The sequence below is a fragment of the Mustelus asterias genome, chromosome 3 (genome assembly GCF_964213995.1).
Source record: "Mustelus asterias chromosome 3, sMusAst1.hap1.1, whole genome shotgun sequence".
Lineage (NCBI taxonomy): Eukaryota > Metazoa > Chordata > Chondrichthyes > Carcharhiniformes > Triakidae > Mustelus > Mustelus asterias.
In genome coordinates, this window is record NC_135803.1 from 37,016,551 (window position 1) to 37,088,639 (window position 72,089).

The window sequence follows — 72,089 nt, forward strand, 5'->3', positions numbered from 1 at the left end:
TTACATTAACACTGCAATGAAGTTACTGTGACAATTCCCTAGTCGCCAAAACTCCGGTGCCTTTCAGGTACACTGAGGGAGAATTTAGCACGGCCAGTGCACCTAACCAGCACATCTTTCAGTGTGTGGGAGGAAACCGGAGCACCTGGAGGAAGCCATGCAGACACGGGGAAAATGTGCAAACTCCACACAGACAGTGGCCCAAGGCAGGAATCGAACCTGGTCCCTGGTGCAGTGAGGCAGCAGTGCTAGCCACTGTGCCACAGTGCCACCCAGTAGTTTATTTATTATTTTCTCTATTTAACTTAATTAATTTTAGCTCTATCTTTAGTAATCCAAGTCCTAAAATCATCCAGCATCTCGGAGATGCATATGGGGTTTTATCTATCTGTGTTATTAAAACTCTTGTCAGAACAGATGACATCTTAACTTTGTACATCACATTGTAAAGACATCTCTTGTGTGAGAATTCATATCATGCTTTTTTGAATAAAAGTTGTTATGTCAACCATGTTGATTCATCTAAATATAGTTATGTACAAAAGGTCACCAGAAATCTGCATAAAATCAACCTATGAAATTGCTTATAGCTTTTCCAAAGCTTCTATCTGGAGCCAGCAATGACCATAAATTGAACCAATTACACGGTTAAAACCTGTAGTTACACTATTTTCTTACTCTTTACTGCTTGATTCTAGCAAACACCCTGAATGACACCAAGCTGCCTCACCTCTCTCATTTCTGGTCACTCCATCTCACATTCAAACTATAGGCATCAGGCCTCATCAAACATTCAATTTCCATCCCACCTGCCTGTTGTACCCATCGTCCCTATTTAAAAAATGGATTGGACAGTCAGAATTTGTGGGGATTACAAATTAGCTTTAAACAAAGGAAAGCCGTGGACCATTTGAATCTTTGAAGAGTTTTCCAGAGGTTTTTCTGATACCCTTTTTGTGTAAGGGCCTGTGATGTGCCTACTAACGTGGTTATTTGCTTCTCCTTCAGAGTGTTTCAGATTGTGTGGGGGGGGGAGGAGTGTAGTAACGTGACCCTTGAAGGGGGTTGTTTTCCGAGGGCCATGTGACCAGCGAGGACCCTATGGATCGATCTAATCTAAGAGGACCACGGTCGAGGAAGGACTGGCAGTTGGAATCGGGAGTCCAGAAGAGCAGTCGCACTTGTAGTCTAGCCTTAACTTGTTATACCTGTATATAAATATTCTGTTGGCAATAAAGTCTTTAAAGTTATAGTTAAAGCTGCATTGAGTCACTCTCAATTTATCACAATAACATGAAAGACAGAGGGACATTTTCACTCGCAATGGGTAATTGACAATTGGTTTTCAGCTGTCAATTATCCTGTTGGATTTTCCTTCCCATTACAGTCATTAAAAAGAAAATTAGGCGGGATGTATAATAAGCAGATGAGATGCAATTATCAAGCTTACCACCACACTGAAAATGCTAACTACCCGAGAGTGAGGGAGACTAAAACTTTGACAGAGAACAACAGAAGCAGAAAGGACAATTTTAAACCTGGCTATCTGATGGCATAAGCGTGGGTGGGCAGCTTATTGACCTGTCCAGGAGCTGCCATGAGTTCACCATTCCTGACTTCACCCGTTCAACTGAGCAGATGGTCAATGCTGGCTGGCAGAGATTTTCTTTACAGTTTTGGGGGTGGGGGATGAGTCCCCTGGGAAGTCAGGAGTTTTGGGGGGAGTCCCGTAAGGGGAATGGCCGAGACGTTAAAAATAGTTATCCAGAATTTAGAAGAGGTTTTAATTGGAGTAACTATTAGTGTACCCTGGCGGAATCATTCAAAGTTAATGATTTAAATTACAGTCTCAGGTGCTTCACAGTGTGGCACAGTTGTCCAGAAGAGGTTAACACTAAGGACAATTGCTGTTCAAATGTTTACCTATGAAGTTCTGAGAGAGATTCCCCAGTGCATCTTTGGGGCTCCCCCCAAATCCAATAGTTACGCCTAATAAAATATCTGTCAACATTTCCACTGAACTTGCCATAACTGACGAAAGAATAAAATATATTTTAATGATAAATGTACTAAAATAGATCTTGCAAGCAAATGACATGAACAATCGCTGGCATCAAAGAAAGACAAACATTTTAATTCTAACAAAAACTTTACAATTAAGTTCGATGGCTAAGCTTTTTCAATTTGTTTATTTATTCCTTTATTGATGGAATAAAGTGTTTTATTGTGAAAGAAATTACTTAATTATCCATTATCAAAGAAATGCTCTATCTTAAGCCTCATCTTACAGAGAATAAATTGCTGATTAAAAAACCAGATGTTAAAATCTAATGTCAGCACTCCATTATTAAAACGTGATGAGTTAAAACTCAACATGACATGATTGCATGTCGGTAAACCAACAATAAACCAAATCAACAGTTTGCAAAATTCGCAAGTTAAGTCCCTGTGAAAAGTCGTTTGATACAGAATGAGGGGAATTTTCTGTTTTTTTGACTCAGGCGGGAGAAGTGGTATGTACTCCACTGGCTCCACTGCTGGCTTTTCCCACCATATTTTTTGACACTTCATCAAGAGAAATTGTGAAGATGGGTCCCATAATGTCACCCTGGCGGGGCAAGCTCTGAAGGCCAGCGATGTCGGCCTTCAAGAGATTGGGGAATCCTTTAAAAACAGTGCCCGATCTAAACAAAATAAAAGTAAGAGAGGGTCCCCCATGCAAAGAATCCCCCCCACCCATAGACACAGGGAATCCTACCCCGACGCATACATCCCCCATGGACATGGGGAACCCTGCCATGCACATGTCCCCTATAGGAATCTCCCCGTGCTGCGCCACCTCAATCACAGACATGGACATCGGAAGTCTACCCTTCCTGGAAGTGCCCAGGCAATACCCTCGGTGCTGCACATTGGCACTGCCAACTGGCAAGGTGCAATGTCAGAGGCACTGCCTGGGCACTGCCAGGTTCTGCCCAGATATGACCCTCTCTTCTGAGTGCTGTACTTTCATGTGTGTCCCCGGTGGGTTCTCTTTGTCAGGTCCCTGTTTGTCAAAAGCTGGTGTAAACTCTGCTGACATCACATCACTGTGAGGGAGGAGTTGTGAGGAAGTCCAAACATGGGGGGATAATAAAGTGGGGTAGTCCTTTAATGATATTAAAATGTATGGTAATGGGGTTCTTGACCTTTCATGGTGGGAATCCCATTATGTCACTCAGGGGGTCACGGTGTGGGGGTGTGCATGCAGAAATATTTGGAACAGGAAATCCTGATGGAATAAAAGCTGCCTGGGAACTCCCGTTGGGTTCTCCAGACCCGTTGCCATTCCTGCCTGCTGGAAACGGGGGTAGAAAATACCCCCCCAATGACTTTTGCATTCAAAATGTAAGTGTAATATGTATTCATTGATTTTTCTTCTTGTTAGCTTTCTTTATGGAGGGGACAAAGGAGTTGTGTGAGGAAGAGACCACAGTTGGAGGAACGTAGTGTCCTTGGAGGGTTAAGGCTGGAGGAGAGACTGAGGAGGCTGAGGTTGAGAAAATTTTAACATAAAGACATGAGTAGACCAGTGGACGTAAAAGATCAAGCAGGCAACAGAGCTTTGGATGAGTTTAATTTCATGGAACATGGAGGATGATAGAGCAACCAGAGACTATTGTAATGATCGAGTCTGGGGGTAATAAAAACTTGGATGAGAGTCAAATAGAACCTCGATGTTGCAAACAGTCTGAATTAGTATGAGACAATGGTGTAGAATGGGTTGAATCGCTGGTAGCCCTAATGGAATTCATGGCAGGGGATTGATCACATCCTCTCATGTTTAATTGGAAAAAATTGTGCCCCATCCAGAACTGGATATTGGACAAGGAATCTGACAGCAGAGAATCACTGGAGAAATTCAGACAGCTAGTGTTGAGGTAGATCTTGTGTCATTGGTATCACAACATCGCTAAAAGAAACAGATTATCTGATCATATCACATTGCTGTTTGTGGGGGCTTGCTGTGTGCAAATTGTCTTCCTCATTTCCTACATTACAACATTGATTTGGAACATCTTGGTGATTGGTACTATATAAATGCACCTTTCTTTCTTTCATTCTTACACATGGATCTGAGAGCAGGCCTTCAGATGATGTCACCAAAGAGAAGCATGCAGAGAAACAGGAGAGGGCTAAAGAAAGGCCTTTGGGTAGCTTCAGCTGTAAAGGTGCAGGAGTGGGAAGAGGAACCATTGAAGGAGATTATTGGATATGTGAGAGTGAAACCAGGCAGTTTCAATCAACTGAACATTGGGAGGAGATGCATTGGAGGAAAATGGAATGGTCAACCGTGGAAAATGGAATAGTCAAACACGGAAAATGGAATGGTCAAAGATGGAAATGGAATGGCTAAACATGGAAATTGGAATGGTCAAACATGGAAAATTGAATGGTCAAACATGGAAAATGGAATGGTCAAAGATGGAAATGGAATGGCTAAACACGGAAATTGGAATAGTCAAACATGCCAAAGAGTGCACAGAGTTCATGAAGTATGAAGAAAAGAATGTATCACGGGTCACACTCACAAGTAGCCTGAACAGTTTCAAAGATATGATCTGAATCAATGTTAGGAAAAGCTCTGACTAATCCTTTCAGAACTTTCTTTGGTTTTATGTCAAGAAGAATGATAGCAGAAACATCACACTTCAGCCATTGCTATTAACTCCCTTCTTACTTACTTACTTTGAGCTTGATGGAACACAGCTGCAATATTCTGTTTGACCTTAGTTGAGAATCAAATGGCATTTGTTGACAAAGAAAGATGTTTAGTCCATCTTAATGTATCCATCAATAGAGCTCCCAATGTTCTCCCATTGCAGCTCTTGTTGTTTCTTAAACAATTCCAAGCTTCTTACCTCCACCAGTCTATCTGGAGGTTTATTGCTGTGTGAACAATAATTTCCTGATGCCAATTCTAAAGTTACACTTTACTAGTTTGACCCTATTTTCTCTTGTGTTACTTATGCAGTTTAATTTTAAGTAATATTCCAGCTTCACATTTTCTATAACCTTATATATCTTCAGAAGGTCACGCTTTTCCCTTTCTAGACTGGAAAGCCCAAAGGTCTGGTTTTCATTTGGGGTACATTCAGGATTTGCAGTGTTAACTCTTCCAGCGAAGTGAGTGTGAGGCCTGGGTCACTTCAAATCCTCAGCGTCACTTGGATTGTTCTGAACGGACTCGCACTGAAGGAATTACAGCAAATATGGCAGGTAGGGTGGGAATTGTTAGGAGGTCGACATTAATAGGACTCAAGCAAATGGTTCCTGGCCTAAGATTAATGCAGTGATGGGGGGTTGCTGGGGAGTCAAAAGATTGTTGGGTCGGAGAGGTGCAAGTAAACCTTTCAGCCCCTGGAGGAGCACTCCTGATTCAGCAAGGAACCCTTATAGAAATTAGTTAAAAATACTGCATGGTCTCTTCTGACCAATCTGCAGCTAGGTTTTTGCAGGACTCCTATTTTTCTAGTTCAAATTGCAATATGTGGCAATGAGATCATCAGGTTGTAAGTTTTGTTGTTAAATAGGCTCAAATTACCTGGTGCTGGCTGGCCTCCTGAACATTTTTTTTGTCAATTTAAAATATAAGGCATTGTGGGGAGCATTTCTGGAATGACATGGTCTCTTTTTTCAGTGCTATTTTAATTATCCACTCACACATTGAACCGTAGAATCCCTACAGTGCAGAAAGAGGCCTTTTGGTCCATCGAATCTGCACCGACTCTCTGGAGGAGCATCTCACCCAGGCCCTCCCCTCCACTCTATCCTCATAACCCTGTGCATTTACCATGCTAACCCACCTAACCTACACATCTTTGGACAACTTACCATGGCCAATCCACCTAACCTGCACATCTTTGGAGTGTGGGAGGAAACCAGAGTACCTGGAAGAAACCCACGCAGGCACAGGGAGAACGTGCAAACTCTGCAGTCACCCAACACCAGAATCAAACCCGGGTCCCTGGTGCTGCGATGCAGCAGCGCTTACCACTGTGCTACCCACGCCACCCATCTGCATCTGTCGGCTGGGTTAAAATCAGGGTTATAGTCGAGCCAGTTTTTCTTTCTAACTCAGAACCCTGATGCTATGGGGCAGGTTCAGGAATCCTCTGTGCTGCCCTAAATTCTGCAATGCCTTTCATTTCTTGATAGCCAGAATTAGACTCAGTATTCTAGGTGTAGTCAGAGATAAATACTACATCCTATTTTCACTCACTAACAGGTATTGTGAAATGAGATGCATGTACCTCTAAGGAGATGTATTTTAAATGACTGTCAATCACTCCTGCCCCTCCTAGCCCACAACGAGCTTAAAAGATGGAAAGCTTTGAAACACATTTGTGTCCCTTCTGGCCAGTCAGCTCCTCCTCCTGTGTTGTTGCTGTCGGGAAGCATAGACAGTGAGGGATTCACATTGTGGTGAAGTTAAAATAGGTCACAATGCTGATGATAGAATTGGGCCACAACTTTACACTTTAAGTAGTCCATAGCCTGCTTTTGGTTCAATGCCAATTTCCCAACACCCACTCTCTACCCTTTGGCCACACCAAAACTCTTCAGCCATTGGGGTGGGGTTAAAATCGAGACCACAGTCAACTGTTTTGGCCTTGTAATGACTTCAATCAGACCATTGAGGTTGGCCTATTAGAATATGAACTCCCTGATTAAGGAGTCAATTGATGGGCCAATCAGGGAGTCTTTTCCTTGTATTTAACCTGGAATGTCAGTTCCTCTGGCACTCCCGAAGGTAGACTGCTGACTGATAGCACTCTGTGTGCTGCTGTTGGAATTGTAAATAAAGGGATTTTGGTGAAGGGACTTCTGCCTCCCAAGACTTATTACAGGCCTTGTAGCTTTTGATTGGTGCTTTGAAAACATCCTTTCTTTTCCAATTAAGAACATTCCAGATATCAGATTTGATCTCATATTATATATTTGCCAGATGCTGAAGTTAATTAGTTTAAATACAGGATTGGGGTGGGGTGTTGTGGAGGATGGAATTGAATAGCTGTATTCTTTTGGAGAAGATTAAATGGAAAACAGCAGACTTGTTATAAGTCCCTTCAGCAATCTCACTTCCTGCTATTTCTGTCCCCGCACCAAAATCCTCAGAACCTCACTTCTTCCAAGATTCTATCCTTGGCCCCTCCCTCTTTCTCATTGGCGTGTTGCCAATTAGTAAGAAGAATGGATCAGCTTCTAAATATATGGTGGCATCAATAGTTGCAACATCTCTTTACAGTGTGATCACATGGCAAACTATCTGCTAAATGACTCCAATGCCCTTCCTCCTCCTCCATCACAATTGGAAGTTAGGGAGTAGATAATCCTATGATAGGTGGAGAGGCAAATGTAAGCTGGTATGGTCTGTTACGCCATACCGGCAAGACATTCGCGAAGGAGATGGAAATGCAGAGATGTGGGGAGTATCCCGACTAACACCTCTCCCCCCTCCTGCTGTCTCACCCTTCTGCTGATCGCTTGCCTCCTTCATTTACATCACTGGCATCCCCACACTGGCCAGGGAGACACATACCCTCTGAGTTCTGCCTCTGACAGTTGGGCTTTTGCGTGGGCACTAGTGTGAGAAGAGCATGCACCTCACATGCCAAGGGAGGCACATCGCGAGAACTTCGAAAAACCAAAACTCTTCTGAGAGGGGTGAGCATGAGGCTTGAATCGTCCTTCAGGGAGGGAGCAGGGTCAGTGCTATTAATAGAGCCAGTGGCATTATTGAACAATTGACAGAATGTGGGAGGCTGCAGGAGGGAGAGGGAGGATAATTGTGAAGAACTCATTATAGAATATCTCAATTTTATTAAAGGGGTTGGTAGTGGATTCAGAAGATCTTCCCCTTAGCATTTCACATGAAATGTTGCAGCAAAGCAAGAGCATGGGTTTCCTCCAGATGCTCCCACAGTCCAAAGATGTGAAGGTTGGGTAGATTGGCCATGCTAAATGACCCCTTAGTGTCCCAAGATGTGTAGGTTAGGTGGATCAGCCATGGGAAATGTGTGGGGGTTATGGGGATAGGGCAGGGAGTGGACCTGGGTAAGATGCTCTGTTGAAGAGTCGGTGCAGACCAGATGGGCTGAATGGCCTCCTTCTGCACTATAGGAGGAGGTCAATGCTCTATGAATTCTGTGAGGAGGAGTGAGGCTGGTTGGAGACATTTAACAGAGTCTGTGAGAGGGAGAAAATATTTCTAAATTAATTTATAGCTTTGAGGAATTGGAGGTGAAAGAAATATGTGAGCAGAGTTACAGCTGGAATTAAAACCTAAATAATTCAGAGAAATGCTTTAAAATGTCTGAGAGAAATAAACCAGAGCAGAGACTGAATTATATTATTTAATGAAATGGTTAAAGGAACATTTTGCTGAATCAATTTAAAGTAAAAATCATAGTTTGGAATATTTTTTACATTGAAGATTTCAAAAAAATGGTTATATGTTGTGATGCCATTGTGCCTTTAAGAAATATATTTATATCATGTTTATTGTAAGAGGCAGTGCTTTGTTGTAAGGAGTTGAGTTGACTGAAAAGAAGCTGTAGCTCCATGCTGAGGCTGTAGGATAATTTTAGTTAATGCTGTGTTCGTCTGAACAGAGTTAATGCATTTGTGTTTATTTGTTTTTTTTCAGAGTTTCAGAGTAGGGTTTTGATTAGGTTGATTGATAGAGATAGAGAGAGCCATGTGCTTAATGGGAGGAGCTAAGCTTGCAGGGAAAACACAGTTTCTCTTTCATTTTTTAAAACAAGCCGTTCCTGCTTGGTTCTGAAAGATAAAAATGTGTTTTTCTCTCTCTCCCTCTCGCTGGAGGTTGTCTGGGAGCTCCACATCTGCCAACGTACAAACACGTAACCCTGTGTTATGCCAACTGATTTTGAAGAGGGGTTTAAGTCCGTAGGAGGAATATTGCTTGAATTGAAGCACATAGGGGTAGGTTAGAAGTTAAGAATTGTATCTTTTCATGTTCAAGTATTATTCAATTGTTAAATGTTAAGCGAATTAATTTGTTATAGTAAAACTGTATTGTTAAATAATGTTTGTTTTGATAAAAGCTTTCCAGCATGTCAGCAGGATCATGCTGGGCGGCACGGTAGCACAGTGGTTAGCACTGCTGCTTCACAGCTCCAGGGTCCCGGGTTCGATTCCCGGCTTGGGTCACTGTCTGTGTGGAGATTGCACATTCTCCTCGTGTCTGCGTGGGTTTCCTCTGGGTGCTCCGATTTCCTCCCACAGTCTGAAAGATGTGCTGGATAGGTGCATTGGCCATGCTAGATTCTCCCTCAGTGTACCCAAACAGATGCTGGAGTGTGGCGACTAGGAGATTTTCAGAGTAACTTCATTGTAGCGTTAATGTGAGCCTACTTGTGACAATAATAAATGAACTTTAACTGAAGTGGTGAATTGGACGATTCTCAGTCAAAAAGAACAGCAACAAATGAAGAAGCTGAACCTGAAAATCTTCCTCAGGGAGAAAACGCTGACACTTTTACACCTCCATGTGAGCCGCCAGCGCAAAAGGAGAAGACAAATGAAATTGTTGGATCGCCGGGTCGGCAATCTGAGACTCACCCGGATTTCAAAAAGGAAAACGACTGGCTTTTAGATTCGGGCGGTAAGCCTGGGTGCACAGTACGTCATGAGATTCCCGATTTAAACCCACATTCTGCAAGGGAAGTTAATATCTCTATAAACTGGGCCTTCTGTGAAATATATTCAGACTGAAAATATAAAGAGACAGAGCTGTCCTTTCTTCGCAAAAAACAATGAATAAACATAAGAAATCTGCAGCACACATGGAGGCTGAAAAAATTCCAGCCATGGCTAAAGAAGAAACTTTTCTTACTCTGAATGCTAAAAGTGAAGAAGCGGCTTTGGAAACTACTGCTTGTATGTTCTGTACAGCTTACTGCATTGCCAAAGCAAATCGACTATTCAGTGAAAATGAGAACCACATTAATCTACAACAAATCAACAGAATTGAAATGGAGTGTTTGTTGCATAGTAGAACAGTCTTTCATGTGTCGGTGCAGACCCCTTGGGCCGAAGGGCCTCTTCTGCACTGTAGTATTCTGTGATTCTGAGTACACATAATCAATCATGTGGGTGGCAGAATGGTTAGCACTGCTGCCTTACAGGACCAGTAAGAAGTCTCACAACACCAGGTTAAAGTCCAACACAAACTCAAACTCAAGGGTGTCTTTATATGCCCTGTTTGTGAACAGAACTCCCAGTTACCTGACGAAGGAGCAGCGCTCCGAAAGTTAGTGGATTTGCTACCAAATAAACCTGTTGGACTTTAACCTGGTATTGTTAGACTTCTTACTGTGTTTACCCCAGTCCAACGCCGGCATCTCCACATCATTACAAGACCAGGGACTTGGATTCGATTCCAGCCATGGATAACTGTCTGTGTGGAGTTTGCATGTTCTCCCCATGTCTGCGTGGGTTTCCTCCGAGTGCTCCAGTTTCTTCCCAAAGTCCAAATATATGAAGGTTAGGTGGATTAGCCATGTTAATTGTCTTTAGTGTCCCAAGATGTGTAAGGTGCTCTGTTGGGGGGTCAGTGCAGACTCAAAGGGCCGAATGGCCTCCTTCTGCACTGTAGGGATTCTATGATTCTATATATCCATAAATGAAAAAGAAAATTATTAACAGAATCATCAACAATAGATCAAAAATCAGTGTATTTGTCACTGAATCAATTCCTCTTGCTGGACACTCGACTCTCATTATCTTTTTGATAGCCAGTATGGATGGAAGTATGAGGCCAGCTACACTTCCTCTGGACTTGATTGAGCTGCAAAGTGTAAGAGCAAAAACTATTAAAGGGGAAATTTTAAACTGCTTTCTGTATTGTGTGTTCACTAATGAACTATTATTCGAGGCGTTGATTTACTTTTACAGTGACGACGCAAATGTGATGTTGGGAGTCAAAGCTGGCATTGGAAAACTACAGCAAAAGAACTTCCCTAATGCGACATTATGGCATTGCCTCAACTCCAAAGACTTTTTTGGCCACTGTGGGCAGGTCTCCCTTCCCCGCCCCCCCCCCAACAATGTGCCTTGTAATGGCAGAGGCAGCCCGCCATTGGCTGGCAGCAGGATTTTCTGGCCATGCTGTCAATGGGTTTTCCCATCATTCACACCCTCTGCTGCTGGGAAACCCGTGGCAGGTGATCGCAATTGGTGGGACAGGACAGAAAATTTTGACCATCATATTCATTGTGTATTCTATCACCAAAACCTAAGTTTTTAAGTTTATTTATTAGTGTCACAAATAGGCTTACATTAAAACTGCAATGAAGCTACTGTGAAAATTCCCTAGTCGCCACACTCCGGCGCCTGTTTGGGTACACGGAGGGAGAATTTAGCATGGCCAATGTACATACCCAGCATGCCTTTCAGACTGTGGGAGGAAACCGGAGCACCCAGAGGGAACCCACGCTGACACGGGGAGAAAGCACAGACTCCGCACAGACAGTGACCCAAGCCGGGAATGGAACCCATGTCCCTGGCACTGTGAGGCAGCAATGTTAACCACTGTGCCACTATGCCTCTGATGAACTGAGTGCTTTGGAGTTTGTAGACTTTGCTGTTCTTCAGAAACTCGGCAAAGTGTTCAATTTAAGGTGGTGGCTTCAACACGGAGAGTAGTCTGGCAAACATTCTCTGCTTTGGCAAAACACTTCGACGAGGCCTCCCAAGATTGGCAAGAGGCAGTACTGAACATGTTAAATTTCAAGGACTACACTCAAAGCTGTGGTTCTGTAAAATATGTTTTTTTAAAATCAAAAACCCTTCTTCAATTCTGGATGTGCTGACAGAACTGAAGAACATGTCTGAGATGTTACAAGAATGTGAAACGACCGTTCTGAAAGCAGGCTATCTAATGAAAATATACATCAACAGAATTGAGAGTCTAAAAACAGATCCAGGAGTTCACTCTGAACAAGCCCAGAAGGCTGAACAATCCATGACGTTCAAAAACAACAGACTAAACAGCGCCGGAAAAAGACCCAAAATAAACTCGTCTCAATTCATTCAAGCAGTTGCTGACAACAGGAGGACAAAACTGTTCACAACTGCATCAAATAAAGCTGATCAAAGTAGATGTGAAGAAAGGGCTTCTGATTATGAGACGTTAATGAACAACTTGTCAGTTTTCTATCCTGAAAAGTGACAAGACAATCCAGCGAATTCCGCTTTTGGCGAAAAGGAAGTAACAGCATTGGCTGATCAACTGAGAATCAGTCGACAGTAATCACACTCAGGACTTGTCGAATTCAAGGCTTCTGGAGGAACACACATCCCTGGAAAACTTTTAAAAAAATACTCTTCCTTGTGGTCGCAAGCAACACTGACTGGGAAAGGGGATTCAGTGTGATAAGTATTATTGCAGTGAAATGGGCCACACCCACCACTCGCCATGTATTGGACTTGCTGTTCAATTCATGTGTGGAGCCTCCTGATATCCACTGGATGCCGTAAGTGAAACTGTGGCTTGGAAAGGGCCAACATGCAGCACATTCATTTCGAGGCAGAGCATGACGAGAACAGGGAGTGCAGCCAGATCAGCTGTCTGAATCAATGTTTGAGTTTCAGTATGGGTTGGTTCAGACTTTTATTCCAACATTAAAGAGGTATTGTTTCCCCTCCCATAAATCTACACTTCCCGTTGCCTTGGAAAAGTAGCCAGCATAATCAAGGACCCCACGCATCCCGGACATACTCGCTTGGGCGAGGCTCGTAAAATCCCGCCCGAGGCCGATGGAGAATTCCGTTCTGCGAGCCTCGCCCGCCCTGATTCCAGGGGCAGGCATGTTGGTAAAATTCCAGTCACTCTCTTCCACCTTCTTCCATCAGGAAAAAGATACAAAAGTCTGAGATCACGTACCAACTGTCTCAAGAACAGCTTCTTCCCTGCTGCCATCAGACTTTTGAAAGGACCTAGCTTATATTAAGTTGATCTTTCTTTACACCCTAGCTGTGACTGTAACACTATATTCTGCACCCTCTTCTTCTCCCTTATGTACTCTATGAATGGTATGTTTTGTCTGTTTAGTGTGCAAGATACAATACTTTTCACTGTATCCCAATACATGTGACAATAATAAATCAAATCAAATTATTTCAGAGATATCTATGAAGTTAAGTGTCTAGGAGTGTCGGTTGGGAAAGGTTACCATACGATTGTAGCTTAAGAAATTTAAGTTGCTTTCACCCCTGGTAGTGACTTGGAACCTGTTACTATGGGTGTGAACAAAAATTTCTCTGTGGTTTCAAAGGCCCTCTTCATGATGTGAGGAGGAAGTCCAGTTCAACCCTGGCACAAGGCAAAGAATACGTCTGTAACTGGAAATTCCAGTCCACCAACTCCAAAGCTGTTATTATGGGCTGATGTTGGCAACAATAATGCAGCTTGCTTCAACGTAGCCTTGTTACAAAGAAGCGGAAGTCAGGGTTTTTGGGGAATTGAGCACCGATCCTGCTTATTTTAAGATATGTTAATGAACCCCCAGCGATATTAATGCACGCAGGTCAGAACCCTGTCAGAAATTAGAATGGACACCTAGAAATTTGTGGTATTTTGATTTTATACCAGAAACTTGCCAAAATAAAAAGCAAGAAAGTCCAAAGCCGAGCAATTTAGTTCTGATGGATTCCAATTCTGTTCACATGCATACTTTAGGCGAGGCATTTCAATGGTGGAAAATAGTTCTGTCAACACATATAACTGAAAGATATATAAAGATTTACAGGACTTTGTGAGAAATCACTTCATCCTTTTCACTCATTCATTCTCATCATGCAATCTTTTACATCAATCCGCTAACATATCTTAATAGTGAGCATGTGTTGAACAAAATGGGGCCAGAATTTCTTTTATATTACATAGTCCAGATGGTGCACGGCTTGGAGATTCAATAGTAACCCTCAAAAGGGAATTGGATAAATACTTGTGGAGACAGAATTGCAGGGATGTGGTGAAAGAGCGGGGGAGGGAGACGAATTTGATTGCTCTTCAAAAGAAGGAGCTCAGACTTGCTGGGCCGAATGGTCTCTGTCTGCACTGTGCTGTTCTATCGTTCGCCCGTTCTGTGATCTGACAGTCTGGAATGTTAAATCATGATTGTTCAACTTTAATTTGCTTCATGCTTTAATAAGGTGCAGTGGAATGTAAGTCGGAGCAGACGCTAGATTTCCTGATTGAATTGCATCCAGCAAGGCTGGAAGTACTTGTTCTAACTAGGACATGAACGCACATTTGGCAGTTTAATACACGATTCACAGAAACGCAGGGTATAGTGATCACACATAACCCTGTATATCCCGATGGACCATTGGCTGTTACGTCCACAAATGATCAGATCTGTTGTGGAAATCGAAACATTTCAGTGCAGGAAACCTGGGATCGAATGAATCATAAATGATGGAATTCTTCTGAATCACAAGTTGTTTATAAAGGAATGACCTTTGCTGAAATATTGCGGGATTACATTAATTCTGATTACCCACATCACCAAAATTTCCAGCTTTTAATGAAAGAAAAGCCAAAAAATTGGGGGCGGGATTTTCCATTCTGGAGTGTAATTGCAGTGGCCGGCGGGGTTAACATAGAAACTAGAAGCAGGAGGAGGCCATTCGGCCTTTCAAGCCTGCTCCGCCATTCATCTTGATCATGGCTGACCAGTGAATTCAATATCCTCATCCCCCCTTTCCCCCATATTCCTTGATGCCTTTAGCCCCAAGAGCTATATCCAATTCCTTCTTGAAATCGGACAACGTTTTGGCCTTAACTACAATCTGTGATGGTGAATTCCACACATTCACCACCTTCTGGCTGAAAAAATTTCTCCTCACCTCAGTTCTAAAAGGTTTACCCCTTATCCTCAAACTATGATCCCTCGTTCTGGACTCCCCCACCATTGGGAACATTCTTACTGAATCAACCATGTTTAACCCTGCGAGAATTTTTAAAGTTTCTATGAGATCCCCTTTCACTCTTCTAAACTCCAGTGAATATAATCCTAACCGATTTAGTCTCTCCTCATATGACAGACCTGCCATCCTAGGAATCAGCCTGGTAAACCTTTGCTGTGCTTCCTCAGATAAGGACATCAAAACTGCACACGCTACTCCAGGTGTGGCCCCACCAATACCCTATTCAATTTCATACAGTGAGTTTCCCGCTAAGCGGTAGGTTGACTTCTCGCGCTTGGTTTTCCACCTGAAACATCATTAATTATGCATCGGTGAGTTGCTTGCTGAATCACATGGTGGAGTGGGCACTGATGCATCCGCTTGCTGTCACTTCATAGGGTCACAGTTCCTGATGCCATAATTAACACCACCCGAACACGCACATTACTATCTGCAGCCCAGCTGTGCGATTGGATATTCCAGAGATGGCCCCAAGGAATCAGAAGAGTGTGCCAAGGTTTGACCATGGCTCCCAGGAGGCTTCAATTGGAGGGCTGCCAGCACTGGAAGGTTCCCCAGGGATGGATCTAGGAGATACAGTAACCTCATCTGTCTGGCCTGGGAGGTGGTCGTGAAGGAGATCAGCACTGCAGGCAATCGTCAGAGTAAAGGCATCCAGTGTAGGAAGAGGATGAATGATCTCATCCACACTGCCAGGGTTAGTCATCATTCAGCTCACCCCAAACGCACACTCTCATAATGGCATCATGCACTCAGTGCGTCACTCAGTGCAGGGATGTTACACAATATTAGCAGGGGAGATAGCAACATTGAAAGCCTATTCACCAGCATCTCGTCTAGGATGCTGCACAAATTGCATCTTCAACCCTTACTGGGGAGGGCTCAGCACACGCAGTCAGCAAGCTTGCTTCCCAAGGAGAGAGTGCAGAGGGAGAGAGGGAGTGAGTGCGGGTGGAGAGAGGGACTGAGTGCAGGGGGAGAGAGGGAGTGAGTGCGGGGGGAGAGAGGGACTGAGTGCAGGGGGAGAGAGGGAGTGAGTGCAGGGTGAGAGGGAATGAATGTGGGGGGAGAGAGAGAGTGAATGCAGGGTGAGAGGGAGAGAGTGAGTGCAGTGCAAGAGGGAGAGTGAGTACGGGGGTGAGAGAGAATGAATACGAGAGAGTGATTACGAGGGAAGAGAGAGAGTGAATGTGGGGAGAGAGGGAGTGACTATGAAGGGAGAGAGATGGAGTGAATGCGGGGTGAGAGAGGGTGAATGTGGGGGGAGAGAGAGTGAATGTTGGGAGAAAGAGAGTAACCAAGAGGGGAGAGAGAGAGTGAATGCAGGGTGAGTGAGGGTGAATACAGAGCAAGAGAGAGACTGTGTGGGGGAGAGAGAGAGAGAGTGCGGGGCGAGAGAGAGAACAAGCACAGGGTGGGAGAGAGAGCGAGAGTGTGTGGGGAGAACACTGTTCACTCATCAGTCCCAGACTGTTCAGCCTTTCCTGATGTATAGCTGCAATCCTGCTATCCTTTTTATGAATCATTTTTGCACCGTCTCCAGTGCCTCAACTTTCATTTAATACGATTATAATGGAGAGCAGGTCATTGACGAAGCAGCTGGAAATGGTTGGACTGAGAACTCTGGGATCGAATCCATTGTCAAGCACAGAGATTATGATGAAGGATTACTCCACGTTTGATTTAAAGGATGCAGTTAGCACACAAATGTTGTGTGCCTGTTTGCCTATATGATGATGGCATGTAGCCCAGCACTAAACACACTACTGATTGGCTGCATGCTCATTAAGGGGCCCAGGGTCATATGAGAGGAGAGCTAACTCAAGCTATGCCTGCACTTCTTAAAGCCAGGTTGCAGCTCTTAAAGGGGAGACGCATTCTGGCTCAGGAGATTTTGGGGGTCTATGTGTAAGTATTTCTCAGGAGAAAGGTAAAGGTGCATGGACCAGCAGGCCAGAGATAGGCTACCAGGTTCTCTAATATAGCACTGCAGGCCTAGGTGCAGGAAGTGAAAAGGGATCACTTTTCTACAGGGCGCCAGGCTGCCCTCCTGGCAGATGCTGAGGAAGGAGTGGGAACAAATAGCCATGGAGTCTGTAAGGAGTCTGAACACAAGATCCTGACAGCAGAGCCAGCAAAAATTGAATGACCTTACTCAAATGGCCAAATCCAGTGTTTGCATCTTCAAATGCCATCTTCCTCTCGCAGGACAAGATGACAAATTGCAGGAGGGAGCGGCTAAGAACCAGAAGGATAAGGAAGGCCATAAGGAGGAGATGGCACTCTGAATTATTGGCATGGCACAAGGCTCACACAAAAACAGAAAATGCTGGAAAATCTCAGCAGGTCTGACAGCATCTGTGGAGAGAGAATAGAGCCAATGTTTTGTGTCTGGAAGACTCTTCGTCAGAGCTGATGGCTATGCACATCAAAATGCTTGCCACATTGGCAGGCCTGCCAGAAAGCTTGTTGTCACTCTAAAGGAGCATGGAGGAGTCTGGTTCGAAGGAGCTTTGCACATTCTTTTCAACCTGGAAGTCCTGGCCAGCTCTAGGGCAGCACCTTGGGACAGAGTGTGATATGGCATTTTGTGGGCAACGCCTCAGCTTCTTTGCAGCACAGGAAGACAACAAATGTTTGAATGCTGCAGGGGAGACTTAGGCTGAGGTCATGAAATCTACACTTGTTGCATAGAAGCCCAGTGTATATCCTAGGCTCAGACTGCTGTCATTGTGCCTGTGGGTACCAATGCCCAAAGGGACTTGCTGGGTTTCACTGCAGTCCAGCAACCTGCGCTCCAACAGATCACTAGGATTAGCCAGTTCAATATTTCAACAACTTCCTCTTTTACTGTGACTTTGGCACAATCTTCTTCCTTAGTAAAGGCAGATGCAAAGTTTCCATTTGTCTTTTATTTCTGGGATTTTGCTAGGAAACAACTGTGATCATCAGAAGCAGAGGGATGGAATGAAAGGAAATAGTGGAGCAATGGTATTGTGGGGATGTTTTTATCAATGGAACCAGAGTCTGATAAGTTACTCATGGATTAACTGTCCAGAGCAAGGATGCCCCAGACACCGTTCCCCTACCTCTTCCTCCTCTTCCTCCTCCCAAGGTGGTCGCCAAAAATCTGGTGATGAGCTGTTCCCTCAAGTTGACATCCATGACTTGTTTCGATAAACTCTTCCATATCTTTTACTATCCCTCGCTACCATACTTTGGTTCATAGGTTTTGTTTAGTACCAACCATTCCCAATTGACCTTCATGAGCCAGGGTCACCGGTCTAGGCTTAAGTTTTGTAACACTACAAGTCTGCTGCTTCTGAGAACACACTTCCCAGTTGTGCACAGTTCATCTCATATGGTGATGTACACCTTAAATAGGCAATTCCAGCTTGGATGTTCTGTCTGATGTCATCCAATTCTGGATCTTTGCTGTCCATTATCAGTCTCTCTAATTGTCAATGCTCTAAGTGTAGCATGGACTGCCATGAATCATAGAAACCTTGCCGAAGGAGGCCATTTGGCCTATCGAGTCTGCACCAACAACAATCCCACCTTGGCCTTATCCCCGTAACCACACATATTTACCCTGCTAATCCCTCTAACCTACGCATCCCCGGATACTAAGGGGCACTTTCGCATGACCAATGCACCTAACCCGCACATCTTTGGATTGTGGGAGGAAACCAGAGCACTCGGACGAAACCCACACAGACACAGGGAGAATGTGCAAACTCCACACAGACAGTGACCCAAGCCGGGAATTGAACCCAGGTCGCTGGAGCTGTGAGGCAGCAGTGCTAACCATTGCGCCACCATGCCATCCCTCTCAAATGATTCAGCTTCTTTCTCCAATGAGGATATGTGTGATTGATCCTCCCTCAGTAGCTGTGACAGTGGGTCGGTGATGTTCATCTTTCCTGCAATGTGAATTACCTTGTACTTGTACTGCTGGAGTCTCAAAACCTGTCTTTCAATTCCAGCACATGGTTTGAATCTAGCTGAATGAATCATCTCTAATGGCTTGTGATGAATCATCTCTAATGGCTTGTGATGTTTCTAATTCAAACTCAATGCTGAACAATTATGCATGGATCTATCATATGGCCACACCAATCTTTCTCCATCTGAGGATATCTCTCTTCACATGGGTCCGAGACCTGCTCAAATAGGCAATAATCCTCCAGTCTTCAGCAGTATTTGCACCAGTGCTGCTCCTATTCCTACTGGACCAGCATCTGCTGTGATTTTTGTTGGTGCATTTGGATCATAGTATTCCAGGGTTCAATAACTTGTCAAGCTGTGTTCCAAAGCTCTGATGGCAGCTCTCCATTCTTCATCAAATCTGAGCTGCTCATTCTTTCTGGTCAAATTCCTCAATGGATCAGCCAGGTGGGTGAAGTTTAGGATATACCTCACAAAATAATTCACGTCCTAGTTAACCTCTCACTTCTCTGACCTTTGTGGTTCAAGTGCCTCTGCTATTGTTCCTATCTTGTCTTTGGCTGGATAGATTTCCCTACACCATTGATGCTCCATGAGCATTGGTTCTGTCACCCCAGCAAGCACGGGTGGCATGGTGGCACAGTGGTTAGCATGGCCGCCTCACAGTGCCAGGGGCCAGGGTTCGATTCTCAGCTTGGGTCACTGTATGTGTGGAGTCTGCATGTTCTCCCTTGTATGTGTGGGTTTCCTCTGGGTGCTCTGGTTTCCTCCCATAGTCTGAAAGACATTCTGGTTAGATGCATTAGCCATGCTAAATTCTCACTCAGTGCACCTGAACAGGCGCCAGAGTGTGGCGACTAGGTGATTTTCACAGTAACTTCATTGCAGTGTTAATGTAAGCCTACTTCTGACACTAATAAATACATTTTAAACTTTGTCTGCATTTACCATAAGTCCTACTGACTGTAATCTCGCCAATACTAACCCCAACCTCACATTATATTCCTCTTCATTGGCGCTATGCATAATCATGTCATCTAAGATAATGACTGTTCCAGGGACTCCTTGTATCACCTTTTGGATTTCATGTTGGTGAATCTCTGGTGTTGCACTGATCCCAAATAACAATCTCTTGTATCAGTAAATTCCAGAATGAGTGGCAGAAGTTGTCACTTTGTTTGAATTGGGATGATACTCTCAAAGGGAGGTGATGGCCTCGTGGTATTATCGCTAGACTATTAATCCAGAAATTCACCTAATGTTCTGGGGACCTGGGTTCAAATCCCACCATGGCATTTGATGGAATTTGAATTCAATAAAAAATACCTGGAATTAAGAATATGAAACCATTGTCGATTGTCGGAAAAACCCATCAGGCTCACTAATGTCCTTTTGGGAAGGAAATCTGCCCTCCTTACTTGGTCTGGCCTACGTGTGACTCCAGAGCCACAGCAATGTGGTTGCTTCTCAACTGCCTTCTGAAGTGGCCTAGCAAGCCTCTCAGTTCAAAGGTGACTAGGGATGGGCAATAAATGCTGGCCAACCAGTGGCTCCCATGTCCCATGAACATCACATGTCTGGGATGCTGGACTCCCTGATTTTGGTAGAACTAACGTAGGGGGGAGCTATACGATAAATGGCAGAACCATAAAGAGTATAGATACGCAGAGGGACCTGGGTGTGCAAGTCCACAGGTCCTTGAAGGTGACGTCACAGGTGGAGAAGGTAGTGAATAAGGCATATGGCATGCTTGCCTTTATAGGACGGGGCATAGAGTATAAAAGTTGGGGTCTGATGTTGCAGTTGTATAGAAGGTTGGTTCGGCCGCATTTGGAATACTGCACCCAGTTCTGGTCGCCACACTACCAGAAGGACGTGGAAGCTTTAGAGAGAGTGCAGAGGAGGTTTACCAGGATGTTGCCTGGTATGGAAGGGCTTAGTTATGAGGAGAGATTGGGTAAACTGGGGTTGTTCTCACTGGAAAGACGGAGGATGAGGGGTGACCTAATAGAGGTGTATAAAATTATGAAAGGCATAGATAGGGTGAACGGTGGGAAGCTTTTCCCCAGGTCGGTGGTGACGTTCACGAGGGGTCATAGGTTCAAGGTGAGGGGGGGGAAGTTTAACACGGATATCAGAAGGACATATTTTACACAGAGGATGGTGGGGGCCTGGAATGCGTTGCTGGGCAAGGTGGTGGAGGCAGACACACTGGGAACGTTTAAGACTTATCTAGATAGCCACATGAACGGAGTGGGAATGGAGGGATACAAAAGAATGGTCTAGTTGGGACCAGGGAGTGGCGCGGGCTTGGAGGGCCAAAGGGCCTGTTCCTGTGCTGTATTGTTCTTTGTTCTTTGTATCCATTATCTAGTTATTTTGTGGCTGCAGACTCAATTAAAGGAGGTTGCACAATTCAGTGATTATCTCCTTGGAGAGTTGGAGCCCCCTCAAGAGAGTTGTAGCCGACACGGCTCCTGGCTAAGGTAGAAGCAGGAGAATTGCTCCTGAGAAATGCTATTTGGATATCTTCTTCCTCTGCACACAGCTTTCCCTCTCTATAATTCTGTAGCCCAAGAGGAACAATAAATATAACCGCTATAGAACATAGAGCATAGAAAAAATACAGCACAAACAGGCCCTTCAGCCCACAAGTTGCGCCGGTCATGTCCCTACCTACCTAGGCTTATATATAGGCTTACCTATAACCCTCAATCCTATTAAGTCCCATGTACTCATCCAGAAGTCTCTTAAAAGAGCCTATCGAGTTTGCCTCCACCACCACTGACGGCAGCTGATTCCACTCACCCACCACCCTCTGAGTGAAAAACTTACCCCTGACATCTCCTCTGTACCTACTCCCCAGCACCTTAAACCTGTGTCCTCTCATAGCAGCCATTTCAGCCCTGGGAAAAAGCCTCCGAGAATCCACCCGATCTATACCTCTCAACATCTTGTACACCTCTATCAGGTCACCTCTCATCCTTCGTCTCTCCAAGGAGAAAAGACCGAGCTCCCTCAACCTATCCTCATAAGGCATGCCAACCAATCCAGGCAACATCCTTGTAAATCTTCTCTGCACCCTTCCACATCCTTCCTGTAATGAGGCAACCAGAACTGAGCACAGTGAGGTCTGACGAGGGTCTTATAAAGCTGCATCATTATCTCCCGACTCCTAAACTCAATCCCTCGATTGATGAAGGCCAGCACACCATACGCCTTCTTAACCACCTCCTCTACCTGCGAGGACGATTTAAGAGTCCTATGCACCCGGACCCCAAGGTCCTTCTGATCCTCTACACTGCTAAGAGTCTTACCCTTGATATTATACTCCTTCATCCCATTTGACCTGCCAAAATGGACCACTACACATTTATCCGGGTTGAAGTCCATCTGCCACTTCTCCGCCCGGTCTTGCATCCTATCTATGCCATGAACATAGTTTCTCTCCAAATGCCTTTCAAACTCCTCTTCATTCCTTCCAAAGGTTCACTCCCAGTCCCTGTAGCAGCAAAAGGTATTCACAAAGATCTCATCCGCAAGTTGAATAGAGATCCCTTGAAATAAACCTCACGGGGATTTCCTGGTATTGCTGAACACATGTTCGAGGATGTTAACAGGAACCGCCAGATCCAAAATAGCAACTCTGGCAGCAAATCAAAGTTAGATACTGTTTTGTATGGAGTGGTAGCTACCACAAAGAGAAAAGTAATGATGTGTCACACTCGTGGGCTGTAGTAAAACACGGTGCAGGTTTATTAAAAAGGTGTTGCTAGTTCCAGGTGCAAGATGAAAGAGCCACAAAAACTCATGAATTTCTGCTTACATCACTACAGATCACGTGACATTATTCCAGAAGAGATGCAACCACTTCAAACACATAATGTCACGATCTGCCCACTTGGCTTGCTTCCAAAACACGCATGAGGTGCCTGTACTATTGCCCTTCCTAACAGCAGAACCAGTCAGGCCAGAAATCATTGCGAGTACACATCTCGCCATTTTTCTCACCTCCACATTCTCATAGTGGAAACATAGTACCACTTGTTGCAGAATCTAAAACTAGAAACCATAAATTAACCTCATTTGCCCTCATTTATGGGCAGCATGGTGGCACAATAGTTAGCACTGCTGCCTCACAGTGTCAGGGACCCGGGTTCGATTCCTGGCTTGGGTCACTGTGTGGAGTTTGCACGTTCTCCCCGTGTTGCGTGGGTTACCTCCAGGGGCTCCCGTTTCCTCCAACACTCCAAAGATGTGCGGGTTAGGTGGATTGGCCATGTTAGATTGCCCCTTACTGTCAGGGAGACTAGCTAGGGTAAATGCATGTGGTTATGGGGATAGGGCGGGGTAGGATTGTGGTCAGTGCAGACTCGATGGGTCAAATGGCCTCCTTCTGCACTGTAGAATATATGTTTCTATGAAATATAAGATAGCCACCAATAAATCACAACACCAGGTTAAAATCCAAAAGTTTATTTAGAATCCTGAGCTTTTGGAGCGCTGCTTATACACCTGGCACTTACCTGATGAAGAAGCATCACTCCGAAAGCTTGTGATTCCAAATAAACCTGTTGGACTTTAACCTGGTGTTCTGAGACTTCTTACTGTGCCCACCCCAGTCCAATGCTGGCATCCCCACATCATGACCAATAAATCAAATTGAGAAATCAGGAAACACATTTTTTTGCCCAAAGAGTGTTAAGAATATCTTGTTACCATAAGCAGCAATTGAGATTAAAATAAATATGGATGTAATTAAGGGGAAGCTATATAAATATAGGAACGTCACTTCTGAAGATGGCTTGACTGGTGCTGTATGCTGGCAAAATGTCCTCATGCAAGACTGCCAAACATGCACTGGAAGCCTTGGAAAGGGCCAGACCAAGACATCAAATAGCTATACTGCCTGGTTTGACACACAATTTACAATCTTGGACTACACGGGTCCACAGAAGGTATTTGTACTCGAAGGATCTAGTACCTAAATGGTTAATATGGAACTGAGTACAATGTTGCCCACACAATGATGTGAGAAGGCATATGATCTCAAGCTAAAAGCAGTCTAGAGATAGTTAGTAACATGTAAGAACCTTTACCCTCTACTGTAAATACGTACATAGTTCAGTAATGTTAATAAAGACTTCTTTGTAACTTCAACAAGACTATTCAGGCAGCATGCATCATGGGTATTGACAACAGAACAGATCAGTATTGACTTGTCCTCACCAAAGAATATTTGCAAAGCTGCCAAAGGGACCCACCACTCATTTTATTTAAACTGCAAAGCGCCCAATTTACAGGTCATTTGACTGACACTGAGTTTTGCTATTACAAAATCTCTGGACATATTCTGGAGTGTTTTATTCAGGTGGTGGAGAGTGCAGTTGGGGTGAGATGCTGGATTTGAGCGAGGAATGTTGTTGCATTCTCACATAGAAAATAGAGGATTTGGTGGACTGCCCTCACAAAGACTGCCACAGGAATTGCAATGGCAAAGCCTCTGGGTCAGCAACACCACTAGGTGATGAAGCAGAGACTGTGGAGAGGACAAGACCCACACAGTGCCTACCGTCAATTTGGAATCATTCTCCACCATGCGCCTTGACAATGACAGGAGGCTAACAGGTCAGCCAATGCAGCCAACGTCTTCTGTACATGCCTATCAGCATTCTCCTTCATGGGAGCGCATCAACATCCTCATCTGAGCCACCTTTAGCAAAACCCATCTGCAGCCTCATCCTCTGGTGAGTTGACATGTGAGCGAACATGTCTGCCCAGTAATGCAACACATGCAGATCTCAACTCTCTGCCAGCACCAGGCACAGTGCCAGTGTCTGAGCCAATGGCTGTCAATGTCAACTCGTGTGATGATGTCTCTTTGTCACTGTTGTATTGTGGCACTCTCTCTCTTCCTCCTGGTGCTGCTGTATCTGGGCAGGCAGATATCTGAAAGCAGAAAATAAGAAAGGGGAAGTTTGGAAGTGAGGGATTGGGGATGGGGTAGGAAGCAAGAGGTTCTTCTGCAGCTTGCCCATCATGCGTGAAAATAGGATGAGGTTGGAGTTGAGAAGGAGCATAAGACATTATCATCCCCAATGCTCTTAGAGATACTATATGCCTCAGGGTATGTAGCAGTCGAGCCTATAATGCAAAAAGCCATCTCCTTCTTAGAGCTCCAGAAATACAGACATCCTTGTTCTGCTCTGCTGTTGGCCACTTTGGGTGACCTCACCTTGCAAGAAAGAGGGAAGAGTGTCAGTGATTGTATAGGGTTGTAATTGGAGATGCTGAATAAGCTGCAAATATATAGACATAGCGGGATTTGGAGTGTGAGGCTAGGATCATTGGAATGTATGTGAGAGTATGGGCGGCACGGTAGCACAGTGGTTAGCACTGCTGCTTCACAGCTCCAGGGTCCCAGGTTCGATTCCCGGCTCGGGTCACTGTCTGTGTGGAGATTGCACATTCTCCTCGTGTCTGCGTGGGTTTCCTCTGGGTGGTCCGGTTTCCTCCCACAGTCCAAAGATGTGCGGGTTAGGTTGATTGGCTAGGTTAAAAATTGCCCCTTAGAATCCTGAGATGTGTAGGTTAGAGGGATTAGCGGGTAAATATGTGGGGGTAGGGCCTGGGTGGGATTGTGGTCGGTGCAGACTCGATGGGCCGAATGGCCTCCTTCTGCACTCTAGTGTTTCTATGTTTCTATGTGAGGTGGAATAACTAGCTGTTAGGCATGAGTTCTGAGTGCTCAAGACTGTTGTTGGGTGAATGATGGGAGTGTGGTTGATTGAGCAGTAGGCAATGTTGGTGTTGTGATAGGTAGGAGATGTCCTGTGTAGATGCAGTCACTGATCTTGACGCCCTACGTGAGGTCATTAGTCTTTTTCTGTAACGGCTGCCAAATCCGAAGGGCCAGACTCCAGGAACTGACTTCCTTGGCCACCTCTTTCCAGTTCCTTCAGTGCTATTTTGATTATAAAGTAAAGACCTGTGAGGGTGGACTGTACTTTAGTTCCAGGGTCCCGATTCTGATGTCAGACTGAATCTGGGTTGCAACCCTGGGCGTGGCTATAGTGGGACCGTGGAGGAGATTTTCGAGGAGGTAGTCAATTAAGAGGCAGCCAAGTGGGCCAATGGGAGAACCTGAGGCTCTAGATGGCAGGCAGCACCACAGGGAGAGGTGGGCTGTACCGTGGGAGACTGCAAGGGCAGCTCAGGTAAGAAGTGCTCTCTGAAGGTTTGTGAAGTGTACAAATTATGCAGTGGCAACAGCTGCCAAATCATCACTGGAGAGGGGAAAGCCCCTCCACAGGATGGTCTGTGGCCTCAGCTATTTCCATCAACCCTCAGCAGATCCACCCTGGGCTGCTTTGCAGGATGTGCCTATGACCAGGAGGCCGCTTCTAGTAAATCTATGGACTGCAACCATCACCTCCTTGAAGATAGGCCTGAAATTAGAATGCACTGGCAGACTAGTACGCCAGCCAGCAGCCAGACATGTTCCATTTCCAAACCCGCCTATGCCACAAGATGATAATTCAGCCCAATTACTGTTCCTCTCTCCACAGATGCTGCCAGGCCTGAGTATTTCCAGCTTTATCCATTTTAATTTCAGGTTTCCAGCATTCACAGTAATTTGCTTTCATATTGACCTAAAGGCAGAACTCACCAAAGGGCATTCTCTCTGGTTTCCTGGCTAATATTTATCCATCAGTCGAAACTAAAACAGATCATCTGGCCAATAGCTGATGAGTATTGCTGTTCCTAGGAGCTCCCTGAATGCCAAGTGATTGCTGTGTTTAATATATTAAAGCAGTGACTACAATTCAGAAGGACTTCACTGGTTTTAAAGCATTTGGGACATCCTGAGATCTTGACATTTGGGATGTAAACGCAAGACTTATCGTTATAATATTTTTAGCAGGGAAAAATATTCCAACTTGCTTCACAAAGAAATAATTAGAAAAAATGGATGCCAAGGCAAAGAAAGATTTAATAATAGGAGTGACCATAAATTATTAAAAAGGGAAAGGAAGAAAGAGTGGCTGAGAAAGGGAATCAGAGTCAATGGGGTGAATATAGGATGAGAGCGAGTAATGGGTGGCTTACAATATTATCCAAGACAAATTTCTACACTGCTCAGTCCAACTCCCCAAAGCAGCAGATCATGGACAACCAACCCACTGGGGTATTGTGGTAGAGAAAAGTACACCTAGTGGTTTGGAGAATACAATTGGACAGGAGCAGATGGTGACAAAGGATCAAGAAGCAACATCAGCTCACATCAGTCCACAGCTGTAAACTGAGGAATTACTTTTAAAATAAGGATGCATTCTGAGCATCGACGATTGCGACAGTTATTGCAAAATGTGTCAAGCAGTCTGATTTAAAAGAAAAGGCAAAGTACTCTGGAAGAGTCCACAGGCGAGTGGCATAATGGTATTGTTGCTGGACTAGTAATCTAAAGACCCAGGGTAATACTATGAGGACCAAGGTTCAAATCCCACCACAGCAGATGGTGAAATGTGAATTCAATAAATATCTGGAATTAAAAGTCTAATGATGACCGTGAAACGATTGTTGTAAAACCCACCTGTCACTAATGTCCTTTAGGGAAGGAAATCTGCCGTTCTTACCTGGTCTTGCCTACATGTGACTCTAGGTCCACAGCAATGTGGTTGACTCTTAATTACCCACAGGGATGGGCAATAAATGCTGGCATAAATGCCCAGATCCCATGAACAAAAAGGAAAAAATACTCATTTGCAATAATTCATTGCACTATGTGGCAACTCCAGAGACAGCTATGTCCTTTGACAGAAACTCTAACACCAGCCATTGCATCTTTTCTGGTCAGACTGCTAACAGAGGGTCAAGGAAACTCTAAACTTACATTTAATAAACTTTGGTGGGATTGAAGTTGCCCGAGACTATTTTTTTTAATGGTGTTTGTTAATGTATCAGCTGATGACAGGAATGGGCATCAGTTCCAGATATTCCTGAAGGGATTGCAACATTTATTCGCAGATGACACTGCGTTGTTGGCAGGCTCACCAATCCATGGGAAATGGGGTACACATGCGTTGTGGTCAACACTTCGCTGTGCTGCCTACCATGTAGATGGTGGGGAGTTCCTAGCTGAGGAATCGCAGAGGCTTGGGTGGCAACCATGAGAGTGTCAGCTAACATGTGGGAACACATGCACATATGTGTTGAGGAAAATGATAAACTTTCATCAGATCTGGGAAAATTTAGAAATGTAACAGGTTTTTAAGCAGGTGAAAGAGAGTAGGGCAGAAAAAGAACAAAGTTAAAGATGGGAAAAGACAGAAGACAGGAGAAATTAAATGACAAAAGCGTTGCTGTAGCGGGACTAAAGGGATGGCTAATGGGACAAGAAAAAAAACAAAGAAACAAAAAGATGTGTCCAGAGGAGGGTAAAAAGCAAAATGATGAACAGCCGCCATCCATAAACAAGAGAAAAATGTGAGTAAAGCCAAAATCTATAGCCTGAAAAAGTTGAACTCAATGTTGAATACAGAAGGCTGTAAAGTGCCTAACTGAATGATGCGGTGTTCCTGAAATGGGCGTTAAGCTGCATTGGATAAATGCAGATGGCCAAGAACAGAGAGGTCAACATGAGGCAAAGGTGGAGAATTGAAATAACAGGTAAACCCTGAAGAAGCGCTGCCTTAGGTGGTAACATAGTCCAATAAGATAAGCAGCCCAAAGCTTACTAAACCAATCCTAGGTTTAGCTGCTGCTCCCTGCTCACATGTGATGGTCTCTAAACCCTGACTTTCCTCTCCTGCAGCTAAGCTTTTTCCATTTAATTAAATCTCCATTTCCAGCTGCCCATATTGCATTTGATTGCTTTTAGAATCGTAGAATCATAGAAACCCTACAGTGCAGAAGGAGCCCATTCGGCCCATCGAGTCTGCACCGACCACAATCCCACCCAGGCACTATCCCCATAACCCCACATACTTACCCTACTAATCCCTCTAACCGAAACATCCAGGGATGCTAAGGGGCAATTTAGCATGGCCAATTCACTCAAAGTGACCTTACATTGGAATCCCCCTATCTTTAATCTGATCACGTTACATCAGGTTATGTTTACACTACCCTTTGCAGCTGAACTACTGTTGGAATTCTGAGATCAGTATTAATGTATAATACATTACAGATAGATGGTGCATTAATAAATAAGGGCCGGGATTCTCTGACTTCGTCTGCGGCTGGGATTCTCCAGTCCCGCTGCTGTGAATGGAGATTTGGCTGAGTACCAGATTCTTTGCTCTCACTGGCAGTGAATCATAGAATCGCGACAGTGCAGAAGAGACCACTCAGCCCATCGAGTCTGCACCGACTCTCTGACAGAGTATCTTACCCAGGCCCTCTCCCCCGCCCTATCCCTGGAACCCCACACATTTACAATCTAACCTACAGATCTTGGGATACTAAGGGGCAATTTAGCACAGCCAATCCACCTAACCTGCACATCTTTGGAGTATGGGAGGAAGCCGGAGCACCTGGCGAAAACCCATGAGGAGAACGTGCAAACTCCACACAGTCACCCAAGCCAAAATTGAACCGGAGTTGGAGGCAGCAGTGCTAAGCATTGTGCCACCCTTAAACATCAAAGTGGAGAATGTGGGCATCGATCCCACTACTTCTCACATGCTAAGCGAGCGCTCTACCATTTGAGTTAGTTGCCCCAACTTGAGTGTTGGCGGATAACATTGAAGAATTCCAGCCAGAGAGTTGAATGTTTGTACCAATCATTTCAAAATAATGCCAAATTATTAAGTCTGCACCTGTTTTTGAACTTCATTCCAGTCTGCACAGTGTTAAGCTGTATGTTTTTTTTGGCCAGTGTTTATCGCTTGAGATAGAAAGTTCATGGATAAACATTTCACACCCTGAATGCAAGATGTTGAGGAGAATATAGCCGGCATAGAATATAGTCACTTAAGATATTATAAGCTCGCACTTGAACCAGATTTTAATCAACAGCTGCTCAGTAATCAAAATAGATCAGTACTTTGGTAATCTTTTATCTTTCTCAAATGTTTTGTCCCCTGCTGGTAGTTTCCTCTTATTATATTGTTACAGAGGTTAGGAGAGGTAAACTAAAACTCCCAGTTCCCTTCCCTTATGTACATTTTCAATGGGGTTTACTTTTGAAGTATGTGTGTGTACTTCTCCTTGTTTGTGTGCGGACAATTTAAACATCACCAGCAGCAGTCTTTTGTGAATTTAAACCAAGATGATCGAAGAATCTAAAACGTTTCGGCCACTCACTCAAGAAAGATACAGTGAAAGGTGGTTGTATACTTTACAAGTATTAAACCACCAAAAATAACAGTTCATGTGTCATTGAGAGTCCAGTGAGGAAGGAAGCATTATCCAACTGCAGAATTGTAGTTCAGGTGAGTTCTGATGGCTGGGGTCAGATCTGGATTAATTGCAGTGTTCCTTCAAAGTGAAGACCGCTCAGCAGGTCATGTAGACAGCCATTTGACTATTGTAACCAAATGTCCAATTTCTTTTCAGGTGAATTCAGAGTTTTTGGAATCATGCTGGAGGCTTTTGAAAAATACCTTTAAGCCTTACAGACCTTGAAAGGCAAAGGTGGCCCAGCCTTTCTCTGCAGTTGTTGCTGTTGGTTTTGCAGAGTGCCTAGGTCTCTTCTGAGATTGAGGATAAAAGGATTTTGGTATCTGAGAACCAGTTTCAGATTAACCCCATTGATAGACGATATAAGGCAAAGATGGTCTTTCAGTATCAGAGAATCAATTTCAGTCATATTGTCAGAGGCCATTGATATTCAATAGAAGGTAAATGATAGTTTTTCACACTTAACTTGTGGCTAACTGGTCTCATCACCTTTCCTTTGTTACTTTGCAAACTTGGAGACATAGGGTAGGATTCTCCGACCTCCCTGCCATGTGTTTCTTGGTGGTAAGAGGCAGCGTTCCATTCGTTGGCAGTGGGATTTTCTGATCCCACCGCTGCCAATAGGATTTCTCATTGAAGTCACCCTAAGCCGTCAGGAAACCCATGGGCAGGGGTGTGCTGCCGGCAGGACCGGGGAATACCGCTTGAGTGATCGGCCGGAGAATTCCACCCATAGGGCCCGATTTTACCATCGCATTGCACCCATTTTTGGGCGCGGATACTTGGTAAAGTAGGGCGTGAGGCGAGTAGCGCGATCCACGCCCACCTCCACGCCGGTTCCCCCTTTACCAAGGCTCGAAAATGACCGCGATCGGGACTGCGCCTGAAACGGGCACGACGGTATTTGCATGCATTTAAATTGACTTAATGGGCTGCACCCCCAACTTTACCAGCACTTCCCCCCTTACCACTGCCTTCGCCCATCCGGATTCAGCGCAAAACAGACATGCTCCTTAGAAGTTCGATTCGGGCGCTCCAGTTAGTGAGGAGGTAAGGGCCGAGTGTCCGACAACTCTCTGCTTGAGATCAGTGCCGGCGGGGGGCGGTGGGGGGTGGGGGGGGGGGGGGGGGGGGGGGGGGGATGGGGGGGGGGGGGATGGGGGGGGGATGGGGGGGGTGCTTCCGCTGCCACTCTGCCTGTGATCAGTAGGAGGGAAGGGGGGGGGGGTCTGCTGCCAATCTGCCTATGATCAGTGGGGGGGAAGGAGGGTCCGCTGCCACTCTGCCTGAGATCAGTGGGGTGGAAGGAGGGTCCGCTGCCACTGTGCCTGTGCTCAATGGGGGAAGGGGAGGGGGGTCCGTTGCCACCCTGCATGTGATCAGTGGGGGAGGGGAAGGGGGGTCCGCTGCCACTCTGCCTGAGATCAGTGGAAGGAAAAGGGGGTCCGCTGCCACTCTGCCTGTGATCTGTGGAAAGAAAGGGGGGTCCACTGCCACTCTGCCTGAGATCAGTTGGGGGGAAGAGGGAGGTGGATCACTCTGCCTGAGATCGGTGGGGAGGAAGGGGGGAAGGGGCCTGCAATCGGTGGTGGGGGAGGTGGGGGGATAAGGGGGTCAGTAATATTGTGGAGGTGGGGCAATGTCTGTGGGGCCAGGGGGAGGCATCATCCAGCCCGGGAGGGATGTGGCAGGGAAGCAGCATTTTATCATTTTGTTTTCTGCGCATGCGCAGTTGGGAGGTGCTGATTGGAGCTGCAGGGTTTCGGGCACATTAAGCCCCGCCCACAGGCTTCTGCAGCGCGATTCGGAATCGCTGATATTTTTTCAGGCAGAGTGCGTATGGGGGCGCCTGAGAACGAGTCTAAAAGTCAGATCTGAAACACTCCCAGTTTCAAGTCCGCCCAGCACTTAGAATCAAAATGGTAAAATAGGGCCCATGAGAGTCTTGGTGTCCATTATCTTTGTGTTTTGGACTACACTTCAACTAAATCAAGTGTGAGGTTCCACAGAGGCGTGCTGTTTAGGCATGTCCATTCAAGAATGAGATCATCACTCAATATAATTTAATTTTGAACTTTCTGGAAACTTGATAGTCTATGTTGAAGTTGCATAGGTCACCTGACTCCTTGGCAGCCATCTGATCAGTTCATCAGTGTCTCTGTTAGAAATAATACAGTTTTAAAATCTGTGCTATCTTCATGCCTGTACTGGCATGGCAGTATGCTTCCAGTTAAACTGAATAATCTGTGCAATACGCTACTTCACAATTATTAATGCTGCTCTGGAACTGGCTAGCAGTCAAGCGACACAGTCAGCTTTTCCTCTCTTCGGGACTGCTTAAGATTGCTTCTGTTTAGTGTTCGATGTATAAACCTGACCGGGATCTGATAAAGCCAACTTGAGCTAAAGACTCATTGAAAAACTATTTGCATGAGGTTGCCATACAAATAATCCTAAACAATTCCTTATGTAGCATAGCAATTTGTTAATGTGCAGTGATAATGTCACCATAATACAAAGGCCCAGGTTATCCTCTGGGGTCATGGGTTCAAATACTACCACGGCAGCTGGTGGAATTTAAATTCAAATAATAAATCTGGAATTGAAGCCCTGTCACAATAATAGTAACCATGAGACCATCGTCAACTGTTGTACAAAAACCCATCCGGTTCACTCATATCCTTTAAGGAAGGAAATCTGCCATCTTTACCTGGTCTAGCCTACACGTGATTCCCCGACCCACCACAATGTAACTTGATTGTCAACTGCCCTCTTCAATGGCCTAACAAGCCTCAGGTCAAAGGCGATTAGGGTTGGGTATAAATACTGGCCTTGCCAGTGATACCCACGTCCTATACAAGAATAAAGCAAAAAAAGGGCTTTCCCACCCATTGTGTGCTACAGGAGGTAAAACTATTTAAAGGGAGTCACCCCACACCATGATCCCTGGCAAGCATTTTAAAAAGAACTTTTGTAGGGGGCTGGGAATAGGTGGCTAACCCTCTAGATAGAGATTGTATGTGTAAAGGATGTTGAAAAAAAGGATGAAGGAAGGGAAATCTTTTATCTTAAAATAGCAAAAATTGCCCCTCAGCAATGTCATTTGTAATTTCTTGATTTAAGGATCTTAATTAATTACACCTTCCTTTCAGTAATGAAATATGCATATATTTCATAGTGCATGTATAGTGAGAAGTCACAATTCTCTCTCTAGCTCTGGCCTAATCAGAGGCTGCTGACTGATTGCAGTGAGCAGCATGAGACTCACACGATGTGAACTCTCAGCGTGAGGGAGAGGAGAGGTTTTGAGGAGGTTACAGGTACTTTTCATACAGCCAGGCGGGAACGCTCCAACTTCCTGCTGCTAGAAATTTGTCTGCGCTGCAGCCATCAAATTTCTCTCAAAGGCCAGACACTGAAGCCTGTGACTGAGTGAGATTTGTTGATATGATAACTTGATTAGTCCTGGACAGATGACACAGTGGCAGAGAACCAACTCAAAGGAATCTCTGCTCTTAGCCCTTAACCTCTCCTCAGGAGATGAATTATATCTGGTGAATCTATTGGTACCTTGAAATCAAGAAGACTTCTGTGTTAAATTGTATTTAGCAAAGCGATGTAAAAAGACACTTTTATCCAATTTCATTTGATTATCTCAATTAGTGTGGCATCTTTATTTCCAGCTGTAGACTGCATGCATTTATTGGGTTAGTTTTCTGGTAAGTAAATTATTTTGGGGTGTTTTAGAAATTTTGGGAAGGGTGCACTTTTCCTCCCATGTGCAAATTCCATTATTTTAGCGGATTATTTCTGACAGAGAAAAATGACCCAGAAGATCTAAATTAAACTGGGTAATATGCTGAACTTCCATGGAGTGGCAATCAGAGTTGGATTGCCAATCTGCTCCTAGATTCTTACCTGGATTCCAGCCACTCCTTTCTCACCTAACCTTTTTACAAAGGTGAGAACTATCTAATGCAACATATTCCTGAGGTCTTGTGTTGAGGATTGGAGGGTCAGAGGTAAGGAAGTTACGCCCCCACTTCTCCCATGCCACCTCAATACTTTTTTATGACACCACGTTTAAAAGTTCAGCCACTTTCAGAAGTCAGGGAGAAGCCAAGTTGTTCCAGTATAGCTACAACACTGGTATCTATCTACCTGACAATGTGGAAAATTGCCCTGGTATGTCCTGTACCAAAGAAATAGGCCAACTCCAATCCAGACCATTACCGGTCCATCAGTCTCCCCTCGATCATCGGCAAAGTGATGGAAGGGGTCATTAATAGCACTATCAAGTGGCACTTACTCAACAATAACCTACACATGGAAACAGTTTGGGTTCCGTCATGGTCACTCAGCTCCTGACCTCATTACAGTTCATTTGTCTAGCCTTGGTTCAAACGTGGACAAAAGAGCTGAACGCCTGAGGTGGGCTGAGAGTGACATCAAGGCAGCATTTGACCAAGTGTGGCATCAAGAAGCCCTGGCAAAATTGGAGTCAATGGGAATCGGGGGAAAAACTCTTCGCTGGTTGGAGTCATACCTGGCACAAAGGAAGATGTTTGTAGTGCTTGAAGTTCAATCATCTCAGTCCCAGGACACCACTGCAGGAATTCCTCAGGATAGTGTCCTAGGCCCAACCATCTTCAGCTGCCTCATCAATGACCTTCCTTCCATCATTAGGTCAGAAGTGGGCATGTTCACAGATGATCGCACAATGTTCAGCACCATTCGTGACTTGATACTCAAATACTGAAACAGTCCATGTCCATGTGCAGCAACTTTGTAGCGATTGGTATAACTGAGTGGCTTTTTAGGCCATTTCAGAGGGCAGATGAGAGTCAACCACATTGCCGTAGCTCTGGAGTCACATGTAGGCCAGACTGGGTAAGGATGGCAGATTTCTTTCCCTAAAAGACATTAGTGAACCAGATGGGTTTTTTCTGACAATCGACAATGGTTTCATGGTCATCAGTAGATTCTTAGTTCCAGATATTTTTTATTGAATTTAAATTCCACCATCTGCCGTGTCCTGGGTCCCCAGAACATTAGCTGAGTTTCTGGACTCATAGTCTAGCAATAATGCCACTAGGTCATCACCTCCCCATCTATTACTATATCAGTGGAGGAGGTTACATTAGGTGGGGCACTTGTAATTGGCTCTTGAAATCTTTCACAGATTGTCCAATTCGCTGACAGTCTGTATTCCATGTATCTCATCCTTCACTGTTTGGGAGGAGGGATGAGGTGGGGGGTGTGAGTGGTGCTGCTTTTAATTTTTGGTTTAATTTTCCACAAGCCTGTTTATTTTTCATCAGCGGAGTGCAATTTAAGCATTTGAGAGAACCTCCTGCTAAATCGGCTGCTGTGTCTGGCAAAGTCTGTTATATGCAGTTAGCAGGAGCATATGATTAATGAGCAGCATTCCTCCATCTGCTTGGCTGTGCTTCAAGCTCTAGTTCATGTCCAGGTAAACATTAGATTCCAACATGCAGGGCCCAATTTTACCATCGCGTTGCACCAGTTTTCGGGCGTGAATACTTAGTAAAGTCGGGCGTGAGACGAGTAGCACGATCCACGCCCGCCTCCACACCAGTTCCCCCTTTACAAAGACCCGAAAATGGCCGCGAGCGGGACCACACCCAAAATGGGCACGACAGCCATTTAAATGTATTAGCATGCATTTAAATTGACTTAATGGGCTGCACGCCCAACTTTACTGGCACTTCCCCCTTTACCACCGCGTTTGTCCATCAAGAATTGGCACGAAACAGACATGCTCCATGAAAGTCCGATTTGGCCACTCCAGTTAGTGAGGAGGTAAGTGCCTAGCGTCCGACGGCTCTCTGCTTGAGATTGTGGGGTGGGGGGGGGGGGGGGGGGGGGGAGAGTCAGCTGCCATTTTGCCTGAGATCAGTGGAGGAGAAGGGGGAGTCTGCTGCCACTCTGCCTGAGATCAGTGGAGGGGAAGGAGGGTCCGCTGCCACTCTGCCTGAGATCAGTGGGGGGGAAAAGGGAGTCCGCTGCCACTCTGCCTGAGATCAGTGGGGGGGAAGGGGGGTCCGGTGCCACTGCCTGAGATTGATGGAAGAGAAGGGGGGGTTTGCTGCCACTCTGCCTGAGATCGGTGGAGGGGAAGGGGGGGGTCCGGTGCCACTGCCTGAGATTGATGGAAGGGAAGGGGAGGGTCCGCTGCCACACTGCCTGAGGTCAGTGGGGGGGAAGGAGGGGTCCACTGCCACTCTGCCTGAGATCGGTGGAGGGGAAGGGTGGAGGGACCCACGATTGGTCTGGGTGGCGGAGGGGGGGGGATAAGGAGGTCAGTAATGTTGTGGGGGTGGGGTAATGTCTGTGGGGGCCAGGGGGAGGCATTATCCAGGTGACCAGGGGAGCCGCATTCTATCATTTTCTTTCTGCACATGCGCAGTTAGAAGTGCCGATCGGAGCTGCAGGGTTTTGGACACGTTAAGCCCCGCCCACAAGCTTCTGCAGCGCAATTCAGAATTGCTGCTATCTTTTCAGGTAGAGTGCCTGAGAACGGGTCTAAAAGTTGGATCTGAAACACTCCCAGTTTCAAGGCTGCCCAGTACTTAGAATCAAAATGGTAAAATAAGGCCTGCAGTATTTGACAACTCAGTGATGCTTTCCTGGAACTGTGTGGGTTTTTTTTGTTTTGATCTTACTTTACTTTACTATTTTTTAATTTGATTTAAAAAAAATAATTTTCAATCATTTTTGTTACCTTCATTTGTTTTGTTTAAGAGTTAGTTGGGTGGGCCATTTCTTCCTCAATGTTTATTGATGTCCTCCTTTAAGCTGGTGAAGACATTTGGTGTAACACAGTCGGGTCAGGTTCAGTCCAATTCCACTGGACTCACTTAAAAAAAGGATCTCTTCGGGAGATTAATACGTCAGCTTTGGCTCAGTATCTCACTCATACCTGAGTCATAAGGTTGTGGATTCAAGTTCCACACTAGAGAGTGCAATCCTGAGGGAATGTTTCGAATGAGGCATTAGATTGAGGCTCCCACTCCCTCTCAGGTGGAGAGAGGATCCTATGGAACTAACTTGAGGAAGATAGAGCTACGTGTCATCAACATATTTTGAAAGATTAGAATAGAACCTGCCTCTATATAATTTGCAAATCACTTATATAGCAGGCAACATAGAACAGGCTCTTGCAAAACTCCAGTAACACCTGATCAGACAGGGTTCCTTTCCATTTGTTGCAACATTTGCTTTTCACTGCCAAGTCAATTTTGAATCCTAACGCCCCATTAATTCCATACACCTTATTCTAAGTGAAAGATATTGATACCTATGGGTCCATTTCTGTACCATTTGGAAATCCAGGTCAATTTTATCCGCTGCAAATTACTCATTAAATTGCATTATCTCTTCAAGAGTACAGTAGTAGACTTTCAAAGTATAAACATTTGTACTTTTATTTCCTCCTTATAGATACAGTACAAATTTCCTTTTCAGGAAAGGTAATCCAGTTAAGTAATGAAAACTTCTGATCACTCCTAATTTTATGTTTGATAACACAAGTTTGGCTACAGGGATTTCCATGTTCATTACACTTGCAGTTACTCCATCCGAATATCACAAACTATTTCCAGAACTTGTTGAATGGTAATGGCTATGGCTATGTAAGTAAATACAGCAGCAATTATGCTTCTTTAATATATCATAAAAACTGTACATTGAATAATTAGAATTTTTTTGGTATTATTTATAGAGGAAGAAATATTACCCAGAATATGATGACACATCTCTGCTATTTAAGTAATACTTTGGATCCTTAATCTCCAGTAGAACCAGTTTAATATTTCACTCAAATGGCAGCACTGAACCAATGCGGCACTGCACTGCAGGGTCAACTTACCTTATGAGCTCAAACCTCGATATGGATCTTGAACGCATAATAATTTGACCCAGAGTTGGTTCCAAATAACCAATCTGAGGTAAGTGTTATAGAAAAATGCCAATCTTATCAGAAGCTGCTTGAGCTACTAACAATCTGTATTTTTAATACAAAGGAATGAAGAAAGATTTGTGTTTATATTGTGTCTTACAGGACCTCAGGATATCTCAACGCACTTTACAGCCAATTAAGTACTTTTGAAGTGTAGTGACGTTTGGAAAGTAAGAATTGCGTAACTAAAGCTCCCACTTATTTCTGTAGCAAATCCTCCATCATCTCCACCCAAAGCAAACTATTGCAATAGTTAATTTCCCTAAGTGGACAATTAAATATCTTACGTATGGAAGTAATGGTCAGTAATGAAAATTGCTGAAAACATACAACAACAGATTTCTCATCGGAGAAATCACAAGTTTCCATTAAGAATGAAACATAGGCAAATAGCATCATGATCAACCTATAACTCTTCTGAGGGAGAAGGACCCGAGGGCACAGGTGGTCAAACTAACTGAATGAACCAGAGAAGGAAACAGCTGAGAAACATTTACACTAATTGAATGGAGAGAACAGCGAACAATGTAATGACAGTAATTACTTCTCTACTGCTTTAATTCCACTTTAAAGTAACAATGCTGAATGGAACCAATGCACAAATATAATGTTAAACAAGCAAAGCACTTCCCTCCATTAAGAAAAATCAAATTGTAGCATTCAGGGTTTCTTTCAGGGCATTAAAGCCAACATCTAATTGGAGATTGTAAACAGTTACTTGCATTTATTATCTCAAAACATTAGTGGCAGAATCTTCAGCGACAAAGTGCATCATTAAAAGGGAACTTAATACCTTAATTCCGTAGGGCATCAATTATACCCATGGTTTCTAAAAACAATATGCCCATGGTATTCAAAATAGGAATTATACTCAGGGCATAGGACTTTAAAGTCTGAATGGCTTTGATTCCTGAAAATTGTGGACATCCACTTAAAAGACCAGTTTGGTCCTTCATCAGGTTTTGTTTAACTACCTAATTGTCATTATATTCCAAAAAATCATTCATTCTGTGGTATCTGAGAGTTTTCTGTAAAATGGTACTATAAAAATGTACACTTTTTTTTGTTTGAGTTTCCATCTCACCAGTTTTCTCTCTAACAGATATAACATGCATAAAATCTAAAAATGATTTATAATTCACCCACTTCATATTTTTTTAAAAATTAAGTCAGTGGAGTCCATTACAATGGTTGATCATTATCCAAATCACTTACTAATAAAAAAACTATTGAAATTTATGTTGGGTGATTAATTGGTTACAATAATATTTATTTGATCACAAGTGACCCTGCAATCCTAATGAAAATGTTGAAAGGAATAATGAAATGATGTGGCAACTAATTTGCTTTTGGATTCTGCATGGAACTTGCAAGATTAGTCTTAAAATTCATGAATAGGCAAAATCTTTCTCTTTTCGGTGTAACAGTGATTGATTGTTGTGAAAATTTGTCATGTGGGGTGCAGAACGCATGCTAATCAGTAAAGGCTTAGAGTGTAAAAAGATGGAATCATTCTTTCTTACTTGACAGCAAGACACAAGGTGTAGATATAGCTGCAATATGTTGCACTATGAAATATTAAAAATAAAAATTAATATACGTGAGGGCAACACGGTGGCGCAGTGGTTAGCACTGCTGCCTCACGGCGCCAGGGACCCGGGTTCAATTCTCGGCTTGGGTCACTGTATGTGCGGAGTCTGCACGTTCTCACCGTATCTGCGTGGGTTTCCTCTGGATGCTCCGGTTTCCTCCCACAGTTTGAAAGATGTGCTGCTGGTTAGGTGCATTGGCCATGCTAAATTCTCCCTCAGTGTACCCGAACAGGCGCCAGAGTGTGGCAACGAGGAGATTTTCACAGTAACTTCATTGCAGTGTTAATGGAAGCCTACTTGTGACACTAATAAATAAACTTGCAACTTGTAAGTATGAAATGGGTGTTAAACAGGAATTAACCTTTGGAAATGAGGGCTGGAAGACCAAAAACATATCAGGGAGAAACAGATCCCAGTAGGTGATGCTACATCTAGATGCCTTATTAATTCTATATTTCTTGCAGTCAATTGGAGATAAAAAGAATGAGAAGGGGATTGTTATTGTCGACAAGAATAAATAAGATTCCCTTAAGGCATTAAACATGACAGTAGAAGAAAAATTGTAAAATATATGTGTGAGAGTTTTGTTGTCCACTATATGGATAGAATCATCTGCATAAGTTGCCAAATAAGTAGTGATATAAATTGCGACTCTTGTAACTTTCAAACACAACAAAGGGAAGTCCTTCATTTTCTGTGGTTTTGACTTCTTACTGCGAGATCTCAAAGAAAATCATACAGAACAAAGATGAGAAAGCACAAAAAGAATATGGAGAACATACCAGAAGCCAATGACGTGACGAATAAGGAATTTAGCTGTAATTTGCAGAAGAACCACAACAGCGTTTCATATGAAGCCAAGCTTCAGACAATAAAGCATCACGGATGGCCATTGCAGGGAAATGTGTCAGTCAGATTCTTTTATAACATGAACCATATTGCAGGTGGAGGCAAGTGATTGGAAAAATCTGAATCAAATGAGAAGCATTTAATGTCGCTCAAGCTGCAACCTAACGATGGGAAGTAGGCCAATGGCGAGGGATTGTGGCTGTGTGAGTTTATGTAATAAGCAGTAAAACCCATAAATATCAATGCCAGCAATCACAGACCACAATATCACAGGACATCAAAACGTCTTCCCTCTCTTCTCTCCTATAAGAGTTGGCTCCGTGCAATTGTTTGGTTCCATAATCACCAGTCACCTTCTGGCACTTTAGAGAAGTGACCATTATTTACGTGCAATTCTTGACAGTAAGTGCTGGAAACTTGTTTTAATTATTGGATGATTGACAGCCAAATCCAATCCTGTCCTCACTCGGTATCCACATTTCCAGTGGGTTTACTAGATAATGAACAAAACCAAGAACCATGACTGATCTTTCACCTCCCTAACCCATGGCCACTGATGCCGATTTTGATGCTTCAGTTGCCGCTGCAACTAAAATCAGGGATCAACCCATTCCTGCTTTGTGCCATTCCCTTTGAGCCACTGGGAAGCAATTCAACAGGTTTAAGAACAAAAGCTCCTTTTATTTTTAAAAGCATATGGTGTTCGTGGGGTTTTTAGTTTATAAGTGGCCTGGCCAATCTGCTCAAAAGCACTAAACTGTCAAGTCCAAAGTCAGAGGAATGGTAACTGTAACTGATGTGAAATTGTTCCAAATTAATGAATACCAAGAAAAACAATACAATCTCTTTGAGAATGTGCTGTATCAGGTATTCACATGCATCCACCTTAATTGGTAGAGACGGATTCATTCTTCTGAAGTGCAATTCAAGAATGGTCTTCTAGTTATGAGGACAACTTGGAGCAGGAAAGCTTTAAACAGGACAGGAACAATCTGGGAAATTAATGCAAAGATACACACCAGGTCAGATCATACAACACAAATCATGGACCAGTAATAGACACTATAATTTTTATATGCAAAAAGTCACTCCTTCAGCTTGGCCATTTTACCCTGTGCAATTTACCTTTCCACCCTGATCTTCTGTCTGATTGGAAATGAGCAAGTAGACTGGCGGCTCCTCTGGGTTAATTTTCATATAAGAGGCCTCGAGCCTCTGACACAGTCTTTTGTACAGAAACTAGACCAAAGCAGTTACAAAATGAACCTTCTTTCACATCCAGTTTGCCACGTTATATGATTGACATAAATGAATAATTTCACTAAAGCTCTGATAAGGTCAACGGTTGAAGTACAGGAACAGATAAATACTGTTTATTAAACAGACAAATATTGCCCTGTATGTACAAAATGTTGATCTATACAAATGTGAGGTGTTCATATTTGGAATGTACGCATTGTTACCTTCGGCCTACTCACAGAAGTCCATCACTGAGACCCACATTAATTCATTCAAACTGATTAGCTTCTGTCTGGTAACTTGCAGAATGCACTTATTCAAAAAGGAGGTGTGGTGACTGATTTGTTAATATACAACTGACTTTTGTTTCATAAAGCCTCAGGCAAACCGTGGGCTGATTAAACTTGCAAAGTGCATTTAGTAATGTGAGCAGAGATCCACAAAACAGTTGTGGTCAAATTAGTATCTTTATTGTACCAGTAATTTTTTAAATACAGGAAAAACTTTAACAGAATAAAAACTTCTCATTCTGGGAAAAAAAATACCTAAAGCTACCCATGCGTAAAAGCAGGCCTAGGAATACGAATACAGATTCTGTCAAGCGTCTGGCCTTGTGACTTGTTTGTGGTCATTGAATACCTAAGCCTAACCGTGAGTTGTTTTCTCCTGAATTTCAGGAACTAAACTGTTGGCATTGGCCTGCTCAGCCACTTCTCTCCACTTCTGCTGACTAATTTACCTGTGTATCTGTCACTCACTTGGAGGAAAGATCTTTTTCTTATTGTTGAGTAACCCGTGTAAGTTATTTTCCACCCTATTCTGCCAAAGGGAATGGCAAGCAAGAAAACAATGGCAGGTTTGTGGGTAACATGCAGAATATGAAGAGTAAAACTCTCTTGTGTGCCCGTAATAAGGCGCGTTCATTGCAACTGTGATAAAGAACCATTTACTGCATTACTGTGATCTTTCCATTTCCCAGACCAACGAAACATCCAGCCTTTCCAAGTGATGCGCGTTATCACACACGAGGCTTGATGCTCAGGAAATAAAGGCTTTTATTTGCTGTAACAAGGCAGCTACTAATTATATACACGATCCCAGACTGAGGGGTCCCAGACAGAGCAGAGACCTTTATACCTCTCCCAGGAGGCGGAGCCCGACTGGGATGTACCACAATAACTATAATACAAGGTGTAACAGCCCAACCCTACCCCCAACAGCAACAAGTAGAACAACCCATCCCTAACCCCAACAGCAACATATATTAATACTTGTAGTACTGGCCAGACCCTGGCTCAGTACTGTCTAGTGGGAACCAACGATGGTTCACCACACCGAGTGACATTGTAAATTTATGCTATAGGCCCGTGCCACAAGGACTGCATTAACCCCATAAGCTTTTATGTAGGAACTTTGAGGATGAAGTTTGTCTTGGGTGCTGATGTGAATTGTATGGTAGCAAATCGACAGGTCATGTTACACTACGCTCAGGTTTCTTATCTATTGAAAAGTGACCAATATGATATTGCCTGTCTCGCGTTATCAACATCTCAATAATCGGCAAAGAGGTGGCCTATTTCTTTAATCAGCCTAAACTTGATTAAACTTCAGAGCTGGGAGGCCAGTGTGCTGCTGTGTTACTGAAGTCCCCATATAAATCTTTCTCTCAAGTCTATCACTAAGGTAGGCATCATTTTTTTTCAGACAAAGTCCATTTGCTGTGTAAATTGATGAATTCACAATCTTCTCACGTTTGTTTGGACCGGGCTATTTTTGGACAGCTGTATGTAGGTCTGAAAGTTCAAATAAGTGAACAAAAAATTCATTAAAAAAATTGAACTCCACAGCTGTTAATCAAGAAATGCTGTCTCGTTTGTATTCAATTCTCAGGTTCTCATATTAGTTTGAGCCATTGAATTCATGGGTAATGAACAAATATCCCACTGTGCACACTGCAGCTCTGTCTCCATTATGTTATTGCATTCTACTGATGGAGCCAAGGAAAAACAGCAATATTTAGAGAGGAAATCAAATGGCCACATTCCGTGGATCCTAGCAACTAACGGTTTTGGGAATATGGAAACAAAGTCAAAGAAACACTTTTTTCTTAGTTTCATTAACTGCACTTGCTTCACATTATAAACGTTTGGAACTTTCAGTGTCTTAGCCCACTTGGTCTAGTGCTGGCCAATAAATAAGCAAAGCGTACTTTTTTCATTCTAATTAGGGAAGTCGCAAAGAAGGAGAAAGGAGAAACAAAACAATTTCATATTTCATTTTAACTTCCTTATTTGATGCTCAACGTAGATTGTGGTTTATAAGTCAATCCAGCGTATTAGATAATTCAATATCTCGACCCCAAAAATCATGCTTTTGCATATACTCGGCGTATAAGTTGACACCACTCCTTTTAGCTACAAAATATTATAGTCACATTTGTAGATGGCCTCAATTTTTCGTCCCGGAAATGTTTCTTTTACTTATCCAATGCTGTAAGTCAGCACAAAGAATCAAGCAGTTGATATGGGTCGTGTTGTGAATAAGAGGTAGCTTTTATGGCAGAGCAGACCAGTCAAGGCAAGCGCTGAACAGAAATGGGTCTTCTAACAAAAAGCACAAAGCTGCTTTCAAGCTAAAAGTTGTAACATTTGTTAACTTGCCAAATAACTGCTGCAGCGAGGGAATTTGGTGTTTGTGAAAAACTGGTGGGAGAATGGAGGAAGAAAGAATCCATCCTGAAGAAGATGCCTAGGACCAAATACATCGTCAGAACAGGGAGCAGCCACAGGCCTGATAGTGAGAAACCTGTATCGGAATGAATCTTTGAAAAATGGTATGAATGGTTACATTGTCAATGGAAATGCAATGCGTATATACAGATTTAAGTACGCCAAATCAAACCCTGAGTTCAGCAAAGATTTCAGAGCAACAGTGAGCTGGTGTAGCCACTTCATGGAATGAAACAGTCTAATGGCGCAACAGAAGGCCTAAATCGCTCAGAAAGTACCAAGAGACCCGATGACAAAATGACCAATTTCTTGCTTTTCGTCATTAGACACCGGCAAAAACACGACTACTCTTCAGAAACATGGGCGAAGTGTCCATGAATCTCGATATTCCCAGCCACCAAATTGTGGAATGGAAAAATTCAAAAGCGGTTTTAGTGAAATTGACAAGACATGAGAAGATCCACTGTTGTACTATTCTGCATGGTTAATTTTTAAAAATTCATCCATGGGACATGGGCATCACTGGTTGGCCAGCATTTATTGTCCATCCCTAGTTGCCTATGGATATTTTCAAATGTAAAACATTAAGTTCCCTGCAGGAGCTTTTACGCATATCCATGGCAATGGTTGGATAGCTAAGGATGGAGTGAAATTATGGATCAATAATATATGACTAACATGAAAAATACAGCTAATGTAGACATGTTCGGAGCCCATATAAGCAATAAAAACAAAAGGCAAAGAAATAATACCCATAACAAAGTTATATCAGGAGGTCTAACATCAGTAGTTCAACCTTTGGTTTGTGCTTCTCCAAGCAATTTAAGGATTATATTTATGCCGAATGAAATAGATGATTGGTTGATGGAGAAAAACCTTCACAAAGAGTGGAGATATGTACACTGTCTCTTTATGTTTTTTGTGGTTTCATTATCAAATCATGGGATGCTATTAGTGCCCCCCAAGTGTCATCAGAAAAAAATGGAATATCGATTTCAATGGATGGAAAGGAAGATACTTTGTTGTGGACAGATGATTCTGAAAGCGAAATTGTCAAATTTGAATTAGGGTGGGATAATTATGATGATGCCACAGCTAAAGTGACTCAAAAATAATATGATGAACTCCTTGCATTGGATGTGGCTGACAATGAATTTGACAATTTTAAGATGTTTGATTGAAAGGTGTTTTTATACATTTAATTCATTCAATAAATGGTGTGACATTAATTTAATATGAATTACCGATATTCTGTATTTTTTTGCATTTCCACCCCACACCCGTGTTTCACATCTTGTACTCGGCATATAGGTCAAGCAGCAAAGATCAACTTAAATGCCACAATCTATAGTAAACCGTTGCATCAACATAGTGGCAATTATTTTCTCCATTTTGATATGGTAATCAAATAAAATTCTACTCAGCCACTTCCATCCATCCGTTCTGAAAGAAACAATGCGGTGGCACAGTGGTCAGCACTGCTGTCTCACAGCGCCAGGGACCCAGGTTCGATGCCCGGTTTGGGTCACTGTCTATGTAGAGTTTGCACGTTGCCTGCGTGGGTTTCCTCTGGGTGCTCTGGTTTCCTCCCACAGTCCAAAGATGTGCGGGTAAGGTGGATTAGCCATGCTAAATTGCCCCTTAGTAATCGGGCCTGGGTGGGATTGTTGTCGGTGCAGGCTCGATGAACCGAATGGTCCACTTCTGCACTGCAGCGATTCTATGAACCTATTCTATTCTATGAAATCATTTGATACAATAATAGTAATGATTTACCCAAGGGTCCCTCTAATCATTCTCCATGCAGTCCTGTGTTTTCCTTTTCAGTTGCTCATAGGATTAGCAATATAACAAGGGACAGAAGTGTTTGCGCAAGGGTAAAGCAAGATAAACGGGATGTTGTTCATGATTCAATCTCTTGCCAGTCAGGGAAATGTAGAGTTCCTTCTTGGTGCTGACACTGTGGAGGTGGAATATACTTGAGACTGTTTTGTTGCTGCTGGGTGGAAGACTCCATGCATTGCAGCAGTTCGCCAGCTTTGCAACATCATTGTTTAGTGTTGCCTCTAGTTTAGAAAATATCCAAGCCTGAGAGGCACAGCAAATATTGTCAGCATAGATAAACTTCTGATTGAAAAGAGTCGGAGCTAGAACAGAATTCTTAAAAATGACAAGGCTGAAATGAAAATCAAGAACATCAAATGTCAATGGCACGGTGGCACAGTGGTTAGCACTGCTGCCTCACAGGGCCAGGGACCCAGGTTCAATTCCCGCCTTGGATCACTCTCTGTGTGGAGTTTGCACATTCTCCCCGTTTCTGCGTGGGTTTCCTCCGGGTGCTCCAGTTTCCTCCCACAGTCCAAAGATGTGCAGGGTAGGTGGATTGGCCATGCTGAATTGCCCCTTAATGTCAGGGGGACTAGTTAGGGTTAATGCATGGGGTTATGAGAATAGGGCCTGGATGGGATCGTGGTCGGTGCAGACTCGATGGGCCGAATGGCCTCCTTCTGCACTGTAGGGATTCTATGATTCTGTGAAGAAAAAGTCGAAAAGTTGCAAGAGAAAGTAGTCGGTCTCACAAAAGAGTGTGGAACGTCACAGAAACAACTAGCAGAAGTAAAATTAAAGCACGTACAATCCCTACAGTACAGAAAGAGGCCATTTGGCCCATCGAGTCTGTACCGACCACATCCCACCAAGGTCCTATTCTTGTAACCCCACACATTTACCCTGCTAATCCCCCTGAAACTAGGGTCATTTGGCATGGCCAATCAACCTAGCCTGCACATCTTTGAACTATGGGAGGAAACCAGAGCACCTGGAGGAAACCCACGCAGAAACGGGGAGAAAGTGCAAGCTCCACACAGACAGTGACCTGAGGTCGGAATTGAACCTGGGTCCTGATGCACTATCAATAAGGCGAAAGACTACCGATATGCCAATATAAGTGTAGGCTTTTATTCACAACAGAATCAGGAGCAGATCCCAACAATTAACCGACCTGGACTGAACAAGGGGGAGGAGACAGCCACCTTTATACTAGGTGCTGAGGGGAGGAACCAAACTGGAAGGGGATGTGTCCAGGTATGACAAACACACACAACGGTGGTCCAGAAAGGACAAAGGCACAACTGAGGTCCACCACATTCACCCCTTCCTTTTAAAAAAACAATACGGGGGTGAAGCGGAAACAATATCACAAGTCCAGACGAACCGGTGGCTTGATCCGTCGTCGCGATCGTCGTAGTGCAGGTCGCAGAGTCGTCCGAGCAGGGAGCGATGTCGGCCCAGGCTCCGTACAGTGAGCGTCGAGAGAAGGCGCTGGGTGGTGTGAAGCGGACCGATCCGTCGTCCCGTCCAGTCGTCGGGTACTGCGTGGCGACGGCTCCGGCGACTCAAGCGAGCTGTACATAGGGGCGAGAGGAATGGGCTGTGGCCCTGGTGGCGTATGGGGAACAGTGGGAACTGGAGCTGGGGGGTGGGGGGCTGCAACAGGATCTGGGCACACTACATTGGGGACAGGGACTGAGGGAGGAAGAGGCGTAGCAGTCTCCGAATGGACGACACCAGGGACCGTGGGGCGGAAGGACGTGGTGACCTCCGGGGCACCCGCGGGTGCCAAGTCACGGACAGAAACCGTGTCCTCCCGCCCATCAGGGTACGCTACATAAGCATATTGGGGATTAGCATGGAGCAGTTGGACCTCCTCGACCAAGGGATCTGCCTTATGGGTCCGGACATGCTTCCGAAGCAGGACGGGTCCCGGGGACATCAGCCAATCCGGGAGCGAAGTACCCGAGGACTTCCTGGGAAATGAAAACATCCGCTCGTGAGGGGTCGTATTGGTCGCTGTGCACAAGAGTGACCTAATGGAATGTAATGCGTCCGGAAGGACGTCTTGCCAACGGCTGACTGGAAGGCCCCTAGACCGTAACGCTAATAGAACGGCCTTCCAGACGGTTGCGTTCTCCCGCTCTACTTGACCATTGCCCCTGGGGTTATAGCTAGTGGTGCGGCTGGAGGCAACGCCTTTGGCGAGCAGGTACTGCCTCAGCTCATCACTCATGAAAGAGGACCCACGGTCGCTATGAATATAGGCTGGGATGCCGAACAGGGTGAAGAGCTTGTGGTAAGCCGATTTCAAATCGATCGTTGAAAAAACCCTATAGTGCGCGATGCGGTTGACTATGTCTGCGATACGGGGAAGAGGATATGCATCTAGTTGGGTATACCTGTTTATGGTCTGGCTGTAGTCAATCACCATGCGGTGTTTCTCCCCCGATTTAACTACGACCACTTGCGCCCTCCAGGGGCTGGTGCTGGCCTGGATAATCCCTTCCTGGAGCAAACGTTGTACCTCGGACCGAATGAAGGCCCGGTCATCCGCACTATAGCGCCTACTCTTGGTGGCTATAGGCCTACAATCCGGGGTGAGGTTATCAAATAACGGGGGGGGGGGTGATCTTGAGGGTCGAGAGACTGCAGGTGGTGCGCGAGGGGCGCTGCAGTGACGGTGCCTGGCAGATGGAGAGCGGGGGATAAGGGCCATCATACTGCAGGGTGACGCTCCTATGATGGCTGAGGAAATCTAACCCCAGCAGTACAGCTGCGCAGAGTCGCGGCAGCACGAGGAGCCGAAAACGCTCGTAGACTGTGCCCTGTACCGTCAGCGTCACCAAGCAGCACCCGAGGACCTCCACTGAGTGAGAATTCGAGGCCATGGAGATGGTCTGGCTCCAGGGTCGCACGGGAAGGGCATATTGACGCACTGTGCGAGGGTGTATAAAACTTTCCGTGCTCCCACAGTCAAACAGGCAGTTTTCTGCATAACCATTTACCTTGATCTCCATTATGGACTTGGAGAGTTGATGTGGCTGCGACTGGTCCAGGCAAATCGATGCCACTGTTGAATTAAAGAAGAATCCATCTTCGTCGCCGTCTGATGACGTCACGGATGAAGCTTCCTGCTCAGCTTGCCTTGATGCCAGTCTCAAAGATGGCGACTCCCGCACTTCCGGTGACCGCATCAAAGATGGCGATTCCCGCACTTCCGGTGACCGCATCCAAGATGGCGATTCGCGCGCAGCCGCCGCCTGCATCAAAGATGGCCGCGCCCTCGGAGCACACATGGCTCCACGAGTCTTCAGAAGCGGCTTTGCTCTGCAGACTTTAACAAAGTGGCCTAGCTTACCGCATCCGGAGCAAATCGCGTCCTTTGCCGGGCAGTGACGCCGAGGGTGCTTAGGGAGGCCACAAAAGTAACATTTGGGCCCTGCTGGAGCAGCCGTCGCAGTGGAGCCGTCGGTGGAACGGGATCCAAGGTAAGACCCGAGATTATGGGAGGCTGCTTCTAACGTTTCAGCCATCGTGGCCGTTTTCCGGAGGTCTAGGTCATCTTGTTCCAGCAGACGCTGCTGGATGTATGTAGACTCAATGCCCGCAACGTAGGCGTCGCGGATCAGATCCTCCGTGTTCTGAGCTGCTGAAAGAGCCTTACAGTCGCATGCTCGGGCGAGGACTCGCAGGGCGCGCAGAAATTGGGCGCACGATTCTCCTGGCTGCTGTTTGCGGGTAGTTAGGAGGTGTCTGGCGTAAACCACGTTAGGGCTCTTTCGGAACTGCCCTTTTAGGAGTTCGATAGCGTCCGCGTAAGTAGCAGCGTCCCGGAAGATTCCATAGACAGTTTCGCTTACCCGGGCGCGGAGCACGTGGAGTTTAGCAGCGTCGGTGTCGATGGCCGTAGCGGTGTCGACGAATGCTTCGAAGCAGTCCAACCAATGATCAAATTTATCAGAGGCTCCAACCTCTTGAGGGTCTAAAGCTAACTTGTCGGGTTTTAGAAACTGCTCCATACTAGTAACTGTTGTGAATAAAATTGATGCACTATCAATAAGGCGAAAGACTACCGATATGCCAATATAAGTGTAGGCTTTTATTCACAACAGAATCAGGAGCAGATCCCAACAATTAACCGACCTGGACTGAACAAGGGGGAGGAGACAGCCACCTTTATACTAGGTGCTGAGGGGAGGAACCAAACTGGAAGGGGATGTGTCCAGGTATGACAAACACACACAACGGTGGTCCAGAAAGGACAAAGGCACAACTGAGGTCCACCACAGGTCCCTGGCGCTGTGAGGCAGCAGTGTTAACAGTGTGCCACCGTGCCGCCCATGTGAGCTTGAAGCAGACATGAATTAGACTCTGCTCGGGAAAAACTGATCAGTGTAAAGAACCAACTTTCACACACAGAAGCTGAGTTTGCTAATGAAAAATTAGAACTTCATGAACTTCAAGCATCAGAAATCTCCACTGAGTATCATGAAAAATACCTGCAAGAAGAGAAGGGATTGCTGCTGAATCAGAACAGTTAAGTTAATGCAGAATTAACAGCCAAAATTGATGAAATTCTTGAACCTTGATTCAATCTGAAGAACATGAAAGAAGCGATGTGCAGTGTGGAGGAATATTTTCATAATCCGAGAGCAAATAAGGAAAATTTTACAAGAAAGATTGACGACCTAATGAATGAATTGAAAGAGTCGAAGGAGCAGTCGGTGACTGTGGAAGAAAGAATCCAAAGGAACTGAGTGCCCAGGCAAAGTTATTAAACTTATCCGAGAGTTACACAGATAACTCTGAAACAAGGGCAACTGATCTTACAAGAGCAGTTGATGAACTGAATGAAAAGATTCATACGCTTGAGTAACAACTTGAAAATAAGAGCGTAATCAAATATTTAGGTTAAATTGAGAAACATGTGGGAGTTTCCATTTTTGAAATGGAAACTCCACAAGGATCATCGTGGACCACGCTCAAAGAGAAACATTGACTTCACCCCAAGAATTAACAGAGTGAGAATTCTCTCTGGATTGAATGGGATAAGCCGATGGCCCTCGAGCAGACTGGATGGGGAATTGACGAGGTATTTCCTCCTCTATATATGTAATTAGTTACGTTTTACCAAGAAGCACTTCATTTTCAACCACACAGACCTCTAGATCTCTTAGTGAAACACTGAATAAACCTTCACAACACTTATCTGTGCTGGGGTGATTCACAAATGGGCAGGGTGACCATCCCCTGAGGCATCAAAAGATCATGCTACCCTGGTATAATTCCCTAGGCCTGAATGTTAACACTCCCCCTGGTGGGTTTTAAAGACAAGGGGAGAGGTGGGGTGGTGTGGAGGTGGGGGGAGCGTGAAATTGTCCTGACCTGGAAGCAATATTATGCTGGCGCAAGCAGGGCTTGAACAGAAAGCCCACCTTTGCTCCAATGAAGGCCATTAGGTGACCACTTTAAGCCTCCTTCTGACTGAGGAGGCACTCTTCTTCAAGGACTGGACACCTCTGGGTCTTTGTTTTCCCCCCCACCCCACCCCACCAGCCGATCCACTGACACTCCAATCACCCTCCTCCTGACCCCACCAGGAGTCCTGTATCTTCCGCACCCTGGCACTCCTGCCCCTTACCTGGTCTCCAGCTCTCTGTACCTATTCCCAGGCAGGTTGCTGCAGTGCCTCTTCTGGTCACTACAGTGCTGTGCCTGGAAGGGCTGGAGAAGTGTCATCCAATTTGATTGGCCGGCAGCTTTACAAGGTGGGACTTCCATGCAAGCAAAGACAGAAGTTCCACCGGCTGCCAATTAACATTCATTGGAGTGTAAAATGGCAGTGGGCCTGTCGAGTTCAGCAGGGATGTGTTCACCAGGATTTTCTTATGAGGAGAGGGAGAGTAGGTTGGGCCTGTATTCATTGGAGTTTAGAAGAATGAGAGGCGACCTTGTTGAGACATATAGGATTATCAAGGGGCTTGGCAGGGTAGATACTGAGGGGTTGTTTCCCCTTGTGTCTCATGGTAAGGGATCGCCCATTTAAGACCGAGATGAGAAGGGATTTCTTCTCTCAAAGGGTAGTGTATTTGTGGAATTCTTTACTACAGAGGGAAGTAGAGGCTGGGTCATTAAATATGTTCAGGGCTGAGATGGACACACTTTTAATCAATAAGGGAATCAAGCATTATGGGGATAAGGCAGGAAAGTGGAGTTGAGGATTATCCCATCAGATCAGTCAGGATCTCATTGAATAGCAGAGCAGACTCGATGGGCTGAATGGCCTACTTCTGCTCTTTTGTCTTCTGGTCTCTCGGGGTGGTGGGGGTTGAGACCAGCATCCTAAAAGTTCCACCCCCATTGTATTTCAAATGACATTTAAATGTGTCAAATGAATACTGAGGGCAGAATCCTCCACTTCAACAAGAGTGTAATGCAATTGGTAGTAGATTGACTGCCCAGGGTTATACACTCCATCTGATTTTTCCTTCTATTGACTCCAACAACTGCTTTGCTCCTGTTTAGTTTATGCACCAGCCCCAGCTGAAATGTAAATGGTAGAATATTGGGAACCAGCACAACACAATTTTCCACATTTGGCCTGTAGTCTCATGAAGTTAGTAGTCTTTTTATAAAATGTTCTGACCTTTTTATAAAATCCAATGAATCCGTTATGATTTTTAATTCCACCAACCTAACTGATAAACAGTGAAGATGCAAATGATTCTCACTACTTAGAAAATATATAATGTATGGACGGTACCATTGGAGAGTGTCGGTGATATATATATAATATTTTTGTGCACCTTTCCACAAGTTTCATTTTCTGTAGTTACAGCTCTTTAACACACTCTTACATCAAGATTAAGCTTTGAATTTAAAATTTCTTATGTTCTCAATTATAATAGATTCTTCCTGTCTACCAGATGCCAATTACTGTTGGCTTATGAGTCAATCAAATCCGCCAAAACATGTTGCCTTGTGTCATCATTTTTTTCCCAGATCGCATATGTTGCTAAATAAGTTAAACATTTTTTTAAAATTAGGGATTTCAGAAGTTAGTGGCTCATTTATCTTTTAACGCTTTCATTCGGTTTTTTTTTGCTTCAAGCCTTCAGCCTGTCTCAAAGACCTTGGATATTTTGGAGAGACCTTTCAGCCAGATTTGTATATTCTGAGTCCGTACAGTGTGAGAGGATTCCTGAATGTAAACTGACCCATTACAAGCATGGATGGTTTGTTGAACCCGCTCGCATTGAATTGGTGCAATTGACAGCTTATTTGCTTTTACTAAAAGATTTGTAACAAACTGATGATTGAACAGTCATAGCCTTATTTCAGACTCACCTTGCATTTATTCACAACAGAAAACATTTGAGAAGGGTAGCATGTGAATGGTAATATCCATGATTGTAGTTTCCTTGGTACCTTTTATTTCTTTATTGTCTTCTTTATTTTTCTTCCCCCCCCCTACTTCATCCCCCTTTCCTTACCTTTTCTCCCCCTTTGCTTCCCCTTTTCCCCCTTTTTCTAAATTTTATCTCTCTCCCACCCATTCCCCCCCCCCCCCCCCCCCCCGCTCCCCCCACACCTTCATCTGTCACAGTTTACCCTCTGATTTCAGCTTCTCTGCCTTTTGGCCATTCACACCCCTTATTCTCTCTATGAACTGCCATTAGCAGCCTTTCCACTTGTTTCTGTGGCTGTGACTCATCTTTCATTCCCTCACCCTGCAGTATAAATATCTCCCACTTTCTATGCCTTTGACAAAGGGTCATCTGGACTCGAAACATCAGCTCTTTTTTCTCCTTATAGGTGCTGCCAGACCTGCTGAGATTTTCCAGCATTTTCTCTTGTAGTTTCCTTGCTGATGCTTGGGAAAATAAACTACAAATGTGCCAATGAAAAATAGATTTCTGTTTATTGTTGTCGAACAATCAGTTAAAATCTGCGACTGAAGCATTTTTGAGGCTGAAGAAGATTTTCTTCATCCATCTAAAAACTTGGAAACGACATAAAGGGCGGGATTTTCTGGGCATGTTTGCCCCAAAACCAGAAACTCCCACCCGAGGTCAAAGGACCTTTGCATGGACCACCCCCCACCCGCTATGATTGCTGTGGCGGACATGACAAGAAAATTCCCCCCCAAAGATTGAGGTTTTGAGCTTCTTATGGGGTAATTTCCATTTATGAAAATTGATGCTTACTGAAGACCATACATGTTGACTCACTTATAATGTACTAAGTGTTGATTGTACAAAATTGAAATGTTTATCAGGAAATTATGCCCTCCCAACCCTTGATGTTTCATCAATTAATTTTATGAAGCACAACAATTTAGAAGAATGAAAGGTGATCTCATTGGAACATTCTAAAGGAGCTTGACAGGTAGGAGCAGGTTTACACTGGCTGGGGAATCGAAAACATAGGGGCACAGTCTCAGGATAAGGAGACAATCATTGAAGACTGAGATGAAGAGAAATTCCTACGAATGCTTTAAGGCAAGGATAAGAAGCGCAGGACAATGAAGAAAATGGTGGTGCATGATACCTGAGGGTAGGAAAGGAATTACAGATGTGTTGCATATGAACGTAATGAAGGTAAAGGTGCGATGGTTTGAAAGGGGTCAAAGATTGGTTGGAGTTCACTTTCCTGGGCTCTTCTATCCCAAAATCTGTGCAGCACTGGCCGCCAGTACCTTTGTACTGCAGCAACTTCCAAAACCACCAGACCCGATGCCCACTCGCAAGAACACAAAGTGCAGGAGATCATACGACCTGTCGAGTCTGCTCTGCCATTCAGTATGATCTTGGACTTCAACTCCATTTTTTCTGCCCACTCTCCATATCCCTTGATTTCCTGAGAGACCAAAAATCTATCTCCGCCTTAAATATAATAAATGATGGAGCACCAACAATCCTCTAGAGTCAAGAATTTTAAAGATCTACAATCCTTTAAGTGTAGAAATTTCTCTTCATCTCAGTCTTCAATGATTGTCTCCTTATCCTGAGACTGTGCCCCTATGTTTTTGATTCCCCAGCCAGTGTAAACCTGCTCCTACCTGTCAAGCTCCTTTAGAATGTTCCAATGAGATCACCTTTCATTCTTCTAAATTCCAGTGAGCATAGGCCCAATTTACTCTGCTTCTTATCATAGGACAACCCTCTCATCCCAGGGGCCAGTCTAATGAACCCTCTCTGCACTGCCTCCAATACAAGTATACCCTACCTCACATATGGAGACCAAAATTGCATACAGTATTCCAGAAACTCGGTACAATCGTAGCAAGACTTCTTTATTCCTGTACTCCAATCCCCTAGCAATGTAAGTCACAATACCATTTTATTTACAAGTTTCGCATTAAAAGAAATCTGTTTTTCTATCATGAAAAAGTAAAAAACCTCACACTTCCTCACATTTTACTTCATCTTTCATTGTGTTGTCTTAAAGGATTGTGGATCTCTTTGCAGTCTCTCTTTGTCCTCCTCAAAGCTTACATTTATAGCTAGTTTTGTATCATCAGCAAATTTAAGTTCATTGCTCTATCTCTTCATCTAAGTTATTAATATGGATTGCAAATAGCTGAGGCCCAGCAGTGATCCTTGCGGCACTCCACTAGTTATAGCCTACCAACTCCAAAATGCCCAATTTATGCCTGTATTTCCTGACTATTAAGCAATCTTTTATCCATGATAATATATTTTTCATTACTCCATTATCTTACCTATTAATGTTTTTTGGTGACACCCTATTGAATGTCTTTTGGAGATCCAGGTATGGTTACATCCTCAAACAAATCTAACACATTTGTCAATGATGATATCCCTTTTGTGAAACCATGTTGATTTTGTCTAGTCATAGTATGATTTTCTAAGTGTATTGTTAAACCTCCTCAGTAATAGGCTTCAGTGCTTTCCCAATGAGTGATATCAGGCTACTTGACCTGTAGTTCAGCTTTTTATCTCTCTCCTTTCTTGAATAATGAGTTACATTTGCTAATTTCCAATCGGCTGGGCCTGTTCCACAATCTCAGAAATTTTGGAAAAGCATGACTAGCACACCCAGTATCCCTGCAGTTATCTCTTTTGGAACATTGGGATGTAAGCCATCAAGTCCTGGGGATTTGTTGGATTTTAATCCTTTAAATCCCTGATGAAGGCATGCTTGCCTTCATCGGCAGGGGCATTAAGTTTAAAAATTGGCAAGTCATGTTGCAGCTTTATAGGACCTTAGTTAGGCCGTACTTGGAATATAGTGTTCAATTCTGGTCACCACACTACCAGAAGGATGTGGAGGCTTTGGAGAGGGTACAGAAAAGATTTACCAGGATGTTGCCTGGTATGGAGGGCGTTTGCTATGAGGGAAGGTTGGAGAAACTTGGTTTGTTCTTACTGGAATGACGGAGTTTGAAGGGTGACCTGATAGCAGTCTACAAGATTATGAGGGGCATGGACAGAGTGGATAGTCAGAAGCTTTTTCCGAGGGTGGAAGAGTCAATTACTAGGGGGCATAGGTTTAAGGTGCGAGGGGCAAAGTTTAAAGGAGATGTACGAGGCAACGTTTTTACATAAAGGGTGGCGGGTACCTGGAACCCGTTGTCTGGGGGAGGTAGTGGAAGCAGGTACGATAGCGACTTTTAAGGGGCGTCTTGACAAATACATGAATAGGATGGGAATGGAGGGATATGGGCCCAGTAGGGTAGGGTGTTTTAGTTCAGTCGGGCAGTATGTTCGGTACAAGCTTGGAAGGCCAAGGGCCTGTTCCTGTGCTGTAATTTTATTTGTCCTTTGTAAATTTCTGCAGTATTTTTTCTTTGTTGAGATTAATTACCTTAATTTTCTCATTCTTGTTAGTGCTTTTATATATTTATGTATTAATTCTGGTATGTAACTTGTGTCTTCCACTGTGAAGACAGACACAAAATATTGTTCAATACCTCTGCCATTTCCTCATCCCCGTAATAATTTCTCTTGTATTTGCTATTAAGGGACCAATGTTTATTTTAGCTACTCTCTTTCTTTTTATATACTTGTAAAAACTCTTACATTCTGTTTTTATATTCCTGGGTCTAACTCTCATATTTCTCCCGCTTTTTATCAACATTTTGGTGGTCCTTTGCTGGTTTCTAAAAACTACCAATCTTCAGACTTCTCACCATTCTTTGAAAAATTACAAGACTTTCCTTTTAATCTAACTTCCCATATTACCATTTGAGGAAAGTGTTTAATTCTCTAATATGCTTGACCCTATGCCAAGTGACAGATGGCTCAGATAACAATCCAGAGATAATTACTTTTGAAGTTCCACATTTTAGTTCAAGCCATAACTCCTCCAATGCCCTCAGCAGAACATCTTCCCTAGTTCTGCCGATTTCATTAGCTCCTATGTGGACCACAACAACGAGATCCTTCCCCTCCCACTCCAAGTTCATCTCCTTAATACATGGCACCAGCAGACAGCTAAATCTTCGGAGCTCCCAGTCACGGCTAAAGTGATCAATATCTATCTCCCTGCCTATACTGCCCCCTATCACTAGCACATTCCTTTTCACTCGCTCCACTTGAATGGCATCCTGCACCATGATGCTCATCCACCCTTCAGTCCTTTTCATCCACAAAGGTAGCAAGCGTCTCGTACCCATTGGTCAAAATCAAGGGTTGAAACTCCTCCATCACTACTGGCTGCATCCCCATGACTGCCTACTTCACAGTCGCAAACTCCTGTCTCTGACCATTGACCAACTCTAAAGTTCTACCTAGCCTGGAACAAAATGTCCAGCCCTCCCTGATGACCCACAATGTCTGCAACCCAAGCTCCAGCTCAATAAGTTTGAGCTAAAGTTGCTCAATCCGCAGGCACTTATCACAGATATGGATGTCTGGGACAGCAATGCATTCCTCAGCTTCCCATTTGCTGAAGTCACAGCACCCCCCACCCTACCATGTTTGTCTAACCTTATCTATTTAATGAGTCAATTAGTTATTAATTTACACAGTTAAAGTTATAGCAAGTCTCTGAGCTTGGAGACAAAAGAAGAACACTCACCAGCTACTGGAGACTGAACAAAGGTATGAAAAGGAACCTCTTTCCCCCTCTGCAAGAAATTCCCACATGTATCAAATTCCCAATTTTGCACTCAATGCTTGTCACACTCAGGCTTCATCCCACTCTACTTCTCTTACTCAATGCTCCAAACCTCCCAACTCGAGTTAAGTACCCCGGCCTCAGAGATGTGCCAGCAAGTGTCATTTATACTCACCACATTATCATCCATCAAAAACCTATAATATTTAGAATTTTTTTCTGCAGACACTTAAAAATGAGGAATAAAAACGTATTTTAGACTTAGTCATTTGGAATCAGTGCTAGAAATGTCATAAATATACAATAATTTTAATGAGATCTTTAAAGAGATTTAATAATAAAACATATGTACATGATAAAGAGAAAAAGATCTCTTTAATGAGAATTGTACCACTTATGTATTTTAAGGAACTTTATGGCTCCTGCAATGAGAGTCGGGTATCAAACAACAACAACAGGGTTTTCATCCAGAAACTTTCTGGACATATAACAGGGAGCACAGCTCAAAATGAGGAACGTAACATTTTAAGTGAATGATAAGGTACAATAGAAACTGAAAGAAGTGGTTTGTCTGCTGCCTGAATGATGTTTTCCACATCACTTCAGCATTTGTTTAGAATGTAGACTCAAGGAGTCAATTAATAAAACTCCGAGAGTGCAAAAGAGGAACTAATAAAATTCTGTTTAAAGAAATTTGTGTGACCTTTCACCTCTTCAGAAAAGGCATTGAACGATGAGAAAACTTCAAATAACGGCAGTAGCAGGGACAAAATTCATGCCCTCAAACGATAAGTGACGATTTGGGGACCATAACGTCATTTTATTGATCTTGATTAAAACACTGTAATATCTTATTTATATTTGTTAAAAATGATTTATTGCACAAAGCCGGGTGATGTCAGCGTGCCTGCCTCCACCACCCTACTTGGCAGCGCATTCCAGGCCCCCACCACCCTCTGTGTAAAAAACATCCCTCTAATATCTGAGTTATACTTCGCCCCTCTCAGCTTGAGCCCGTGACCCCTCGTGATCGTCACCTCCGACCTGGGAAAAAGCTTCCCACTGTTCACCCTATCTATACCCTTCATAATCTTGTATACCTCTATTAGATCTCCCCTCATTCTCCGTCTTTCCAAGGAGAACAACCCTAGTCTACCCAATCTCTCCTCATAGCTAAGACCCTCCATACCAGGCAACATCCTGGTAAACCTTCTCTGCACTCTCTCCAATGCCTCCACGTCCTTCTGGTAGTGCGGCGACCAGAACTGGACGCAGTACTCCAAATGTGGCCTAACCAGCGTTCTATACAGCTGCATCATCAGACTCCAGCTTTTATACTCTATACCCCGTCCTATAAAGGCAAGCATACCATATGCCTTCTTCACCACCTTCTCCACCTGTGTTGCCACCTTCAAGGATTTGTGGACTTGCACACCTAGGTCCCTCTGTGTTTCTATACTCCTGATGACTCTGCCATTTATTGTATAACTCCTCCCTACATTATTTCTTCCAAAATGCATCACTTCGCAATTATCTGGATTAAACTCCATCTGCCACCTCTCCGCCCAATTTTCCAGCCTATCTATATCCTGCTGTATTGCCCGACAATGCTCTTCGCTATCCGCAATTCCAGCCATCTTCGTGTCATCCGCAAACTTGCTGATTACACCAGTTACACCTTCTTCCAAATCATTTATATATATCACAAATAGCAGAGGTCCCAGTACAGAGCCCTGCGGAACACCACTGGTCACAGACCTCCAGCCGGAAAAAGACCCTTCGACCACTACCCTCTGTCTCCTATGGCCAAGCCATACTTATGATCAATAAACTTACGTTTAGTGGAGTCAGACACTTTAGGAACATTTAAGCGGTTATTGGATCGGCACATGGAGCACACCAGGATGATAGGGAGTGGGATAGCTTGATCTTGGTTTCAGATAAAGCTCGGCACAACATCGTGGGCCGAAGGGCCTGTTCTGTGCTGTACTGTTCTATGTTCTATGTTCATTTGGGAGGACACAAAATTTGAGTTCGTTACTCCAAAAGATGTGCAGGTTAAGTGGATTGGCCATGCTAAATTGCCCCTTAGTGTCAGGGGGACTAGCTAGGGTAAATGGATGGGGTTATGGGGATAGGGCCTGGGTGGGATTGTGGTTAGTGCAGACTCGATGGGCCAAATGGCCTCCTTCTGCACTGTAGGATTCTATGATTCTATGATTCTATGAATGATTAAAGATTTGGTTGTGTTGTTTCAAATTTTCCCATTGTAATCTCTGAAACAATGAATGAAACATTCTGAGGCTGAACCTGTTAATCTGTACTCATCATGAACAATTCTCTCTTTGTAACCCAATCAGCCCATTGTCGCACCGGTTTGGTCCATTTTTTAAAAAAAAATCTGAATGACAAAAATTGGGCACTGCAATGATTTCGAAACATTCATCTTCCTACCTGACACTAATTGGCAATGCGGCAATGCCACTCAAAGAGGATGATTAGTGTAGGAGAATAGTGCTTCTCCGGTATCTGAAATTGGAATTGAGGCAGCTTGTACAGGCCAATTGGGGGGAGTTTATTCTGCACCTGGCTGAACCGGGAGTACTGGATGTCAACATTCACAACTTGAAATGGGAAGCTTCCTTCCTCACTACCAGCATTCCTCATCCTAATGAGTGCAAAATTGTAAAATAAAACATATTCACTCACACAGCATGGTTAGTATTTAATGGAGGTCTCATCTGTTGGCTGTGTCTCTTTTCCATAGAAATCATAGAATCCCTACAGTGCAGAAGGAGGTTATTTGGCCCATGGAGTCTGCACTGACTCTCCAAAAGAGGACTCCACATAGGCCCACCTCACCCACCCCCATCCCTGTTAACCACACATTGATCATGGCCAATCTACCCAAACTGCACATCTTTTGGATACTAAGGGACAATTTAGCATGGCCAATCCTAACCTGCACATCTTTGAACTGTAGGAGGAAACCAGAGTACTTGGAGGAAACCCATGCAGACATGGAGAGAACTTGCAAACTTCGCACAGTCACCCAAGGCTTGAATTGAACCTGGATCCCTGGTGCTGTGAGGCAGCACTGCTAACCACTGCGCTGCCGTGCCACCAGGAAGGCACTTAACTGGATAGTGGCGGGCCTTCCTTGGGATAAAGGGCTCCAGGGGTGGAAGTCCCGTCTGCTGAGAGCTGCTGGTCGATCAGAGGCCAGCAGTCCTTCTTTGTTGGTAACTGCCAGTATTATTACTCATGCAAGGTCTAGGATTATTGTGGACCCAGGGATGGGTGTGTGATGGTGGGAATGAAGTTGCGGGGAGAAGAGGGGGAAGAGTCCATCAACAAGAGCAGGGGGTTAGATCTCGGTGGGCCAACCCCCTTTTCGATGCCAGGTCCCCCCCACAATTACCTCCAAGCAATCCAGGTTTGCTTTCCTCACTCACTGCATGGCAAGTCCACTACTGGATCAGTATCAGCGGTGCTGAATGAGGCCCCCCTTAAGAACCTAAATTGGCAACAGGATGGGAAGGCCATTCACAGACTGTCCTATGGACCAAAGGCTCAATCAGGGGCAGAGAGGAGAAGGCAATGGGTTTCCCACCCGCCACCTTCCAACCTGATTAAATGCCACCAACTACACCACAGGGGAGTTGTATTAAATTCCACTCCCTGATGCTAAATTGAACTAATATTGTCATAATAAAATTGTATAAAAGTCAGGAAAATTTCATCGCTGTTCCAGTGAAATCCAGAACAGTAATTTTGGAAAATCTGCGTAATACCAGCTTGTGTACACCTATTTCTTTAATAGTCATGGTTTTCACAATCCTTTTGGTTGTGGCACAATATTACACTTTTAAAGCCAGTTGTCGAACACCAAAAAGGAACAAAAAAGTCTGTATAGTCACATTGTAACTATGATGATGTCAGTCTTAAATGCCACAAAGCAGGAAAGTTTGTTACTGGCCAAGTATATTCACCAGTGACCCAATTCCACACAGTCAAGTTAATTAATCTTTGGAAGTATAAGGATTAAAAGTTCTTAAATGACTAAGTAACGGTAACTTCATACTGACAGTGCTGTCAGTAATAGTACTGCTTTCAGTGTGGGCAGAGACAATAAAGTTGCAGATCCCATTCACTCTAATTTTGGGGATGATGCGTTGGATTTTGTCAGTTCTTTGCAGTCATCACTTATACCCACATAATACTATATTATCCTCAATCATGGCAGTGTGCAATGTTGGATACAAATCTGCTTCTAAGGAGAATCTAATGCAATTTCTGCAGCATGACTATGCTCCTTTGAAGAGCTTATCAGTGACAACTTTAAAGACACAGTAAGAAGTCTCACAACACCAGGTTAAAGTCTGCCAGGTTTAATTTAGAGATAATCACACCAAAAGAAATTAAACTCTCAATAACTGTTACTAGAATTATTCTTGATTGTAAACAATGGAGTTTAGTGATGCAGTCAGTTCAGTCGGAGGGATTTCAGGGGCTGTCCTGGGATTTGCGGTGATGGGAAGAACCGGAAGCATAGCAATTACAACACAGAAACAGGCCATTTGGCTCAACTAAGCCCCGACTGATGTTCATCCTGCACGCAAACAGCAATCCTATTCACATGTGACTGCTCTGTTCCCATAACCTTTCATTTCCTGCTTTTCTCATCCACCTGCCGTAACTTTTTCTTAAACGTTTTTATGTTTATTTTCTTAAACGCTCAGTTATTTACTCTGATAGTGCGCAAGAAACAATACTTTTCATTGTAACCCAGTACATGTGACAATAATAAATCAAATCAAATCAAATCACTAGCTGATGGCAGGCTCTTCTGGTTCCACTGCTGTCAATGGGATTTCCCTTTGATTCCACCCCCTTCTGCCAGGAAACCTGTGGTGGGGGAGTGGGGGGTGGGGGGGTGGGTGGGGGGTCACTATCAGGAGATCCCGCCAGCTGGAAGAACTGGAAAATCACCCCCATTTACTTTATCCAATTCCTTCATCATTTTAAACTCCCCTATCAAATCACCCCTTGATCTGTCTGTTCACAAAACAGGAATAATTTTCGAGCTATAACATTTAGGGGGACAATTTTAGCCACTCGATGAGATCTGCTGCAAGATTGGTTTTATATCTGGCCCATTTTGCTCCATTGAAGTTAATGATGAACTATATTGGATGAGGTTATATTCCACCCGAACCCATGGGCCTTCTTTCCAGCAAGTCAGGTTAAATTATGCCCGGGGTGATAACCTGTAGTAGTGTTCCCAGCTACAAATCTAGAAGGACATTTGTTCAAATCACCACCTTCTGAGACTTGAGGAGAGAGCCTCAGCTGATATACCAGCGCAGCAGGGGGGGAGTGAGATGCTTACAGATACCTTACAGCTGAAACATTAAACCGAACTCCAGTCTGTCTTTCCACGTGGATGTAAAGGATCAAGTCTTGCCTCATTTGAAGAAGTGTAAGGTTGCTCGTCTGGTATCCTGGCTAAATATATCCCTCACATTATTAAAAGAGTTTAATTTTTTTTAGGGGGAGATCCTGTATAAATTGGTTGCCATTTTCCTTATATTAGAGCAGTGAGGCACGGTGGCACAGTGGTTAGCACTGCTGCCTCACAGCTCCAGGGACCCGGGTTCGATTCCAGCCGTGGGTGACTGTGTGTGTGGGGTTTGCATGTTCTCTCTGTGGGTTTCCTCTGGGCACACTGGTTTCCTCCCACACTCCAAAGATGAGCAGATTAGGTGGATTGGCCATGTGAAATTGACTCTTAGGGATGAATTTTCTCATCCCGCGGGTGGGGAGTGGACCGTGTAAAGGTCCTTTGACCTTGGGTGGGATTTTCCGGTTTTGGGTTGAGTGCGGCTTTGTGTCCCAAGATGGATGATAAAATGTGTGGGGTCACAGGGATAGGGTGGCAGGGAGGACCTGGGTGAGGTAATCTGCCAGAGAGTTGGTGCAGACACAATGGCCAAATGGCATCTTTTGCACTGTAGGGATTCTATGACCATGCTTCAGATATACTTCAAATATTCTATACTATCTGTGAACCCCTTTGAGACATTTTGACATTGTAAAAAGCATTATGTAAATGTGGGGACGGTATGGTGGGATAATGGTTAGCACTGTTGCCTCACAGCGCCTGGGACCCGGGTTTCGTTCATTGCCTGTGAGGAGTTTGCACGTTCTCCCCGTGTCTGTGTGGGTTTCCTCCGGGTGTTTTGATTTCCTCCCATAGCCTGAAAGCCGTGCCAGTTAGGTGCATCAGCCATGCTAAATTCTCCCTCAGTGTACCCGAACAGGCACCGGAGTGTGGCAACTCAGGGATTTTCACAGTAACTTCTTTGCAGTGTTAATGTAAACCTACTTGTGACACTAATAAATAAACTTTAATGTTTTTCTCATTATAATAGATATCATTTCACAGATAACATTTAACTCATCTACCTGATCTTTTCTGTACTCCTAACTATATCTAACAATGTCTCTCGCCTATAGATTAATGAATGGGCTACTTGAAAAAGGAGATTTGTCATTTTAGGAATTCCATTCCCCTTTCTCAGTTTACTCCTTTCCTGTGCTGCTTAATGAGTGACTAATTAAAAACTCCCAGTACGATAATTTGGTTATTCCTACTAATCTCCGTATTCAACTTGCCGACTTCCTTTTCATTTTCACTTGTACAATTAGGTGGCCTGCAGTACAAACGCCATTAGTGTTTTAAAAAAACACAATTTTTATCTGTGAAGTTCCAAGCATGATCTTTATTCTAAAAGGTCATAACTCTGTGGGTTTGGTTTCTGCTCCCTAAACTTGTTTGTGTAACATTCTGGCGAAATTAGACTCAGTTATATTCTAGAGTACATCATGGGAACATGCAGTTAACAATTCACTGATTTTCAGTTTAGTGATTGACTTGCAACTAGATGCTAGTCAAACCGGACAGTTACCCTGGCTTGTTTCAGCAGTGGCCACTTCACAAGTGATCTGAGGTGGTTAAAATGCACTTTCAGAAGTGGATTTGGTCTTAATAAAAGCAAATTACTGCAGATGCTGGAATCTGAAACCAAAGGAGAAAATGCTGGAAAATCTCAGCAGGTCTGGCAGCATCTGTAAGGAGGGAAAAGAGTTTTTTTTTAATATACTTTTCCAATTCAATCAAATCAAATCCAATTCAGAGTCTCAACAAGTTGAGACATTTCAGATCCAGGCTGACAAGACAGAGCGAACGACCAAACCACCCTGTCCTGGGCCCGATCTACATGAGCCAAGCTGATTGGAGAAGGGGGAGGTTCCTCCTCCAAGACTTGAGCTCATTTGCATCTTAGCCAAAAGGCCGAGATGCCGCTTTTAAAAATTGCTTCATATGAAACATATGAAGCCTCAGCGTAACCCAATGACCTCGACCAAGTGCGGCCGACAATGGGGTGCCGACCATACACTTGATCTTAGCCAAAAGGCCGAGAAGCGGAAAAGAGTTGACGTTTCGAGTCCAGATTACCCTTTGTCAAAGTTAAAAGGCATAGAAAGTGGAAGATATTTATACAGCAGGGTGAGGGAATGAAAGATGAGTCATATCACCACAAAAACAAGGGGAAAGGCTAAGAGGTGCTAATGGCAGTCCATAGAGAGAATGGAAGTTGTGAATAGCCAAACGGCAGAGAAGCTGATTTGGCCTTATTTGAAATACCCTCAATCCATAGTAACTCAGAAGTTTGACCTGCATTTGGCGCTCCCATAACCTTTCCCGATTCATGTTTTTTTTAAAAATGCACAGAAGTCACTACTGAATCCATTTGTCTTGAGATCCCAGTGACTCGGGCACATTAATGCACTATTTAGTGTAGCACTGAGTTACACATAGAAGGGAAGGTTCCTGGTTCAAGCCCAGGTCCCTTGGCATATCTGAGGAGTGGCCAAAGGATCGGGTGGAGGAGGCGAGTAAACAAGGGAAGTAGTCTTTAGCCTTCACTGAGTTTTAATACGTAATATATTCTATCCTCACGGCCAATAACTAGCTACTTTGTGAGGAAATGAATTTCAAACTTCTCACATCCGAACAGCAATCACTGCAGGTTGAAGTGAGTCTGGTACTGAAAATATAGATGATTTATTGCACTTTAACCATACTTTTACAGGGAGCAACAAGCAGAATTGTGTTGAAACACTGATCTGTTGAAAGCAAATTCTGCGGGTGGAGATTGGGATGATAGTGCAATTGCTGACAGTCGCAAATGATTCATGTGGCTCCAGTGGTGGTCAGAATAATTATTATTGAGGAACTGTGAAATGTTTGTGCAAAAAAAACAATCTATAAATGGATAACTTGCTTGGAAACTCTTACCTCAGCTGATATTTCCAAAGAATTATCCTATATTCTGCTTTAACATTTCAGGACAAAATAAATCTGCTAAGCAATTAGAATTTACAATACTTCATTAATATTTAAAATATATATATCAATTACTCTTTCATGTGGCATTTTACAATCTCTGCACCACCCCTCCCAGGGTGCTGGCTGGGAACTCTTAGAGACAGATTAGTTCATTTCTCTGTAGGTTACATTGTAATTTTGTCTCGGTTGATAAATAAACCTAGACATGTAAATGTCATTTCTAAAAGCCAATATTGACAGAAACCCCCTTGTCTATATCCTGTAACTTGGGTCTGTCTGAGAAAAGGGAAGATATTATCTTTGAACTGCAGGAGCCAACTCAGGGGGAGAGGGAACAATAGGAAGCAGAGGTAGGTTATACTCCCACTGCTAACCGCAGACACAGCTCTCTTATTTCCCAGCTCACTGAGTTAAACCAGCTTTGAAGTCATCAAGCTTTGGAATTTGACAACCAAATCACTTTAGCTCCACTAAATGATCACAACAGACTGCAGCCATCAGCACTTTGTTTGATGTTACGGTTTGCCCCAAATATCCAACTGCTTTAACCCCTATGGATTCTGAACCCTGAAGGTATGAAATTATTGAGAAAGGTACAACGAAACCAAAGGTCCTTCCCTCATTAGCATGGCTTTTAAAATTCCCATCTCTTCCACTTAAGCAACCCAAGCTGTGTTAAATGTAAATGTGATTATATTATTGTGTCACGGTGGAGTATTGAAAAGCAACGGTGTTTAATGGACATTTAGAGTTACCATTTGTTGTTTGGCTAACTGCAGAACCATTCAAAAATGATTAAATATTAAATAATGAGGAGTAAGTCAGCATTTAAATTGATTTGTCCTGTTGTTTAAAAAGATGGGTTGGTGCATCACAGCAATGACTACTTTCAAAGTACTTCATTTGCTGCAAAGCACTTTGGGATATCCTAAGGTTGAAAAAAGGCACTGCATAAATGCAAATTTTTCTTTTCAATTCTCTCAAGAAGGTAAACATTCAATTGACAGTCTCCCTGTCTGAATCCAATTGCTAAGCAGAATCTCCTGCTTTTAAAATGTTCCTATACAATTACTCAGGGATGCAATTCCTGCCATTAATGTTGGAAGCGACACTGACAGGACAGTGTCTGGTGAAAAAACAGCCAGTTTGGGTAGAAATGGGCTAAAGGGAGAGGGGACCAATCTATACTGATCTTTTATCAACAAAGTTCTGTAAAGTGATGCAGCAGTTATTGTCAAGTTTGATGCGGAGCAGGGGGGAGTCAATGATAGACAGGCTGATCTCCCAGGCTTGGGTAGAGTCAATGATCAGGGTAGCCGATGAGGCTAAACCGAGGCGTCACCTGATGCAATTTTTCAAAGACATCTCAGCCTTTTGGTTAAGATAAAGCATCTGATCAAACTCGGGATGGGGTGCAATGCGTTATCCTATCAATTTGGATTTTGTTTGTCCCTCTTGTGGGGACGATGAATTGAATTCAATTTGAATTTGTTTTTTGCATGAATAAAAATTGGAAAAAAAGAGAGTTTGATGTGGAGCAGCTCCATAACGCAGGACTCATTGCTCTCAGGGATGCACAGAGAGGCAAATATCAGCTGCTGCTGGAGAATCATCAATTCGACAAAAGATTATCTTTTGTCTGTCCGAAACTTGTGGATCTTCCAATATAAAGAGCTGTCCATAACTGTGTGTCGCAGCCTGGCACATTCCAGTATTATGTGCTAAAGGATGCAATAAAACGCAGAGCCTCAAGGGTTCAATGAGGAAAGGTCACAGACCAAAACCTTCCCGCCATGCACGAGGAGGGCTAGAACCCATGTAAATCCCCTTGGGCTATATACACTAGAAACTGTTGAACATAAAATATCTATTGTAAATATATCTTGTAATTGTAAATGTACAGAGGCTCCTCAAAGTGCCAAAATTTGTAGTTAAGGTGATTGAACTGTATTGCACTTTGTGTAATGTCAAACTTGAACTGTTATGTAAAAATTTTATTCATAAAGTATATTTTTGAAAAAATATGCTGAGATATTGACCAGGCCCCAAGACAATGGGAAGCTCTGTAACAGCAAACATTGGCCCTGATTGTTGCACTTTTAAAAACTTTACCATAATCTATATTTTTAACCATGACAGTTTTCTACCCTTCCTCAGTGCTGCAATCTGTTTTATCAAACACTTGGGGATTTTTTATTACATTAAAGGTAGCATATAAATGCACGTTGATGTTATTACTGACGTTCCCTGTGTAGCTGGTAATCTACGTAGTTTGTTTAGAAACAGACAGAAAAGGACAAATCAACAACTGTAGCGAGCTCAGTAAGTAACCCAAGCTCCAGAACTCTAGCCTCTGTGTAGTTTCTTGAATGATATGTAAAGAACACCCAGGCATGTTTGACAATGCTCTTATGAAGTACCTTGAAGTGGTTTACAATATTAAAACATTACATAAGTAAAAGTTGTTGATTTATATGTAGCAGAGATTCATTTGCTATGGGGTTTTCATTATGCTACAACATCCAGTTAATATACTGTACGACACAAAATAGAGCTAGTCCAGCCAGGTATGAAATCAAGGAATATTTTTTTCCACAAAGGGTAATGGAAATGTGGAATTTTTTCCCCTGCACTCCTCCCCGCAGAGTGTGAAAGACATGAGAACTTCAGAAAAAGTAACAGGAGTAGTCCTCACCATCCTCTAGCCTGCTCTACCTTTCAATAAGATCATGGCTGAATTTTTACATCAATTTTACTTACCCACATATCGTCATATCCCTTTTCATGGAATCATAGAATCCCTACAGTGCAGAAGAGTCTGCACCGACTTTCTGACAGGGTATCTTACCCAGACCCTTTGCCCGCCCTACCCCTGTAACCTCACATATTTACCATGACCAATCCATCTAACCTGCACATCTTGGGACACTAACGAGCAATTTAACATGGCCAATCCATCTAACCTGCACATCTTTAGACTGTGGGAGAAAACTGGAGCACTCAGAGGAAACCCATAAGACACTGGGAGAACATTCAAACTCCACACAGTCACCCAGAATTGAAGTCAGGTCCCTGGAGTTGTGATGCAGCAGTGCTAACCACTGTGCCACTGTGCTGACTTTTATATCCTTCATGCCAAAACATAATCAATCTCAGTCTTGCACATCCTCATCGACTGAGCTTCCATATCCCTCTGGCATAGAGAATTCCAAATGTCCACAACCCCCTGAGTGAAGGAATTTCTCCTCACCTCAGTCCCAAATGTTGAGGAAGAACAGGATTAGACTTGGATGTGCTTTACTGTGTAGTATCCAACAGCCACTACAACAAACAGATTTGAGTTATGTAAAATCCTGCCCGAGGCCAACGGAGAATTCCTGATTCTGGGGCGGGTGAGGTGGTAGGTTTTTGCCCATGGAGTTGAGGAAAAATAGGCAAAATAAATTTCAATAAACCAACTAACCTATCCAGTAATACTGTCTGAGAACAATGTGTGTGTATGGATAGAATGGATTGAGCCACATAGCTGGCAGTGATCCTTGTGAGCTTGCATTCTCAGCAGGAATTATCACCGTTTACATTAATAGACAAAAACATCCTGGGAATGGTACCAGCATTTTCTTGACATATACAAATATAAAGCATGTTCGCAAGAGAGGAGAGGAAATGAGGAAAGGAATAAGGCGATGGTGGGCCCAGGGGTTGGCGGGGTGGTGGGGGGGGTGGGGGGGGGGGAACGTAGAGAATGAAATGCATAAAATCGAAGTGAATAAGAATGTGTCTGTGGGATTCTGTGAGCTGAGTGCCTGGGTTCCACATGGCACTTAAACAGCTTGGATGAGAACTAATGAAAACCTTGAAATCCCTCTTAAGGCAGGACAATCCAAATAGCAGACCCCCAGAAACCAGATTCAGGTGGGAGCCAAATGCTGCGTGGTCAGTCGCAATGGCCAGTTAAAATTAAAAAGAAGAACTCAGCTTTAATACAATTATGCTGCATTCACTGTTATTTTATACGTTAGGCAATTTCACGCCACTGATAGATCTTTAGGAATTCTTGGGAGATCATTTTTCTTTTATTAGTAGATTTGTATTCTGTGCACCATATGCAATGCAAACTGACATGCATTCCGACATCTGTTACTTCTAAATAGGAAACACTTTAGCTGAGAATTTCATGGTAAATTTCTTCCTATAATGTGGTGTGAATATATACTAGGAAGAAGATGAAAGCAATTTTATTTGATCGGAATCCTATTTATGTCCACCGAGGAAAATAGGATTAACCCAAAGAAGCCAGGGGGAGTGGGGGCGGTGGTGTGTGTGTGTGTGTGTGCGGGGGGGTGGGGTCAGGTGGACATGGTTCAGGCAGGAAGAGAGATAAAAAGCTGAACTCAATTTACCAGTCAGAATCCTTAATGCTAACTTAATAGATAGACAGATTAAACAGAGGAAAAGTCTAATCAGGTCACAAGTTAATCACAGCAATAGAAACTAGCTCGGGAAACAAGGGGTAGAGAATCACAGACATTATTGAAGGTATGCTGTCATTGCTTTATTTTTGTCACAATTACATTTGAGGAATTCTAATAAATGATTGACCAATCATATAGCTATGGCATAATTTCTCTCATGAAATTTGAAATAGATAGATTTCCCTGTCAACTTTCTGTCACCCATCTTATCACTGTAGCAGCATAGTTTGACAAATGAACCAAATAATCCTAAAAGATCATGATGAACCACATTCATTGCTGATTTAGTGAATTTCTGTATTTATTCAAAACATCTTCGTTCAGGATCTCCTGCATGACTGGGCAAAGGAAATATTTTATTTGATGATTTTCTGTTGGATTATTTGGACCGTTGGTGCAGTTTCAGTCTTCTCTTTTTCACAGTCAGAAATGATTAACTGATAAAGTTTACATTACAACAGTGGCTTTGGGAACATTTTTAATCCTAAGAACAGGTGGGTTGGGTCAGATGAGGGGTAGACATTTGAGAAATATCAAATG